Source organism: Pseudophryne corroboree, chromosome 4 (assembly GCF_028390025.1).
Source record: "Pseudophryne corroboree isolate aPseCor3 chromosome 4, aPseCor3.hap2, whole genome shotgun sequence".
NCBI classification, from domain to species: Eukaryota; Metazoa; Chordata; class Amphibia; order Anura; family Myobatrachidae; genus Pseudophryne; species Pseudophryne corroboree.
Window position 1 is genome coordinate 343,378,611 of NC_086447.1, and position 72,089 is coordinate 343,450,699.

General features: G+C 44.6%; 1 protein-coding gene across 1 annotated transcript; it reads left to right on the plus strand.

Annotated features, from left to right (window-relative positions):
• The first annotated feature begins 17,723 nt into the window (after positions 1-17,723).
• Positions 17,724-55,250, plus strand: GMNC (geminin coiled-coil domain containing). The gene is made up of 6 exons (XM_063916453.1): positions 17,724-17,996; positions 51,001-51,162; positions 51,791-51,965; positions 52,440-52,519; positions 52,805-52,921; positions 54,007-55,250. The coding sequence occupies exons 2-6, from the start codon at positions 51,121-51,123 to the stop codon at positions 54,601-54,603; spliced, it is 1,011 nt and encodes a 336-aa protein (XP_063772523.1). The 5' UTR covers positions 17,724-17,996; positions 51,001-51,120; the 3' UTR covers positions 54,604-55,250.
• Positions 55,251-72,089: the final 16,839 nt, after the last annotated feature.

Genomic DNA, 72,089 nt, shown 5'->3' on the forward strand with positions numbered 1-72,089 from the left:
CACACGCATGCGCAGTTCAGACCCGATCACACGGCTGCGAAAAATTGCACCATGCGATCGGGTCTGAATGACCCCCAATGATCCTTGTATGTTGGTGCTGATCAGCATGACATCAAATAAAGAGTCCTTGGAGGTTTACCACAACCTGCTAATTCATCAGCTGCCAGTGACTAATAGGCTAATTGTTAGAAAAGCAAAGAGTGATCAGTTTTATCCAAACTTTTTGACTTTACGTTCAAGTTCTGGACAAAGTTTGTAATTCTATTTATCATGGACTAGCTATTCTTTCAGTTCTTTGCACAGGAGTTTCTGATTTTCATGGTTGTAAATAAAAATGAGTGTTAAAAATTTGGTAAATCTATAGAGATGTAAATTTGAGGCACCTTAATGTAAGTAAATATTAATCCATGGTTCTTGGTGTTACCCAAGGAGCACCCATAGCAGATACGGTAAACAGTTAAAGGACCATTTTTGTAGTTTATTAATTTCAACCTACTAGAGGTGCACAATGTTGGACTGGGGCATGAGGGTCCCACCATGGGAATGTAGGGGCCCATGTTTAGGGGTCTGACCAGTCTCCAGAGGGGGTGTGGCCAGCTGCCACAGTGGCTTGGCTAACCATTAGAGAGTGCATGGTCTGGTCCCCTAAATAAAAATTTCAAATATAGTATGTATAATGTATAATTCAAGTGCACGGTCTGGAGGAGGTGAGCCCTCAGATAGTGGGGCCCACCGGGGGTTTCTCCTACACCACTGTGGGCCAGTCTAACCCTGGAGGTGCAATTAAAATTTTGATCTGATTGTCCGTTTGGGTGTTATCATTCACGCAACGCAAGCCAGGCATCGGTAATGATGTCATTAGGTCAACCCCCTTTTCATCCCCTTAGGGAAGGTTTATTAAAAAATTCTATTTATGTAGTTTTCCTGTTTCCCACCTGAAGAATACCTATTTTAAGTTTCAGCTTCCTAATATATTGGGAAGTAAGAGAATTAGTGATGAGTCAATCAGTGAGTGCGTGAGTAAGTGAGAGATATAGTAAAAAGTGACAGGGCCATTTGTGTAGTTTATGAAATTCTACACACTGGAGGTACTATCCAAATTCTGATCCAATTGTCTGGTTGGGCATTGTCGTTCACTCAACGCAAGCCACACATAGGTGATGACGTCATTATGTGAACCCTGGCTTGGTGGCTATATAAGGTGTGTGATAGGCCATTTGCACACATACCACTCGTTGCTGTCATGGGTAAAAGTGTGATTTATCCAAGTTGCAAAAAGGGATGAATTTCAGCTTTCGGGTCAAGGGTGGCAGTATTTCTGAAACAGCGCAGTTTGTGAACTGTTTGCATGCTGCTGTGGTGAAGGTGTATTGTGACTGGACAAATGCGAATAACCGGCGTGGAAACTATGGAGCACCACGTGCCATTGATGTGATGGTGAACGTCGGCTATGAAGGTGCGTGGGGGCCAACTGACATGTTACAGTGGAACAGCTCACCATGAAAAAATGAACCTGGGGCTACCCAATGTGGCCTGAAATTACAGTTCAGCCTGTCTAGCTGCTGTCCGAGCTGCACAAGGTGGTTACTCCGGCTATTAGCTGGTGGTTATAATAATGTGACTCGACCATGTATTTTCTGCAGAGGCATAACTAGGGTTTGTGGCATTCAGGTCAAATTGAAAAATGACCCCCCCCCCCTAAAAAATAATAATAATAATAATAATTTTTTTTTATAGACGGATAGATAGATAGATAGATAGACAGCGGCTAAAATAAGTAAGTATTGAACATATCAACATTTTTCTCAGTAAATATATTTGTAATGGGGGGCTATTGTGATGAAATGTTCACCAAATGTCAGCAACATCCCATACAGTCCACACATACAAAGAAATCCATAAATGGAAGTTATGTGTAATAATAATGTGAAGTGACACAGGGAAATAGTATTGAACATGTTTACTGAACTTGATGTAATACTTCGTACAAAAGCCTTTGTTGGTAATGACAGCTTCAGGATGCCTCCTGTATGGAGAAACTAGTCGCATACATTGCTCATGTGTGATTTTGGCCCATTCTTTCACACAGTCTTCAAATCTTAAAGGTTCCATGGGCATCGTCTATGAACTGGGATCTTTAGCCCTTCCCCTTCCTTCCCTTCTTGTCTTGCTGAAATGTTCACCCTCCTTTCATCTTCAGCATCTTGGTAGATGGCAGCAGATTTTTATCAAGAATGTCTCAATACATTTTTTTCATTCAACCTGAAGTATGCCAGTACCGTATGCTGAAAAACAGCCCCACACCATGATGTTCCCACCTTAAAACTTCAATGTTGGCATGGGGTGATGTGCAGTGCCATTTCTCCTCCAAACATGTTATGTATTATGGCATCCAAAGAGTTCAGTTTTGGTCTCATCTGACCAGACTGTATTCTCCCAGTATTTCACAGGCTTGTCCAAATGTTGTGCAGCAAACTTTAAATGAGCTTCAACATGCTTTTTTCTCAGCAATGGAGTCTTGCATGGTGAGCATGCATTCACGCCATGGCAATTGAGTGCATTACTTATTGTTTTCTTTGAAACAATTGTACATGCTCCAGGTCTTTCTGAAGCTCTCCATAAGTGGTCCTTGGCTTTTTGGACAACTCTTCTGATAATTCTTTTCACTGCTCTGTCAGAAATCTTGTGAGAAGCAGCTGTTCGTGGATGGTTTATGGTGAAATTATGTTCTTTCCACTTCTGGATTTTGGACCCAACAGTGCTCACTGGAATATTCAGAAGTTTAGAAATCCTCCTGTACCAATGCCATCAGTATGTTTGTCAACAATAAGGTTGCAAAGGTCATGAAAGAGTTCTTTGCTTTTACCCATCAGATTAGATGTTTCATGTGTGACACCTTGGTAATGAGACACCATTTTATATGCCATCAGTTGGGACTGAACCAGCTTATATTAATTTGCACTGACAAGGGGCAGGATTGCTTTCTAATTACTGATAGATTTCAGCTGGTGTTTTGGCTTTCCATGCCTTTTTGCATCTCCCTGTCTTCATGTGTTCAATTCTTTTTCCTGGTGTCATTTCACATTATTACGCTTAACTTCATTTATGGACATCTATGGTTTGATTTCTTTACATGTGTGGATTGCATGGGTTGTTGCTGACATTTGGTGAAAAGGTCATTACAATAGCCCTATTACAGATATATTTACTGAGAAAAATGCCGCCGGAGATGCAGGAGGGACACAGGAGAGCCGCGCGCTGTGCTCTCCGTGTCCCTCCTAACGCTGACTCGAGTATAAGCCGAGGTGGCTTTTTCAGCACAAAAAAAAGTGCTGAAAAAGTCGGCATATACTCGAGTATATACGGTATATATATATATATATATATATATATATCCAATTAGTACAGTTGGCACTCAAAAAGATTGTAATGACCATGTGTCCTTGACAAAAACACCCGCCGCGGTGTTGAAACGTTGGACTCTCATGCTGTCTGTCACATAAAGTTTCACTTGTTATACTAAATTTTTACATTTATGTAAAATGTCTTCAATACTTATTTTACCCGCTGTATACATACATCTAATATATATATATATATATATGTATATATATATATATATATATATATATATATATATACCGTATATACTCGAGTATAAGTCGACCCGAATATAAGCCGAGGCACCTAATTTTACCACAAAAACCTGGGAAAACTTATTGACTCGAGTATAAGCCTAGGGTGGGAAAGGCAGCTCTAGCCGTACACAGACCTCATAGTGCCAGATATGCCCCACAGTGCCAGATGTGCCAGATATGCCCCACAGTGCCAGATATGCCCCAGAGTGCCAGATGTGCCAAATATGCCCCACAGTGCCAGATATGCCCCACAGTGCGAGATGTGCCCCACAGTGTCAGATGTGCCAGATATGCCCCACAGTGCCAGATGTGCCATATATGTCCCACAGTGCCAGATATGCCCCACAGTGCCAGATATGCCCCACAGTGCCAGATGTGCCAGATATGCCCCACAGTGCCAGATATGCCCCACAGTGCCAGATGTGCCCCACAGTGCCAGATGTGCCCCACAGTGCCAGATGTGCCAGATATGCCCCACAGTGCCAGATGTGCCCCACAGTGCCAGATATGCCCCACAGTGCCAGATGTGCAAGATATGCCCCACAGTGCTAGATACTTACCCTCCGTCGCTCCCGCGCTGTCTTCTGAAGGAGGGAAACGGAGAGCACAGCGCGCGGCTCTCCTGTGTCTCTCCTACGTCTCCGGCGGCAGCGGCGTGTGTTAAAGGAAGTGCTGGTTCGTGCATTTCCTTTAACACACACACGCCGCTGCCGCCGGAGATGCAGGAGGGACACAGGAGAGCCGCGCGCTGTGCTCTCCGTGTCCCTCCTAACGCTGACTCGAGTATAAGCCGAGGTGGCTTTTTCAGCACAAAAAAAAGTGCTGAAAAAGTCGGCATATACTCGAGTATATACGGTATATATATATATATATATATATATATATATCCAATTAGTACAGTTGGCACTCAAAAAGATTGTAATGACCATGTGTCCTTGACAAAAACACCCGCCGCGGTGTTGAAACGTTGGACTCTCATGCTGTCTGTCACATAAAGTTTCACTTGTTATACTAAAATCCGTGAAGTGCCGCCTGCTTCTGTGGTAATGGGGACAGTAGACAGTGTTTCCCGACACTACAGACACCTACATTGTGTGTGTATATATATATATATATATATATATATATATATATATATTAGAGATGAGCGGGTTCGGTTCGTCGAGATCCGAACCCCCCCGAACTTCACCTATTTTACACGGTTCTGAGGCAGCCTCGGATCTTCCAGCCTTGCTCCGTTAACCCGAACACGAACGAACATCATCATCCCGCTGTCGGATTCTTGCGAGATTCGTATTCTATATAAAGAGCCGCGCGTCACCGCCATTTTCACTCGTGCATTGGAGATTGAACGGAGAGGATGTGGCTGCGTTCTCTCCCTGAAAAGCTCCGTAATATCTAATATGTGCTCAGTGTGCTGCAAATATCTGTGCTCAGTATGCTGAAAATATCTACGTTCTCTGCCTGAAAATGCTCCATATCTGTGCTCAGTGTGCTGCAAATATTTGTGCTCAGTGTGCTTTATTGTGGGGACTGGGGACTACCAGTATATAATTATACTTATAGTAGTACAGTACAGTAGGCCATTGCTGTATCTTGCAGCTCTGTGTCACTGCAAGTATCCATTCCATATCTGTGCAGCATTTTTGTGAGCAGTATATATAGTATTACAGTGCAGCATTTTGGTGACCAACAGCAGAGGCGGATTGGCCATAGGGTTTACAGGGAAGATTCCCGGTGGGCCGACGCACAAGTGGGGCCTGTTTTGTTTGAGGACATGTGGTCCTTTTTATAGTCATAATGAATAAGATGCAAAATAATTTGCATATATGAAAATTACTTTGCACTTAGCCTGTGATTGCAGATGATCTAGTGTATGCTCTGTCTGCCTGCTTGGATGACATATAAGATTGAGTGAATAGTTATTGGGATACGGGTGGTGTAATAAGCAAGAAAAAGAGGATTTTGGTACTTACCGATAAATCCATTTCTCTGAATCCTCTAGGGGACACTGGAGTCCTATACAGTAGGGGTGTGAAGCTTGCAACCGGAGGTGTGGCACAATCTAAAATTAGCATTGTCTGCACAGCCGGCTCCTCCCCCTTCACATCCCTCCTCCCTCAGTTTGGAAAATTTGACAGAGAGAATAGGACATGATACTAGACCACCTGGTGAGGAACCGACCGTACATCAGATCAAACAGCACCCAAGAAACTGTTACCAAAAACAAACCAACGCTGTTTGCACGAACTGTTTGAACCAGAACTTTGAACACAGCAGGTTGACAGCACTGAGGCGGGCGTCCAGTGTCCCCTAGAGGATTCAGAGAAATGGATTTATCGGTAAGTACCAAAATCCTCTTTCTCTTTCATCCACTAGGGGACACTGGAGTCCTATACAGTAGGGGACGTCCCAAAGTTATCCCCCAGGGAGGGAGTGCTGTCGGTGGCCTGCAAAACTAAACGTCCGAACTTAGAGTCTCCGGACGCAAAGTTATCAAACATGTAATATGTTGCGAACGTGTGGGCTGAAGACCACGCCGCCACTCTGCAAAGCTGAGTAACGGAAACACCACGGGTAGCCGTTTCATGAGGCACCCACTGATCGGGTGGCATGAGCACCCGCCTGAACTGGAACCTGTGCTACAGGAAATATAAGCTTGCCGAATGGCAAGTCTAAACCGTCTAGACAAAGACTGTAGAGATGTTGGTCAACCCTTCCTTGGCCCATCCTAAAGAACAAAACAATTGGTCCGACCTTCTGAAAGGACGACGTAACCTGCACGTATACCCCTAAAGGCTCGGACAACATCCAAGGACACGTTCCCATCTGCGAGACCCTAGGAATATGGGACCCCGATTGGCTGGTTTACGTGAACCCCCGAAACAACCTTAGGAAGGAAATTCGCTCTTATACGGAATCCCGCCCTAACCGCATGAAAAATTAAAAGGGGATTTATACACGATAAGGCTCCCAACTCAGAAACCCGCCTGGCCGAAACCAAGGCAAGCAATAATGTGACTGTCCAAGAGAGATACATCAGGTCCATTCTGGTTAACGGCTGAAAATTTGGAGATCTCAAAATTCCAACACTAAATTTAAGTCCCATGGCGCATCGGGAGGACGAAAAAGGGGGTTGTATCCTCAGAACCCCCAGTAAAAAGGTCTGAACCTCTGGCAAGAATGCCAACCGCCGTTGAAATATGGAGAGAGCCGAATTTTAACCGTCAGACTGCCCAGTCTCAGTCCTACGTCTAGACTGGCCTGAAGGAAAAGTAGAAGTCTGACTAAGTGGAAGTTCGTCGAATTCCACCCACGTTCTTGACACCCGTCCATGTATCTCTTCCCAATTATGCAACAGTGCAAGGCTGTGACCGGCTTCCTAACGACAAGCATTGTAGGAATGGTCGTTCTTGGTATACTTCCGTGGCTTAAGATTCGGATTTCAATAGCCACGCCGCTAAACATAGCCTGTGCAGGTCTGGTGTTGGAACGGTCCCTGAGATAACGGGTCCTCTTTCTGAGGAAACCGCCAAGGAGCGTCCGTAGTAACCCTTGCAGGTCTGAGTAACACCTCCTGCGGGGCCAATCTGGTGCGATTAGAATCACCCACACTCGTTGCCTTTCAGAAACCTGGGTATGAGTGTGAAAAGTGGGAAATTGTGTCTTGTAACACCAAGGAAGCGTTAATGCGTCCACTCCTTCTGCTGCTGGATCTCTTGTTCTGGACACATATCTAGGCAGCAGATGGTTTTGCCGAGACACCATTAGGTCGACTTGAGGTAGACCCCATCTCCTCACCACCCTGTCGAAAATCCGTGGATGTAGGCACCACTCTCCCGGATGCATGTCCAGATGATTTAGACAATCTGCTTCCCAGTTTTGCACACCGGGAATGAACACTGCCGAGAGGATGATGCTTCGTCCGCTTGCCCACAACAAGATCTTTGTGGCTTCCTGTAACGCCATCCTGCTCTTTGATCCTTCTTGACGGATTATGTAAGCTGACGTCGTGACATTGTACGACTGTATCTGTAAGTGTTGACCCATGTCTAGGTCTTCGGTTAAGAGAAGCGCGTCGTATACCGCTCTCAGCACGAGAATGTTCATGGCGTCCACCTGAAACTGATGTCCCGCCAGGACAGCCCCTCAGCTTCTGAGACTGGTATCCGTTGTTAGGATTCTCCAATCCCAAATGCCGAAACCCTTGTCTGATGCGAGATACCTGCGCGACGACCACCAATTTAAGGAGGGTCCTATGCGCGGTGAAAGTCAAAACACTTTGATGTAAAAGCCAGTGTGACCCTGCTCCCTGAGCACTGAGGTTCATCTGGAATGGTCGGGAATGAAGTCTACTGCAGAGTTGTTGTGTTTTTTTTTGTTTTTTTTCGAAAGACGCCACCATCTTCACGAGAAGGTGCCCACAGAGGTGTAGAGAAAGTTTGTGACCTCAGCACCTGAGCTACCAATCTCTGTAGGTCCTTGACCTTATTCTCTTGTAGGAACACTCAATTGTACCGTGCCCACAATGAGACCAAGGATTTGAATCCATTAAATTGACCTGAGGTTGGATTTCTGGAAATTCACAATCCACCATTGTGAAATGTGAAATAGATGAGATGTCTTAACATTCTCGATCAACTGTTCCCGAGAGGATGTTCAGATTAGTAGATCATCTATCTCAATTCTGCAACCCTGGTTGCCATGTTCGTAAAGATTAGTGGTCGATGAGCGGCCGAACGACAAGGCTCTGAAGTTAAGTAAGTCTGGTGAAGCGCTCAAATCGGGATATGTAGATATGCATTATGTTCATGTATATCACGAAAACGCCTTGTTCTAAGCCTGCAATGACCGACTGGATTGATTCCCTCTGGAATCTATAGACCCTTAGAAACTGGTCTAAAACCTTTAAACTGAGTATCGTCCTGACTGTCCCATCTGGCTATGTCACGACTAAAAAAAAAAATTCGGAATAGAAACCCGTTCCTCTGAGAGGTGGGAACCGGAATAATGATCTCTGACTGTAGCAATTTTTTTTTTTAAATTGCTGTCAGCAGTGCTATTGCTTTCTGAGGGCACTGCACCCCTGGGAGATTAAGTAGTTTATCCAAAGCTTTGGTGAGGCTTTGGCCCAGATGTCCCGGAAACCTTCCAGACGTGCGCCCACCAAGGGGGACCCCAGGAGGACTGGGAGGCCGTCACGCCACGGTCTTGTCAGCAGCCACGTACCTGTGTACTGAACACTCTTCTTCGGGCTCGGAATGACTGTGATCTAAATGAATCACACGCTGGTCCCGAATAACCTCTCCTAACCTGTGGAGCGGCTCCGTATAAGGAGTAGGTAGAAGGGTGGACTTCCATGCTGTAGCCTGCGAAATCCACTTGTCCAACTCTGAACCAAAAAGCATCTCACCCCCAAAGGGGCTGGATTCTACCACCTGCTTGGTGTCAGAGTCTCCGTGCCATTCTCTGAGCCATAAAATCCGTCTAGCAGATATGGCCGATGCGGAGATGCGCGAAGTTATCTTGCTAAGATCCTTTGAGGTTTGACATAAGTATGAAGCAAAGTCTCGAATGTCTCTTCCAAGCTATCTTCTCAATAGCTTGTACAATACGCCCAGACCATGTTCCCATGGCCCTGTGGATCCAAGCACAGACGATCGCAGGTCTCTGTGCTGCACCTGCTGCTACGAAAATCGACTTTAAAGGATGTCTCAGATTTAAAGGCGTTACATTAGGAATTGGTAAAATTGTCCTCTCCGACAACCGTCCTAGGAACGAATCCACTACAGGTGGAGTCTCCCACTTATCAATTACACCCTTAGGTAGGGAATAAGTTACTTGAAACCCTTTTTTGGAAATTGAAAGCGTGTGTCAAGTTGTTTCCAAGCTTCCTCCATTTAAGATGTGAGGGATGTAGGAATGGGAAAACTGCAGAGTGCGGCGTTTGGGATTCGAACAATTCGAATCCTACTGGCTCCTTTACTTTTTTCTACTTTAAAGTTTAGGATCTCCGTCACCGCTTCAATTAGAGAATCAAGACCCGAGATTGTCTTCTCTGGGAAATCGGCGTCTAGGTTAGATTCAATTAACTTACCTAATAGGAAGAGGTCTTTTAACTGCCCTGCGCACATTTGTTTCTGCTTGTGCGGGCGGCGTTAACCTGATGGGAAAATCCTCCATCGTCTTGGAGAATCACGCAGCCTATTCCGATTGCTGCTTGCGTGATTCCGCCAGTTCCTTGGAGATTTTATTTGTAAGGTTGTGATCTTAGCCATAGCATTGCTCCCAGGTGAAGCGTCCTTGTCTTAGCAGGAGTCGCCCACCCTGTAGCTGCCAACCCGCATGCCTTTCCTGTTACTTGTCGTACAAACAGAACAGGCCTTGCTTTAGACATGCTGTTTAAACCCTTTACTAGGGAATTACGCAGCGCTTTCCCCCTTTAAATTAGGAAGAGAAAGGCTGTGAGAAATGACGGAAGCGACGGTTCCTGGTTTCGGATTCGGCTGGAATTACCTTATATACAGTATATATATATATACATACATAAAAGGAGCAGGACAAAAAAATAAAGTTATAATAAAGAATTAAATAAATTAATACACCAGCCGTCTTGCCCCACTCGCACACCCAACTGTAACTCAGTTGTTATGTTGGGGTTGACGTTCAACCGCTTCCTCATATTTTCTTCAGGATCCTTGTCATGGAAGCCCTTTGAAAATATAAATATAAAATTGAATGAGGAAAATACAGGAGATCCCTTTTAGCATCTGCCTATATAATGTTCAACAGCAGAGGGAGCCTGAATTAATGTAGGGGCCCCACCCCCCGAGCTAATTGGCTGACTTCCTTAGGGAGGGAGTAACTCCCCCCATAACTAACTTTGCACCAAAACTGTATTCGCTTCCTCATTCTAAAATGGCCGCCATTCAAATTATGAGGAAACATCCATCATGTGCCCCAATAGATACCAGAGGGCCGCTATCAAAGAAACCCCTCACTGCTGCTCTGCTGCCAGCCTTCTCCACTCCAGCAAAACTCGGATTCGGCTGTCCGTGGGGCGCCGCGTGCAGTGGATCCGCACCCCGCAGCGCGTGCATTACCGATAAGCGCCCGACACTCACTGCCCCCTTCTACGCGTAGCGGCGCTTCGCCCGCCGTCCTCCGGAGCGCAGCCCCATCTGTAAATGAGCTGTGTGCTCCGGCTGGCCCGCCCTCTGCTCTGAAATGGGGCCGGGCAGCGCGTCTGCTAGTTAAATAGGAGCTATGTGCGGCGCTTCTGATCTCCCCACAGCTTAACAGGAGAGGCCAGTGTTCACTGTCAGGGTACTTCTTCTATCACTTAAGGAGGGTTTTTAGGCTGAGGGATCTGCAGGCTAAGGGATCTCATATACGACCAGTACTTACAGATGCTGATCTCCTGCAGAGAGCTGCAAGGGATCTTGTCTCTCAAAATCATCCTGGCTTTGTCCCCTATTTCATTAGTGGACGCAGCACTATTCTTAAACCTGAACTTTGTCCCCCTTTTCGTCTGGTAAAGCCTGCACCCCCTTTCATTTAGGTGGGATCGGGCATTTACCATCTTTTCCTTTAAAAACCTGCACCCTCCCTTTAGTTAGGAGGAATTGGGCCAGTCATCAATGACTAAATAAATAAATTAAAAAAATTAAAAAAAAAAAATCTTCATGGAGCAGGAGCTCCTTTCTGGTGCTTGTACCTCCTTGGCACAATTTTCCAAACTGAGGGAGGAGGGATGTGAAGGGGGAGGAGCCAGCTGTACAGACAATGCTAATTTTAGATTGTGCCACACCTCCGGTTGCAAGCTTCACACCCCTACTGTATAGGACTCCAGTGTCCCCTAGTGGATGAAAGAGAAATATATATTTCTAAAGAATGATATAGTTTCCTAAATTCTAAAGGTGTATCATATAATGTGCTCATAATATTTAATTTTATTTCCTTTTAACGTCCCCCTTGATGCTGGACATGCTCACTATCTGGAAAGTCTTGGGGGGAGGGTGCTGCTGCCATGGCCCATGGCTAGACCTTACATCTCTGGTGCTGCCCATGTGGGGCCACTAGTACAAATTTTTCCAGGGCCGCTTTTTGTTCCCAATCCGCCCCTGACCAACAGTATATAGTTGTGTACAGTAGGCCATTGCTGTATCTTGCAGCTCTGTGTCACTGCAAGTATCCAATCCATATCTGTGCTGCATTTTTGTGAGCAGTATATATAGTATTACAGTGCAGCATTTTGGTTACCCAACAGTATATCGTTGTACAGTAGGCCATTGCTGTATCTTGCAGCTCTGTGTCACTGCAAGTATACATTCCATATCTGTGCTGCATTTTTGTGAGCGGTATATATAGTATTACAGTGCATCATTTTGGTGACCCAACAGTATTAAGTTGTGTACAGTAGTATATAGTTGTGTACAGTAGGCCATTGCTGTATCTTGCAGCTCTGTGTCACTGCAAGTATCCATTCCATATCTGTGCTGCATTATTGTGAGCAGTATATAGTAGGACAGTGCAGCATTTTGGTGACCAGCAGTATACATATATAGTACAGTACAGTAGGCCATTGCTGAATCTTGCAGCTCTGTGTCACTTCTAGTATCCTGATCAGTGTTCAATATCTGCTGCATTGTTGTGACCAGTATGTATATGTAATGTGTGACGTGTGTTATACACCTGGTGATTATACATCCTGTAATCTGTACTGAGCGATGTATGAGATACACCTGGGGATTATACACCCTATATTATTGGTTATTATTATTATCCTATATTTATATGGTGCCACAAGGGTCCTGCAGCGCCCAATTACAGAGTACATAAATAATCAAACAGGAAAACAGCAACTTAAGGCCTGTACACACTGGTCGATATATCGGCCGTTCTCTTGAACGGCCGATATATCGCGGGACCGTCGGTCAGTGTGTACAGCCGATACGTCTGTGAACTCCGTTGTTCACAGACGTATCGCGTCGGCAGCGCAGCACAGCCGACGGCCAATATATCTAACGATATATTGACGCGTCGCTGTGTGTGTACGGGGCGGTCGTCCGACCGCCCGTACACATGCTGCGGCGGCCTTCGGTGATTGACAGCTGAACTGGGCGGGCGGGCGCCCGCCCAGTTCATGACGTCAGTCCCCCGACGGATCGGGCAGTGTGTATGCACAGCACACTGCCCGATCCGTACATAGATATATCTGCAGATCAATTGATCTGCAGATATATCTATTAGTGTGTACCCACCTTTACAGTTGAGGACAGTATAGGACAAGTACAGGGTAAATACACATAGTTACATCAGCAGATGACACTGGAATAAGTATCAGGTGGCAGAAGACTGATGGATGTGGTACAGTTGAAGATTATTAAAGTAAGACAAAGGATAAGCACATGAGGGAAGAGCGCCCTGCTCATGAGAGCTTACAATCTAAAGGGGAGGGTAGACAGACATGGGTGACACAGATCGGGTACATAGAGAACGTGGAACAGAGGGTTAGGATGAGATTTGGCTGGGTTTGGTGAAGAAGTGGACCCCCAGAAGGCACAAGTCAATACTTAACATTGCAACATTTTACTGGGCTATGCAGGAGAAAATTAGAAATAGGGGAAAAAGAAAAAAAAGAATCAATAACTTCTACCGCTTTCAAAAAGGTCAATGGAAGCTGAAATAATGGACAACTACCTCATGGAAGCCAGATACAGTATACCAAACAGTACTTAGAAGAGTTAGGAATGAGTGCTTATGAAATACAGTAACATTTTGTCATAATATTTCTGAAACTGCATGGCTGGTCTCTTGCACTCTTTTGCTCTAATACACCACCTGCTTTAGGATTTATATTCAAAAACATTATGTCTCCATAATCCCAAAAACTTCAGTCTACTTGGAAAGTGGTTTGTTCCTTTGTAAGGGAAAGGGAACAAACGTTCTCAAACAACGGTTTCTCAATTTCTTTTTCCTCTGGGAAGGGATTGTGGATTCGCAGGAATATCTAAGCATTTCTGTAATCAGAAAGCAGCGACTTTCTACAAATGTTTACGAATAATTCCAGTGATTTTGTCATTTTCTTCCAGTGATTTGGACCAATAATACCATTGATTAGAACGAATAATTCCAGTGATTTTGTCATTTTCTTCCAGTGATTTGGACCAATAATACCGTTGATTAGAACTAATAATTCCTGTGATATTGAGGTGTTTGTGTCGCTTAGCTTAGCCATCCAGCGACCACAGTGCACCTCTTTTTCTCTTTTCTTTGCATCATGTGCTGTTTGGGGCCAATTTTTTTGAAGTGCCATCCTGTCTGACACTGCAGTGCCACTCCTAGATGGGCCAGGTGTTTGTGCAGCCCTCTTGGGTCGCTTTGCTTAGTCATCCAGCGACCTCGGTGCAAATTTTAGGACTAAAAATAGTATTGTGAGGTGTGAGGTGTTCAGAATAGACTGGAAATGAGTGGAAATTGTGGTTATTGAGGTTAATAATACTATAGGATAAAAATGACCCCCAAATTCTATGATTTAAGCTGTTTTTGAGGGGGTTTTGGAAAAAAAACACCCGTATCCAAAACACACATGAATCCGACAAAAAAATTTCAGGGAGGTTTTTCCAAAACGCGTCCGAATCCAAAACACGGCCACGGAACCGAATCCAAAACACAAAACCCGAAAAATTTCCAGTGCACATCTCTAATATATATATATATATATATATATATATATGTATATATCCCATTGTACCATCACCTCTACCTTCTGCTTTTGCTCTGTGGTCAAAGTAGGCTCTATGGTAATCAAAGAATTTTCCACTACCATACTCAACAACTCTGGTACCAATCCTAATCATGCCATGGTTTCAATAAATGTACATGATATACCTGCTCTTACTTCCTCCTCACAGCCTGTCATGCCTTATAGTTCACAGGGTCAACTGCCTCTACTATCTCATAAATCCCCTGAAATGTGCAGTTGACAGAAGGACAGGGTGATCACAGTATTATTATCATAATTTTCCTTGTGCTGCCTCTAAGTGTTGGAACACCAAAGGGCTTATTTTCCTCAACCTCTCGTACATTTCAGAATCAAACTGTACTACGTTGTGTTCTCTAGGTCCCTGTGTTTCATTGTTCCCAGCCCTCCTTTAGCATACCCAAAATGCCCATATAGTTGCCTCATATACAGTATCTGAAAAGGCTAACCCCCATTGAGGCTTGTGGTATCTCTCTAACAGCAAACAACAGCAAAGGTAGAAGGGTGTCCCAATCCTTCTTTTCCATTGCCACTGTCCACTTGATCATATGCTTCAGTGACTGATTCAACCACTCCACTAGTCAATCCATTTGTAGATGGTAATAGAAGTGTGGTGGGTTGTCACCCCTAGCAACTGACATGTCCCTCATTAGACTGGACATAAAAGGCTCACCCTGATCAGTAGAAATGTCCTTAGAGATTCCTAATCAGGCATACAAATGAACCAGCTCCCTAGCTATAGTGCTAGGTTTTATATTTCAAAAGTTATTGCCTCCAGATGGTGCTAGACTACGCAATGCACTAACAATACATACTGGAGGCCTCAAGCTGACTTCTCTAGGGGCTCAACCAAATCCATACCAATGTGCTTAAAGGGAAACTGTATCAATGGTAGTGGGACAAGAGGGGCTCGATATGAGCGTTTAGGGCAGGCTCTCTGGCAAACAGGACAAGCCAGACACTTTTCATGGCCATGTGTACCCCTGTCCAATAAAACCTAAGCAGTACTCTTTCCTGGGTTTTGTTCTCACCAAGGTGCCCCCCAAACATGGTATGTGCTGTTTTTAGAACCAGCAGGCAATGAACTTGGGGTACCACTAGCTGTTCCATTACTCTCTTCTATACAGTGAAAACACTATAAAGGCAATCACTCTAATCATAAAGTAGGGTCCTCCCCTAATGGTGGGGCTACTGGGGACACCCTGTTCACCTCCGTCACTGCCTTAAAGGCTTGTTCCAGGGTAGCATCATTCACTTGGTCCCATGCAAAGTCCTGTCACGGGAATAGTTTTGGCACCGGCGAACAGTTCATGTTCATATTGGGTTCTTTGTCAGTACCTGGCTGCTGTTGCTTTGGCTTCTGTAACAGTTGCTGTTGGAACTGCTGCATCTGTATCAGTTGCTGCTGCCGGCTCACAAGTATTTTCTCAATTTCCTCCATTTTAGCTTCTTTGTGGGTTGGGAAGGGGAAATTAAGTTCCCTTAATATCCGACTCTGACACCACTTGTGGTAGTTGCAGTGCTGCAAGTATGGCGGTACAGCCGGTATGCAGTTCTGCTGGCCCGACCACCATGCTTGCAGGCACTGCTGTGTTTGAGGGGAGGAGAGCGCGCACCTCTCCTGCTCCTCAGTGCTCAGTCCGGTCTCCAACGCCATTGTGTATCTTAAATGAGACGCCGGTTCATTAGCCAATCAGAGCTCATGGACCGGCAGCTGTGGCTCCTGATTGGCTGCTGGACTGCGAGCTTTGATTGGCTCATGAACCGGTGTCTAATTTGAGATACATGCCGCCACCGCTGCAGACCGGACTGAGCACTGATGGGCAGGAGAGGTGCATGCTGTGCTCTCCTCCCCTCAGACACACAGCAGCAACAGCAGCGGTAGCAGTGAGCAGCACTGGGGGGGCATGTGTGTACCTGGCACTCGGGGGCATATCTGGCACTGTGGGGGCATATGTCTATCTGGCACTGGGGGGGCATATGTCTATCTGGCACTGTGGGGGCATATTTGGCACTGTGGGGACATATGTGTATCTAGTACTGTGGGGGCATATTTGCATCTGGCACTGTGGGGGCATATTTGTGTCTGGTATTGTGGGGGCATATTTGAATCGGGTATTGTGGGGGCATATTTGAATCTGGCACTGTGGGGACATATTTGAATCTGGCACTATGGGAGCATATCTGGCACCATGGTGGCATATCTGGCACCGTGGGGGCATATGTGTATCTGACACTGCACTACTAATGGCATGTGTGTATATGGCCCTATTGGGAGCATATCTGTATCTGGCACTGCACTATTGGGGCCATATGTGTATCACACCCCCATTTTAATTGGCAACGCCCTGTGTGGCATGTGGCCATGCCTACTTTGGCGTGCGCACAAAATACCACTAACAATTTTTTTCTACTTGCACCACTGGGTAGTGGAAACACACACACTGATTCTGTACTTCTTCTCCACGTTTTATTTTGTCAGAATCACCACAGATCAGTAACCATTGCACAGTAAAGTATTCATGGCCCTGCCACTAGCTTACATAAACCTTCTCTCTAGCCACAAGCCAGCTGTTACAGCATCAGTCATCACAGACAAATGGCACAAACAGGTCTTATATACCCTAGATCACAGGTTCTCAAACTCGGTCCTCAGGACCCCACACAGTGCATGTTTTGCAGGTCTCCTCACAGATCACAAGTGAAATAATTTGCTCCACCTGTGGACCTTTTGAAATGTGTCAGTGAGTAATTAATACACCTGTGCACCTGCTGGGTTACCTGCAAAACATGCACTGTGTGGGGTCCTGAGGACCGAGTTTGAGAACCACTGCCCTAGATCATTGGTTCTCATACTGTGTGCCTAGGCACCATAGGGTGCCTCAGTACACTTGCAGGGGTGCCTTGAATTGGTGGTCCAGGACCAATTCCATTTGTTAATGGTTAATGTAATAGGCAAATCTAGTGCTATTTGGTGCCAATCATAAAATGTGTGGACAAAAAGAAGCAAATCTTGTCCCTCACCACACAAATGAACCTAAGGATGACACACTGTACTGTTTAAACATAATTTACATAATTGAATATTTCTTTAAAAAAAAATGTTAAATAAACTTTTATCTTAGGGGTGCCGTGAAAAATATTCTGATACTCTAGGGCGCCGTGATTCAAAAAAGTTTGAGAACCACTGCCCTAGATTCCTCCTACACTTTCCAGATTGACAGACAAACCACACTCCCTCCTTGTCTGTAAAAGAGAGGCCTTCACAGGTGTTCTGATTTGACTAGTCAGGCTGCCACACTGCAGGGAGAGAGACAGTGAACAGTTGCCCTCATTCCAAGTTGATCGCTAGCTGGCTACTTTTAGCAGCTGTGCAAATGCATAGTCGCCGTCCACGGGGGAGTGTATTTTCGCTTTGCAAGAGTGCGAACGCCTGTGCAGCCGAGCTGTACAAAAGCATTTTGTTCAAAACAAGACTAGTCCTGCAGTTACTTATCCTGTGTGGTGATTGCTGCAACGAGTGACACGGTAATGACACCCGCCCTGCAAACGCCTGGACACGCCTGCGTTTTTCCAAACACACCAAGAAAACGGTCAGTTGATACCCATAAACTCCCACTTCCTGTCAATCTCCTTACAATGCTCTTTGTACCCATACGCTACGCGTGCGCATTGTGGCCCATATGCATGCGTAGTTTCGCCATTTTTTTTAAAAATGATCGCTATGCAGCGAACAATGGCAGCTAATGATCAACTCTGAATGACCCCCAGTAAACGCACAGGTAAAACACATTTTATCTTTCACACACATGACTTTCCCTGGGCTTATTAGCTAAACATATGGTAAATCAGGCAGCATCGCATTCCCCATAGAAACCTATGCACAACCCTGCTGTGGGAATGGAGGCATGGCAGCAGGTATCGAAGTTATCTGCTGAGATATATCCTTTGTACATGAGTGTGATAATACATTTCTGCAAATGTGCCTCAAATGTTTATTGACAAATGGGTCACTTAATGTTGCCTCCTTTACTGACCTTCCATGATAAAACTTGTTGATAAATGGGCCCCTTAGTTAGCTTCAGTTAACTATAAAGTATTACCTATAAGAAAGTCTGGGCGGTTATAGTTCCTTTTTTTAACAATATTTGCACTGAACCACTAACAATGCTGAAGTTTTACTGTTATATGCAGAACCTTTTCAGACCTCAAACACTAGCTGGGACTTCAGTTCTAGTTTCCAGATGCCGCTCCTGTGAGTAAGAAGACATGGAGCGGCATCTCTTGTTTCCCTAGCAGTCCCAGCTTGACTCAAGCTGCCTCTGCTCATTGCCACTGCTAAAGCCTTTGTACAGGCTATATAGCGGTGTGATGGGCAAATCACTTACCCAATTTTAATTGCCAAAGTCAGTTCATACACTGAAATATTGGTCCATACAGTGACACTAGGACACCATCACCAACACTGCCAAACTGATGGTCAGGAGCTGGTTGGCAACTTTTAGCCTTGTGGGCAATTGCAATCAAGTGGCCCCGGCTTTTCCACCAGCACTCCATACATATATCCCTGATTGCCCCTCCATGACTGTCCCTCATTACCCCCTCCAACGCTCTCTCTCACTGACAGTTCTTTCCACAAAATAATAAGCCCATCATGGCACTCACTGCCCCTTCATGCCTCACTCACAGACCTCCCACTGCTCATTCACTATACCCTACAGCATACATTAACCCCTAACAGCACTCACTGTCCACCTCAGTGCACTCAATGACCCTCTCACGGGACTCACTGTTTCTTTCACTGACCCCCTACCTCACTGACTCAGTCACAGCTCAACCCATTGCAGAAAAAGTAGCAGTTTGCCAGTAAATGTTACTTTTTTCTAAACAGCCTCAATAAATGAGAAACAGTGTATAATAAAGAAACAATATATGCTTACTCTTGTCTAGTTTCTGGATATTCTGTACATTACCAGATAGCTATTTATCATGTGAAAGATTTAACTGACAAGAAGGGACTCCATTGATAAGTGCATTATATTATACCTGTTTATATTTCTCTTGTGAATATAGTCATTGATAACACTAAATAAATAATGTTATAGTAATTTAGTAAGTCAAGATAGAACATTAATTTCAGTTTATTGAAGGACATTTGTACACAAGCAACATTAAAGAGGAAAACAAATTTGTCTTAAGTGATTATATATTCTATAAGAAAAGACAAACAGAGCTGAGATTTCTTTAATCTTTCTTAAACTTTTCTATCTTTGAGCACTACTAATTAACTTGTGAAATCAGTTTTAAACTATATATTTCACTACTGTGGAAGTAACCGCTAGACTGAATTTTAATGCAACTAATAAAAGTCATATTTTAACAATTACAGTGTGTACCTTACAGATACAACCCCATTTTTTTCTTGTGTTCTTGAGAATATGAATTGTTGTCATAGGTAGCAGTGCTAGAGATGAGCGGGTTCGGTTTCTCTGAAACCGAACCCGCACGAACTTCATGTTTTTTTTACGGGTCCGAGCAGACTCGGATCCTCCCGCCTTGCTCGGTTAACCCGAGCGCGCCCGAACGTCATCATGACGCTGTCGGATTCTCGCGAGACTCGGATTCTATATAAGGAGCCGCGCGTCGCCGCCATTTTCACACGTGCATTGAGATTGATAGGGACAGGACGTGGCTGGCGTCCTCTCCATTAGAAATTAGATTAGAAGAGAGAGAGAGATTGTGCAGAGTCAGACAGAGTTTACCACAGTGACCAGTGCAGTTGTTGTTAGTTAACTTTTATTTATTTTAATATAATATATCCGTTCTCTGCTATATCCGTTCTCTGCCTGAAAAAAAACGATACACAGCAGCAGCCAGTCACACAGTGTGACTCAGTCTGTGTGCACTCAGCTCAGCCCAGTGTGCTGCACATCAATGTATAAAAGGCAAAGCTTATAATAATTGTGGGGGAGACTGGGGAGCACTGCAGGTTGTTATAGCAGGAGCCCCCAGGAGTACATAATATTATATTAATTTAAAATTAAACAGTGCACACTTTTGCTGCAGGAGTGCCACTGCCAGTGTGACTAGTGGTGACCAGTGCCTGACCACCAGTATAGTAGTATATTGTTGTATGTATTGTATACTATCTCTTTATCAACCAGTCTATATTAGCAGCAGACACAGTACAGTGCGGTAGTTCACGGCTGTGGCTACCTCTGTGTCGGCAGTCGGAACTCGGCAGGCAGTCCGTCCATCCATAATTGTATTACAATATATACCACCTAACCGTGGTATTTTTTTTTCTTTCTTTATACCGTCGTCATAGTGTCATACTAGTTGTTACGAGTATACTACTATCTCTTTATCAACCAGTGTACAGTGCGGTAGTTCACGGCTGTGGCTACCTCTGTGTCGGCAGGCAGTCCGTCCATCCATAATTGTATTATTATTATAATATATACCACCTAACCGTGGTTTTTTTTTCATTCTTTATACCGTCATAGTGTCATACTAGTTGTTACGAGTATACTACTATCTCTTTATCAACCAGTGTACAGTGCGGTAGTTCACGGCTGTGGCTACCTCTGTGTCGGCAGTCGGCAGGCAGTCCGTCCATCCATAATTGTATTATTATTATAATATATACCACCTAACCGTGGTTTTTTTTTCATTCTTTATACCGTCGTCATAGTGTCATACTAGTTGTTACGAGTATACTACTATCTCTTTATCAACCAGTGTACAGTGCGGTAGTTCACGGCTGTGGCTACCTCTGTGTCGGCAGTCGGCAGGCAGTCCGTCCATCCATAATTGTATTATTATTATAATATATACCACCTAACCGTGGTTTTTTTTTCATTCTTTATACCGTCGTCATAGTGTCATACTAGTTGTTACGAGTATACTACTATCTCTTTATCAACCAGTGTACAGTGCGGTAGTTCACGGCTGTGGCTACCTCTGTGTCGGCAGTCGGCAGGCAGTCCGTCCATCCATAATTGTATTATTATTATAATATATACCACCTAACTGTGGTATTTTTTTTTCTTTCTTTATACCGTCGTCATAGTGTCATACTAGTTGTTACGAGTATACTACTATCTCTTTATCAACCAGTGTACAGTGCGGTAGTTCACGGCTGTGGCTACCTCTGTGTCGGCAGTCGGCAGGCAGTCCGTCCATCCATAATTGTATTATTATTATAATATATACCACCTAACTGTGGTATTTTTTTTTCTTTCTTTATACCGTCGTCATAGTGTCATACTAGTTGTTACGAGTATACTACTATCTCTTTATCAACCAGTGTACAGTGCGGTAGTTCACGGCTGTGGCTACCTCTGTGTCGGCAGTCGGCAGGCAGTCCGTCCATCCATAATTGTATTATTATTATAATATATACCACCTAACCGTGGTTTTTTTTTCATTCTTTATACCGTCGTCATAGTGTCATACTAGTTGTTACGAGTATACTACTATCTCTTTATCAACCAGTGTACAGTGCGGTAGTTCACGGCTGTGGCTACCTCTGTGTCGGCAGTCGGCAGGCAGTCCGTCCATCCATAATTGTATTATTATTATAATATATACCACCTAACTGTGGTATTTTTTTTTCTTTCTTTATACCGTAGTCATAGTGTCATACTAGTTGTTACGAGTATACTACTATCTCTTTATCAACCAGTGTACAGTGCGGTAGTTCACGGCTGTGGCTACCTCTGTGTCGGCAGTCGGCAGGCAGTCCGTCCATCCATAATTGTATTATTATTATAATATATACCACCTAACCGTGGTTTTTTTTTCATTCTTTATACCGTCAGAGTGTCATACTAGTTGTTACGAGTATACTACTATCTCTTTATCAACCAGTGTACAGTGCGGTAGTTCACGGCTGTGGCTACCTCTGTGTCGGCAGTCGGCAGGCAGTCCGTCCATCCATAATTGTATTATTATTATAATATATACCACCTAACTGTGGTATTTTTTTTTCTTTCTTTATACCGTCGTCATAGTGTCATACTAGTTGTTACGAGTATACTACTATCTCTTTATCAACCAGTGTACAGTGCGGTAGTTCACGGCTGTGGCTACCTCTGTGTCGGCAGTCGGCAGGCAGTCCGTCCATCCATAATTGTATTATTATTATAATATATACCACCTAACCGTGGTTTTTTTTTCATTCTTTATACCGTCATAGTGTCATACTAGTTGTTACGAGTATACTACTATCTCTTTATCAACCAGTGTACAGTGCGGTAGTTCACGGCTGTGGCTACCTCTGTGTCGGCACTCGGCAGGCAGTCCGTCCATCCATAATTGTATTATTATTATAATATATACCACCTAACCGTGGTTTTTTTTTCATTCTTTATACCGTCGTCATAGTGTCATACTAGTTGTTACGAGTATACTACTATCTCTTTATCAACCAGTGTACAGTGCGGTAGTTCACGGCTGTGGCTACCTCTGTGTCGGCAGTCGGCAGGCAGTCCGTCCATCCATAATTGTATTATTATTATAATATATACCACCTAACCGTGGTTTTTTTATACCACCTAACCGTGGCAGTCCGTCCATAATTGTATACTAGTATCCAATCCATCCATCTCCATTGTTTACCTGAGGTGCCTTTTAGTTCTGCCTATAAAATATGGAGAACAAAAAAGTTGAGGTTCCAAAATTAGGGAAAGATCAAGATCCACTTCCACCTCGTGCTGAAGCTGCTGCCACTAGTCATGGCCGAGACGATGAAATGCCAGCAACGTCGTCTGCCAAGGCCGATGCCCAATGTCATAGTACAGAGCATGTCAAATCCAAAACACCAAATATCAGAAAAAAAAGGACTCCAAAACCTAAAATAAAATTGTCGGAGGAGAAGCGTAAACTTGCCAATATGCCATTTACCACACGGAGTGGCAAGGAACGGCTGAGGCCCTGGCCTATGTTCATGGCTAGTGGTTCAGCTTCACATGAGGATGGAAGCACTCAGCCTCTCGCTAGAAAACTGAAAAGACTCAAGCTGGCAAAAGCACCGCAAAGAACTGTGCGTTCTTTGAAATCCCAAATCCACAAGGAGAGTCCAATTGTGTCGTTTGCGATGCCTGACCTTCCCAACACTGGACGTGAAGAGCATGCGCCTTCCACTATTTGCATGCCCCCTGCAAGTGCTGGAAGGAGCACCCGCAGTCCAGTTCCTGATAGTCAGATTGAAGATGTCAGTGTTGAAGTACACCAGGATGAGGAGGATATGGGTGTTGCTGGCGCTGGGGAGGAAATTGACCAGGAGGATTCTGATGGTGAGGTGGTTTGTTTAAGTCAGGCACCCGGGGAGACACCTGTTGTCCGTGGGAGGAATATGGCCGTTGACATGCCAGGTGAAAATACCAAAAAAATCAGCTCTTCGGTGTGGAGGTATTTCACCAGAAATGCGGACAACAGGTGTCAAGCCGTGTGTTCCCTTTGTCAAGCTGTAATAAGTAGGGGTAAGGACGTTAACCACCTCGGAACATCCTCCCTTATACGTCACCTGCAGCGCATTCATAATAAGTCAGTGACAAGTTCAAAAACTTTGGGTGACAGCGGAAGCAGTCCACTGACCAGTAAATCCCTTCCTCTTGTAACCAAGCTCACGCAAACCACCCCACCAACTCCCTCAGTGTCAATTTCCTCCTTCCCCAGGAATGCCAATAGTCCTGCAGGCCATGTCACTGGCAAGTCTGACGAGTCCTCTCCTGCCTGTGATTCCTCTGATGCATCCTTGCGTGTAACGCCTACTGCTGCTGGCGCTGCTGTTGTTGCCGCTGGGAGTCGATGGTCATCCCAGAGGGGAAGTCGTAAGCCCACTTGTACTACTTCCAGTAAGCAATTGACTGTTCAACAGTCCTTTGCGAGGAAGATGAAATATCACAGCAGTCATCCTACTGCAAAGCGGATAACTGAGTCCTTGACAACTATGTTGGTGTTAGACGTGCGTCCGGTATCCGCCGTTAGTTCACAGGGAACTAGACAATTTATTGAGGCAGTGTGCCCCCGTTACCAAATACCATCTAGGTTCCACTTCTCTAGGCAGGCGATACCGAGAATGTACACGGACGTCAGAAAAAGACTCACCAGTGTCCTAAAAAATGCAGTTGTACCCAATGTCCACTTAACCACGGACATGTGGACAAGTGGAGCAGGGCAGGGTCAGGACTATATGACTGTGACAGCCCACTGGGTAGATGTATGGACTCCCGCCGCAAGAACAGCAGCGGCGGCACCAGTAGCAGCATCTCGCAAACGCCAACTCTTTCCTAGGCAGGCTACGCTTTGTATCACCGCTTTCCAGAATACGCACACAGCTGAAAACCTCTTACGGCAACTGAGGAAGATCATCGCGGAATGGCTTACCCCAATTGGACTCTCCTGTGGATTTGTGGCATCGGACAACGCCAGCAATATTGTGTGTGCATTAAATATGGGCAAATTCCAGCACGTCCCATGTTTTGCACATACCTTGAATTTGGTGGTGCAGAATTTTTTAAAAAACGACAGGGGCGTGCAAGAGATGCTGTCGGTGGCCAGAAAAATTGCGGGACACTTTCGGCGTACAGGCACCACGTACAGAAGACTGGAGCACCACCAAAAACTACTGAACCTGCCCTGCCATCATCTGAAGCAAGAAGTGGTAACGAGGTGGAATTCAACCCTCTATATGCTTCAGAGGTTGGAGGAGCAGCAAAAGGCCATTCAAGCCTATACAATTGAGCACGATATAGGAGATGGAATGCACCTGTCTCAAGTGCAGTGGAGAATGATTTCAACGTTGTGCAAGGTTCTGATGCCCTTTGAACTTGCCACACGTGAAGTCAGTTCAGACACTGCCAGCCTGAGTCAGGTCATTCCCCTCATCAGGCTTTTGCAGAAGAAGCTGGAGGCATTGAAGAAGGAGCTAACACGGAGCGATTCCGCTAGGCATGTGGGACTTGTGGATGCAGCCCTTAATTCGCTTAACAAGGATTCATGGGTGGTCAATCTGTTGAAATCAGAGCACTACATTTTGGCCACCGTGCTCGATCCTAGATTTAAAGCCTACCTTGGATCTCTCTTTCCGGCAGACACAGGTCTGCTGGGGTTGAAAGACCTGCTGGTGACAAAATTGTCAAGTCAAGCGGAACGCGACCTGTCAACATCTCCTCCTTCACATTCTCCCGCAACTGGGGGTGCGAGGAAAAGGCTCAGAATTCCGAGCCCACCCGCTGGCGGTGATGCAGGGCAGTCTGGAGCGACTGCTGATGCTGACATCTGGTCCGGACTGAAGGACCTGACAACGATTACGGACATGTCGTCTACTGTCACTGCATATGATTCTCTCAACATTGATAGAATGGTGGAGGATTATATGAGTGACCGCATCCAAGTAGGCACGTCACACAGTCCGTACTTATACTGGCAGGAAAAAGAGGCAATTTGGAGGCCCTTGCACAAACTGGCTTTATTCTACCTAAGTTGCCCTCCCACAAGTGTGTACTCCGAAAGAGTGTTTAGTGCCGCCGCTCACCTTGTCAGCAATCGGCGTACGAGGTTACATCCAGAAAATGTGGAGAAGATGATGTTCATTAAAATGAATTATAATCAATTCCTCCGCGGAGACATTGACCAGCAGCAATTGCCTCCACAAAGTACACAGGGAGCTGAGATGGTGGATTCCAGTGGGGACGAATTGATAATCTGTGAGGAGGGGGATGTACACGGTGATATATCGGAGGATGATGATGAGGTGGACATCTTGCCTCTGTAGAGCCAGTTTGTGCAAGGAGAGATTAATTGCTTCTTTTTTGGGGGGGGTCCAAACCAACCCGTCATATCAGTCACAGTCGTGTGGCAGACCCTGTCACTGAAATGATGGGTTGGTTAAAGTGTGCATGTCCTGTTTTGTTTATACAACATAAGGGTGGGTGGGAGGGCCCAAGGATAATTCCATCTTGCACCTCTTTTTTCTTTTCTTTTTCTTTGCATCATGTGCTGATTGGGGAGGGTTTTTTGGAAGGGACATCCTGCGTGACACTGCAGTGCCACTCCTAGATGGGCCCGGTGTTTGTGTCGGCCACTAGGGTCGCTTATCTTTCTCACACAGTCAGCTACCTCATTGCGCCTCTTTTTTTCTTTGCGTCATGTGCTGTTTGGGGAGGGTTTTTTGGAAGGGACATCCTGCGTGACACTGCAGTGCCACTCCTAGATGGGCCCGGTGTTTGTGTCGGCCACTAGGGTCGCTTATCTTACTCACACAGCGACCTCGGTGCAAATTTTAGGACTAAAAATAATATTGTGAGGTGTGATGTGTTCAGAATAGGCTGAAAATGAGTGTAAATTATGTTTTTTGAGGTTAATAATACTTTGGGATCAAAATTACCCCCAAATTCTATGATTTAAGCTGTTTTTTAGGGTTTTTTGAAAAAAACACCCGAATCCAAAACACACCCGAATCCGACAAAAAAAATTCGGTGAGGTTTTGCCAAAACGCGGTCGAACCCAAAACACGGCCGCGGAACCGAACCCAAAACCAAAACACAAAACCCGAAAAATTTCAGGCGCTCATCTCTAGGTAGCACCCCCCGTCAAAATTATATAACACAGTGACAATAATTGGGGTAGCCTTTTCTATTTATTGGTCTTTATAACCAATGTATATTCATATATTAGAGTGTGCAGAGTAACCTAGTCTCCACTTTGATAACTGGTCAAACTTCAGGTTTCTAAATATTAGCTTTACATGAAAATTATAACCTTTAAATACTATGTTGCTGTAATATCTTGCACTTGCTTTCTTGCCTGGCCTCAAGCCACTGAGATCCAAGGGGCAGATGTATTAAACTGGTGATGGCATAAGGAAGTGATAAACCAGTGATATGTGCAAGGTGATAAAGGCAGCAGCCAATCAGATCCTAACTGTTAATTTACATATTGGAGCTGATTGGCTGGTGCCTTTATCACCTTGCACATATCAGTGGTTTATCACTTCCTTATGCCTTTTCCAGGTTAATACATCTGCCCCCATATTCCTTGCATATATATTAAGATGGCACCCCTCCACTGTGTTCCAGAGGTGCTGAACAGTCACAAATATGAAGAGGTAAACTGCTAACAACTGCTACACAGAAACAAGAACATAGGGGGTCTTTCCGAGTTAATCGCTCGCTAGCTACTTTTTGCAGCCGTGCAAACGCATAGTCGCCGCCCACGGGGGAGTGTATTTTAGCTTTGCAAGTGTGCGAACGCCTGTGCAGCCGAGCACTCCAAAAACAGATGCAGTTTCTGAGTAGGTCTGAACATACTCAGCTGCTGTGATCACTTCAGCCTCTCCAGTCCCGAAATTGACGTCAGACACCCGCCCTGCAAACGCTTGGACATGCCTGCTTTTTTCCAACCACTCCCTGAAAACAGTCAGTTAAGACCCATAAACGCCTTCTTCCTGTCAATCTTCTTGCGATCGGCTGTGCGAATGGATTCTCTGTTAAATCCATTGCCCAGCAACAATCCGCTGTGTACCCGTACGACGCGCCTGCGCATTGTGGTGCATACACATGCGCAGTAGTGACCTGATCGCTGCACTGCAAAAAACGGCAGCGTACCATCAGGTTGGAATGACCTCCAGAGTCAGAAAGTCAAGAATCTCAGGAGCTAGACATCAGGATGTTGAGCAGAAACAGTGAGTTTAAACAGAGCACCAGTCAAAGAGGTGATTTGTCATTGGTTGATGCTGTCATATGATCAGGACTAAAACTGATGCAGCTACCCATGAGATTAAGGTCACGAGAAGATTGTGATCATGAATCCTATCAAAGAGGCAAATATCAAGTTCTTCCAGGACCAGCCATGCACCATCCAATACACTGAACCTGCAAAGTGACTTCTGTGCTATTGGCCCTCATTCCGAGTTGATCACTCGCTAGCTGCTTTTAGCAGCATTGCACACGCTAGGCCGCCGCCCTCTGGGAGTGTATCTTAGCTTAGCAGAATTGCGAACGAAAGATTAGCGGAATTGCTCGAAAATCTTTTCCTGCAGTTTCTGAGTAGCCCCAGACCTACTCCTAGATTGCGATCAACTCAGTCCGTTTAGTTCCTGCTTTGACGTCACAAACACGCCCTGCGTTCGGCCAGCCACTCCCCCGTTTCCCCAGCCACTCCTGTGTTTTAGCCTGACACGCCTGCGTTTTTTAGCACACTCCCGGAAAACGGTCAGTTACCACCAAGAAACACCCACTTCCTATCAATCACACACCGATCAGCAGAGCGACTGAAAAGCGTTGCTCGCCCCTGTGTAAAATTGCTTAGTTTTGTGTGACATTACTTGGCGCATGCGCCCTGTGGCCCATACGCATGCGCAGAACAGCCAATTTTTAGCCTGATCGCAATGCTGCGAAAAACGGCAGTGAGCGATCAACTCGGAATGACCCCCATTGTGCGACAGTAAACATGTTATCTTCAATATCATTTAACAGTGCACCAAAAGCTGACATTTTATGCCATGGAGATAATCACATTTTTATCTATTACTGTATACTGTCCTAAGTAACAACTTTTGCTTATGAGTTTCCACTATCCAATCTTACATTTGCCACCAATTTCTTTTGAACCACACTCTCTTTGGACATAATTTTCACTATTTTGTCTTGAGTTACTAGACTCTTAACGTTGGGATGCCCTGGGGGTGGGGCACAGCCTGGATGGCAAAGAGAGAAGACACGCTGTTTGCTAGCTCCTGCAACATCGCTATTAAAAGCAAGAAAATCTGGAGACTTCCCCATCTCCCTCTACTTTATACCTAACCCTCACTGTTCTACATCCATAGGGACCTGTCTGGAGGTGATCGGTTGTCTCACTGAGGCTGTTGGCTGTTCCAACTAGAGTGAAGCCACGGCCTCATTCTGACTGACCTGCCCAGCCGCCAAGCTTTTCCAGGGACTGCTTTTGGCATCTCATGGGTGCAGCTCACCCCTAATGGTAGCTCCTGACCAGTGGCGGAACTGGCGAGCAGTGGGCCCAGGTGCGAGAAAATGCTTTGGGCCCGTCATCCCATCCAAGTCCACCCCCTCACCCATGGAGAAGATCTGGTGATGGGGACCTGCTCAGGGCCAGAGAAATGGATACCTAGCAACAGTGCCATGACTAGACATTTTAGCACTGTGTGCTAGAAATGGCATCGGAGCCCCACGCCTCCATGTAAAACAGGGGCAGTGCGCGCCGTAGGCACGTGCAAAAAATATTGGGTTGTGGCTTCGTGGGGAAGGGGTGTGGCCACAAAATAATACCAATTCATATAATGGTGCACAGTAGTCTCCATTATTCAAATTAGCTCAGGGCCAGAGAAATGGATACCTAGCAACAGTGCCATGACTAGACATTTTAGCACTGTGTGCAAGAAATGGCATCGGAGCCCCACGCCTCCATGTAAAACAGGGGCAGTGCGCGCCGTAGGCACGTGCAAAAAATATAGGGGTGTGGCTTCGTGGGGAAGGGGTGTGGCCACAAAATAATACCAATTCATATAATGGTGCACAGTAGTCTCCATTATTCAAATTACGCCGCACAGTAGCACCACTACACTAGGTAGAGCCCCTTTTACACCTTACGGTGGACAGATTCCCCTTTTTACACATTACGGCAGACAGCATCCCCTTTTTACACATTACAGCAGACAGCATCCCATTTTTACAAATAACGGAAGACAGCGTCCCCTTTTTACACATTACGGCAGACAGCGTCCCCCTTTTTACACATTAAGGCAGACAGATTCCCCTTTTTACACATAACGGCAGACAGCATCCCCTTTTTTACACATTACGGCAGACAGCGTGCCCTTTTTACACATTACGGCAGACAGCGTCCCCCTTTTTACACATTAAGGCAGCCATTCCCCGTTTTATACACATTAAGGCAGACAGTGTCCCCCTTTTTACACATTACGCCAGACAGCGTCCCCTTTTTACACATTAAGAAAGAAAGAATTATACTTACTCTCTCCGCTGGCAGTCAGGCTCCTCGGGCAACTTCTTCAAGCAGAGATCCCGGGCAAGGGAGAAGGAGGAGGAGAGAGCCGCAGCAGCGCAGTGTATTTGGTGGAGGCGCTGCTGTCCCTGTCCTTCACCATAGGCTGCCCTCCGCAGCTGTGAATGCTGGGATGCGCTTCCCAGCATTCACAGCGTCGGAGAACAGCCTATGGTGAAGGAAAGGGACAGCAGCAGCGCCTCCCCCAATTACACAGTGCTGCTTCGGCTCCCTCCTCCACCTCCCTCTCCCCCGTGGCCGCTGCGCTCCTCTCCTCGGCGGGCGGCTGACTCATTACATGCCGCTCTGCTTTGGGACCCTGCACTGGCGGTAGTTCCGCCACTGCTCCTGACCTCTCCACTGGATGGAGGAGAGACACGATTGGACCTGGTGCCTGGCTGCGCAGTTGCAGGGCCAACCATGCCTACCAACTTGCCAGCTGCATCTCAACCCCAGACCCGTTGCTGACCACAGATGGTCCTCCACCTCTGTTACCTCTCACCATACCGGCCTACATTGATTACCAGGTATCGGGCTCTGTCTTCTTAGGGGCACCTGATCTAATATTGGACCTCTGCACTTGTGGATTGCCCCCCTGTTGAGCTCTGCTGCCCTTCCTGTGATAAGAAAGTGGCTGGCTGGCTACTGGGTAAAAGATATAATGAAGGAGATGAGGATGATGTACTTGTCTCGCTAGTAAAATACATATTCTTTAGCAACCATTTGTTGCATTGTGACGGTCACCTCCTGTGTCCGCCCCCCCCCCCCCACACACACACACACCTCCCATATACCCCATATGTAAGAGGCCTGCAGTAAATATCCTTTATTTTACTCATTGTACTGGCTTCCCATTGGTGATGCTGCTGGTCAGATCACTTTACTGATTTTGAAGCCCCACTGTATTGATTCATGCTCACCAATATTGTTTCAGCAAATTCTCTGCCTAGTTTATATATTGTAGGTATTTATTCATAGAGTGATGTATACTGATCTCTAACAATAGGTTATACAGTTTTACCTGCCTGCTACAGCTAGCTGTTAATTCTAATATTCTGCAGCTGTGATCCAGTCTTTCCTCAACCTCTAGTATTGTGAGAAATCCAACATATTACTTTATTACATACTTGCCTACCTGACCCTCTCCATGAGGGAGAAAATGCTCTGTTCCTGAACTTTCCTGGTAATATATGATTGCCATCACCTGTGGTGAAACACCTTTCTTATCAATTAACTAGCTCACCACAGGTGATGGCAATCATACATTACCAGGAAAGTCCAGGAACAGAGTATTTTCTCCCCCATGGAGAGGGTCAGGTAAGCAAGTATGCTTTATTATCCTCTGAGGCCTAAGTCTGTTATGGACAAATTCCTTATTTCCTCAGCCTCAAAACCTCAACATATGAGAGATGATCCTTTTATATCAGGAGCCTCTTGCCTCTTGCATACCTCCTCTTTTTCATCCTCTGATATTCCTTACAAAGGTACCTCTACCCCAGCGTTTTTCAACCCATGTGCCGCGGCACACTAGTGTGCCGCGGCTGGTTGACAAGTGTGCCGCAGAGTCAGAGCCCCCTTCACTAACTGTGGACCTTGACAGCGGACACGCGGGCAGCGCTGGGCTCTTCTGATAGTGCCTGAGCCGTGACCTATAGTGACGCGGCGGCATGGCATCACAGGTCACATGCGCTACATAGCATGGCTGGCAGCATGCCCGCCCACCAGCCAGCCCGTACGATTGTCTGCCATCCAGCCCGCATAACAGCCCCACTCGCCAGCTAACCAGCCGGGCAGCTAGTCTGCCTGCATGCCTGTCTACCGCTCACAGATCTGCACTGTGAGTTTCACTCCAGCCGATGAGGGACCTGAGCTCCTTTCTCTTCTACCAGCAGGTAACGACCAATGTATTTTATTCATTTTTATTTTGGGAGCAAATGTGTGTTTTAATACTATGGGGGCTAGTGTGTGTGTTTTTTGTTCTTGAGGAGGCAAATGTTTGTTTTTATTGCTGAGGGGGCAAATGTTTGTTTTTTTATTCTGAGGGGGCACATGTTTGTTTTTATTGCTGAGGGGGCAAATGTTTGTTTTTTTTATTCTGAGGGGGCACATGTTTGTTTTTATTTGTGAGGGGACAAATGTTTGTTTTTTTATTCTGAGGGGGCTGTTTTTATTACTGTGAGGGCCAAATGTGTGTGGGGGTTTTCGGTGGTGGCAAATGTATTTATTTTATTACTGTGAGTGCCCGTGTGTTTCTTTTATTACCGTGGGGGCCACTATGTGTGTTTTTCCCCGTGGAGGACTGGTGGTGTGCCTCAGCAATTTAAAAATATTGTTCGGTGTGCCGCGAGTTGAAAAAGGTTGAAAATCACTGCTCTACCCCCTCTGACATATGCAGAGATTGTCAAGGCCATTAAAGAAAGAGTGGAGACTTTACTACAAACTGTTACAATGTTACACTGATTACTGCTGAAGCTGAACAGGTGGCAGATGCCAGGATGATTGAAATAGACTGTATTTTGACAGAATTGCAGACGGAAAATGGGTGGTCTTCTGTTTGCCGGCGGTCGGGCTCCCGGCGCTCAGTATACCGGCGCCGGGAGCCCGACAGCCGGAATACCGACAATTATTTTCCCTCGTGGGGGTCCACGACCCCCATAGAGGGAGAATAAAATAGTGTGGCGCGCGTAGCGCGCCACCGTGCCCGTAGCGTGGCGAGCGCAGCGAGCCCGCAAGGGGCTCATTTTCGCTCGCCAAGCTGTCGGTAAGCCGGCGGTCGGGCTCCCGGCGCCGGGATGCTGGTCGCCGGGAGCCCGACCGCCGGCCAGCCGTAGTGAACCCCGGAAAATACATGAACAGGGGTAAACAGGTTAACTTCACCTGAATGCATGAATGATGAGAGCACAGTCTCTGAAGTATGGTTACTAAGAATGCAGGCAGGGTTTGCAGGCTTCTGGCTATGACAAGGCAAGAAAACAGGAACTCCAAACAGAAACTTGAAAACTGGCTGAGAAACAAAACTTAACAGGAACTGGAACAAATTAACTAGGAACAAAACTAAACTATAAGTACCCAAGGCCAATCACTACAACGCACACACACGCAACTGGAAAAGATAATCAGGAGCTCATCATGCTCCAGCTGGGACTACTCTCAGATAACAGCACCACCGGCAGCCCAGAAGTACTGCAAGCTAGAACACAACAGCAGCACCCTTGGCAGCCCAGAGGTACTGCAAGCTAGAACATAACAGCTGGCAGAGTCGTAACACAAACTCAGACTGATATATTTATGACAGCTGTGGCATCAAGGCTCAGTGAACGAGAATAGAAAAGGGTTCCAATTCTCAAAAAATTGAGGACCTTTAAACAGCAAGTTGCCTTCCTCACTTATCCTCATCAATATATGCTAACCAAGACGAACAATCTCAAAAATAGATCTCTGCACAATAACTTATGCATTATTGGATTAAAGGAATCCATCAAGGGCCTAAAGTTGGCCATACCCCTACAGATTTATTTTCAGATCTGGCTGGTTGGAATGAAAACCTGGTAATGGATAAGAGCAAATGACAATTGACCATTTACTCCCAAATACTGGAAAATGGATTAAAATGGTCAAACAGACAAATTGGTTAAATCCACGTCCGTTTTTGTCAGTTTTACGGCATTTTGGAGCAAATGGCCAACTGTCATTTCCGCTCATCCATTACCAGGTTTTCATTCCAACCGTCCGGATATGACAATAAAACTTTAGGTGTATGGGCAGCATTAATTTCTTTCAATTTCTGTTATCTGACCTGACTTGCTTGGTGTTCAAGAGGAATTATCATCTCTAGAAATTGAAAGAGCCCACAGATTGGGTCCCCCACGTCACTCAAATCAATCCTGCGGTAGGGCGGTCTGCGGCTAAGCGTGAGGTTAATTGAGGTCACCCACGCCAGTGCACTCTTCCTGATTGACAGGCCAGGACCGCACAGCCAATTAGGAGAGCGCTATGATGTGGCACTCCCTGATTGGCTGCCAGGTCCTCTATTGACAGCAGTCACAGGGCGTCCCGGCATTCGGGGAAAGGGGTTCCATGTGTAAACATGAAACCCCTTTAGTGGCGTGGATCGGGTTTTTCGTTTTATTATATTTTTAACCCTGTGGCTGCCTACATGGAAAGAAGAGGAACGATCTTCACTGGATAATAGGTGAGTATTTTTTTTTCGACACCAAAGGATTCTACTTGACAAGGGGACCGATGGGCTCCGTAGGACACTAGGTAAGTATGTGTGACTGTGTAAGTGTGCATGTATGTGAAATAAACTTTCATGGTTGTGTGGTGCGGGTTTTTTTTTACATTTCTTTTGTTGTGGAACTACAGGTACCAGCGGGCCTGTTATTTCCCTGCATGCTGGTACTTGTGGCTATCCACTTACCAGCAAGTGGCTGAGGCTTTCTGGGACTTGTAGTTTCAAGATAATATTCAATATTCTTTTTTTTTTTTTACACAATTTTGGCTATCAGCCACCCAACCACTGCCCGGGGATGGGGGGGATAGCCTCAGGCTTCACCCCTGGCCCTTGGGTGCCTGGAGGGGGGTCCCCTAGATTTAAGGGTCCCCATTCCCACAGGGATCTCTGTCCAGGAGTGACTAGTTGGGGGAGTGATGCTTTTGCTGCAGGGACCTATATAAAAGTGTCCTCCAGCTGCGGCATCGCCTCCCTGTCTAGTGAAGCCCGGTGCTGGTTTAAAAAATACAGGGGACCCCTATGTCTTTTGTCCCCCTTATTTTTGAAACCAGGCTGGTTATGCTAAGGAGGGGGGACCCCACGCAATTTTCTTTTTAATTTTAACTGTTTCAATACTGTACACAATGAAGCCCTGCATGGATCTCACAGATCCGTCTGGGCTTCATTGTGTTAAGTCCGGCAGTGTTTTACGATTCTCTCCCGTAAAACACTGCCGGCAATATGAATTACACCAACATCGGTGAATTCGAATTGAATAAACACGGTAGTTTAATAGATTACCGTGTATTTTCTCAAAAAGTTGAATTCACACACTGCCGATGTCATCCGAGATTGATCTCGGCTGAAATGCAAATTTTAGTAAATATACCCCTCAGTATGTTAAGCCACTGTGTAGTTAGTTGCCTTCTCCCCTTATAATGTAATTCAAAGGCAAGAGGCACAGCTATTTTTATTCACAGGGGGCTTTCATTTGACATCCATCATCGGATTGTAGATCATCTGGACTGATATGTTGTTTTGGATATCAGTATAGATGGTTCCCGTAATACCCTTTGCAATGTGTATGCCCCCACCATTTATGACATATATTTTTATCTTACTATAATTGTAAAGCGCAATGAAATATGCTGCGCTATATAAAGAAATGTTAATAATAATAATAATAATAATAATAAATAATAATAACTAACCTCCTGAGACCATTTACTACTACTTCTCCTCTTTTGGGGAGAGATTTAAACCTTGGGGGTAATTCAGACCTGATCGTAGCAGCAGGAATTTTGTTTGCAGTTGGGCAAAACCATGTGCACTGCAGGTGGGGCAGATATAACATGAGCAGAGAGAGTTAGATTTGGGTGGGGTGTGTTCAAACTGAAATCTAAACTGCAGTGTAGAAATAAAGCAGGCAGTATTTACCCTGCACAGAAACAATATAACCCACCCAAATCTAAGGGTGTGAACACACAGTGAGATCCTTGCTATGCCCGATTTTCACTTGCGATTTCCCTTGAACTCCCCGGAGCCCAGAATCACCGATTTTGACTAACTTTTCTCGAGATATGGACTATGTGTGCTTACAATTTTGGCTTATGTGAGATTTTGGCTTATGTGAGATGTCATTGACATGTGAGATGAACTAGACTAGTCCTCCCGATCTAGCAAGGATTGACTTGCCTGCACAGTCTATCTTTTCTTGCGATGCCGACCTGGTGGGACCGCACATCGGGATCGAATCAGGATCGCAATGTGACTTTCACCTTGCGATCTGCACTAACTTTTCTTGCGATTTTGACTATATAGTAAAAATCGAAAGAAAATATCTCACCTTGTGTACACACCCTTACTCTCTCTGTACATGTTATATTTGCCCCCCCTGCAGTGCACATGGTTTTGCCCAACTGCTAACAAATTTGCTACTGCGATCAACTCTGAATTACCCCCCTAGTCTCTTCCTCTTTTCTAGATAGGAAAAGTCATTCAAATCAACCATTTCATCAACCAAGAAATTATTTAGGATATGTTGCTGAACAATTTGACCTTATTGATATTTGGAGGGTGTGTCACCCTATTGACTTAGCATATACTTGCTATTCTGCTACTCGCAACGTATTTTCTAGATTGGATATTTTTTTTTGTCTTCTGCTCTGTCTGCCAGGGTCATAGACTCTGCCATTGACCCCATTACTTAATCAGACCATGCCCTATATGGGTATCTCTCGAGGGCAAATTTACTTTAGGCACATGCTCCCATAAAAAAAAATGAGTATTATGTTTTTGTATTATGCTTATATTGTCTTTTTACAATTCTCAAGTATGTATTGTCTGATACATTTTGCTGTTTAATAAAAATATTTATAAAAAGAAAGTTTGGATATCTACTATAACAACTGTATTCACTGCTGAGGCTGATTTAGTAGCTTTATCTCACTGTCAGCCCCAGTATGCCCCCAAATAATCTGGACATGGTTTAGAGTTGCACATAAAGATGATGTATGCCCCATTTGCAAAGATTGTATTTCCATATTTACACATTTTGCGACAATCATCATCATAAACTCCAAAATTGACACCTAGATCATGTAGCTGGATTCTTCCCATCTCAAAGTTAACATATATCATATTTAAACACTGTTGGCATTATGGCTTCACAGCCCTGAGGTCAAGAGTTCAATTCCCAGTCATGATTAATATGTGTGGAGTTTGTATGTGCTCTCTGTGTTTTCATGAGTTTCTTCTGAGTACACTAGTTTCCTCAAAACACACAAAAGCATACTGGTAGGTTAATTAGCTACTGACAAAAAAAAAAAAAAACTTAATTTGTATTTGTGTCCATGTGATAGGGCATATAAACTATAAGCTCCACCGGGGCAGGGGCTGATGTGAATGACAAAATATTATCTGTTAAATGCTATAGAATATGTGTGCGCTATATGAATAACTTCATAAATAAACAACTACAGCTAAAAATAAGTGGTATGTCTATCAGTTATGCATTAAAGCCCCTGATCCAATTCTCTAAGTGCAAGGGTCTGCAAGTGAAATATACATTAAACTATAAACAAGATGCATTATTCCACCACAGAAATACACTTATATGCAACTCTAAACGCTACAATTCCAGAATTCTATGGCTGCATGTTATTGCAGTATTTAATAAAGCCAAGCTCATACAATTGTCCTTTGGCCACTAGAGGCACTGTTTTTTGTTTTTTTGTTTGGAGTTTATGGATGATCTTCACTTTAACTTTCTAATGTAAGATTTATTGCACTTTCCACTCCTGTTAAGCTCTACAAATATGCAGGGAATAAAATGATTTCTATTCAAAATTATTTACTTCCTTATGTCTGAGGTTTTTGTCCCACTTTCATCTTATCTGTCTTCATGAAAATCTACTGAAAAAACAAAGATACCAAAATTAAAATGAGTGGGAGTGTTCCCATGACACGTAATATTAATTTTTGAAAATGAGAAGTAAAGCAGACAGTCATTGAAGAAATGTGATGGTGTTTGTCACAAATACACATTTGTGTGTAACTATAGGGCAGGCAGCATCCAACAGAAACTGCCACTCTGTGTACTATCCTCAGACCAAGGGCAAAGACAGAAGTTGGTATGAAATCACTGGAGCTCTTCTGGATTAACACCAGAGAGGCTGGGGGGTTCACCTAGAGGCCCCATGCATCAAGGACCCCCACACATAGTATTTTCACCAGCGGGGAGAGGGGGGGGGGGGTCACTATAGCATATGTACTGAAAAATGGGGTTTCTGTATGGCATAATGTGAACTGTGGGCACTACAGTATGTTTAACACATTTGTGTTAATGGGAATATTTATATTATATTTAACATTTTATTGGTAGAGGCCTCCACAAACCTTAATCTAGCCCTGCTGGAGCTATTAGGTTTTACTCCAATGGGGGTTTTACTCTAATGGGCAGTGCACATGGTTTTGCCCATTAGAGAAAACTTTTGCTGCTGCGATCAGGTCTTAATTAGGCCCCAGGTGACGTCAGGAGCAAGATGTGTAGCCAGAGCAAAGTATGGGCAAAGAAAATTCCTTTGCCATTTGACTATCATGCAAAGCAGACTTGTTTTTTAAGTGGGATTATCATTTAATGTAATGAGCTCACTCAAGTTCTAATTTGAAAGGGATCATGTGAATAAACACTAACAGCAGACCAAGTTACAGTGGGAGGCGCTACATAGACCTTTCTCCAGGAGAAAGAGTGAGACAACAGTTCACATTTCCAGGTTACCTAGAAGGTGCACAGGTGTATTCAATACTCACTGACGTTTTAAAGATCCACAGATTGAGCTAATTAATTCACAGTTTTGGTCTGTGAGGTGGCCTGGAAAAGATTAACTATTTGTGGTCCTGAGGACTGAGTTTCAGAACCTACAGTATGGTTTAGCACCATGGACATTTAACAGGAAGGTACAGCTGTTGCAGCACCACTGGGAACCAAAAGATGGCAGTACCATGCCATTTGTCACAGGGGAATCCCACCCATGAAAGTCCTGTGTTTGCTCCAGAGCAGGGGTTTTCAACTCCTCAAGTACCCTCAACAGGGTTTTCAGGATTTCTTTCATTATGCACAGTTGAGATAATTCATTTTGCTGGGTCAGTAATTATCCCACCCATTTCCACAGACATAAATCCTGAAAACATAACCTGTCAGGTGTACTTGAGGATTGGAGTTGAAAAACCCTGCTTCAAAGACTTGCTTCTGTATTAGTGACTGCTTGATACCAATTATTCTTTTGTATAAGTTTGATGCATTGTTGCAACGGTTCCTGAAACACTTGTTAAAAACAAAAATTAAGTATAATGAATAAAGTCGGGCAAAAGCAAAGTTTTCTGGAGGGGTTTTTTCAAATGTTTGATAAACATTTGCTGCCAGCCAATGAAGTATGCAGAATTAGCTTGAAACAAGCTATAGTCTGCATCAAACATAGTGCATTTTATGTAATACAGTGGAGGCCCAATTATCACGGTAGTGTCGTGTGACTTGAGGACCGAGGTTGGGAAATACTGGTCTAGGACATAATAATTTATCAACAGGACAGGTGTCATCTATCTACTAAACCACATGTGTGGTCTATTCTCCTAAAAATCTACGCTTTATGCGGATTGCCACATTATTTAAGAAAAGTGGCCATTTATTTTAAGGGGAAGCAAAACAGAAGACTATGGCGGTCATTCCGAGTTGTTCGCTCTGTAATTTTCTTCGCATTGCAGCGATTTTCCGCTAATTGCGCATGCGCAATGTTCGCACTGCGACTGCGCCAAGTAAATTTGCTATGCAGTTAGGAATTTTACTCACGGCATTACAAGGTTTTTTCTTCGTTCTGGTGATCGTAATGTGATTGACAGGAAGTGGGTGTTTCTGGGCGGAAACTGGCCGTTTTATGGGTGTGTGTGAAAAAACGCTGCCGTTTCTGGGAAAAACGCAGGAGTGTCTGAAGAAACGGGGGAGTGTCTGGGCGAACGCTGTGAGTGTTTGTGACGTCAAACCAGGAACGAAACTGACTGAACTGATCGCAGTTGCCGAGTAAGTCTGGAGCTACTCAGAAACTGCTAAGAAGTGTCTATTCGCAATTCTGCTAATCTTTCATTCGCAATTTTACTATGCTAAGATTCACTCCCAGTAGGCGGCGGCTTAGCGTGTGCAAAGCTGCTAAAAGCAGCTTGCGAGCGAACAACTCGGAATGAGGGCCTATGGGCCTAATTCAGGGTCGATCGCAAAAGCAAAATCTTTCTCTAATGGTCAAAACCATGTGCACTGCAGGTGTGGCAGATATAACATTTGCAGAGAGAGTTATATTTGGGTGGGTATATTGTTTCTGTGCAAGGTAAATACTGGCTGCTTTATTTGTACACTGCAATTTAGATTTGAGTTTGACCACACCCCACCCAAATCTAAGTCTCTCTGCACATGTTATATCTGCCCCCCCCTGCACTGCACATGGTTTTGCCTATTAGAGAAAAAATTTGCTTTTGCGATCAACCCTGAATTAGACCCTATATTTGTTAGGCAGTTTTATGGAAGAGTATATTTTAGCTGCATAAAAATAAGGACTTCAGTATGATATCCCGATGGACAGGATGCCGGCAGTCAGAATCCCAACAGCAGCTTCCTGACCATCAGAATCCTGACAGCCCCCAGAAAGTACTCTAAGCCTCACCTGCCCCCTACCCTAACCCCGGTGGTGCCTAATCCTAACCCTCCCCTGTGGTGCCTAACGCTAACACTCCCTTCCCCACTGCCTAAACCTATCCCTCCCCGCTTGGCGCCTAACCCTAATCTCCCTTTGACAGTGCCACTCTAACCCCCACTCCCCACTACCAAACCCTAACCTTTCCGTCCCTGCATCTTAACCCCCTCTATAATGCCTAAACCTAACCTCCCATCCTCAGCGGCAGGACACGAGAGCATCCTGCTGTAACAGCATTCGGGATTCTGGCCATCAGTATTTTGACCTCCGTCGGGATTTGTATGCCAGTCTTAAGCCATCAGTTGGGATTCTGGCGTTGGTATTTCGACCACTGGGATCCCATCAGGCAATATTTTAATTGCATCCCAAAATAAGAATGGTCTATATATTCCGATTTACTACCCACAGAAAGCACTGTTACCGCTCTCTCTCTCCATCAACCTAAACAAATAAAATAATAGAAAGCATTGTAACATGTATTAAGTAATAAAAAATATTATTGCAACACTTTACGTGAAATATTGTTTGGTAAAGATGATGACATAAAAGAAGAGATAACATTTATTTTAAAAGTAGTTTTGCCCTTATGATAGTCGGGGAAAAATGGATATTTCAGGGTAAATGAGGGAAACCAAGTATATGCCCCATAAATCAGCGATGGATTGGAGCAATGGCACAATCCCTCTATGGTCGTATCGGGGGATTGGGATATTTAAACATGTTTAAAAATCCAGATTTCCCAAACAATTGGAAACAGTTGGCATTGGCAAATTGTACATTTTTAGCATAGTTAATTTCCCCAATTCCCTGATGGATCGCTGATCATTGATGGCCGCCAATCAGTGAATCCTGCCTGCACAATGACGTTTCTTGCAGGGTCAGGGAATCACCTCTTAGAGGCATGGTCACCTTTAATTGTAAGCAAGTGCTTCCATGCAACTTGGCACATGCATTAATTAACCACATAACATCCTTCCATGGCAAGAGTCATGTATACAAATGCTGGACAGCCCGTTGCCTAAAAGTATTGTTAGCACACAGTAGGAGACCTAAGTGACTATGAAAGAGGGATAATAATTGGAGCACATTTGGCAGTATCTTCAGTGACCAATACAGCTCATATTAATTATCTTTACCATGCAGTAATGTCAAAAGGAGATGCGGTCAGCAAACCGGCATTTAGGATACCGACAATTGGAATGCCGACATCAGAATCCTGACATGGAACAAAATGCCGGCGCCGGAATCCTGACTGGCGGCATTCTGCACATAAGGATGCTGGGGCTCCTTAGGGTCAGTACACGCAGGAGGGAGAGGGGGGGTGTTTAGGCTGTGGGCGAAGGGTTAGGGTTAGGCTGCGGTGGGGGAGGTTAAGTTTAGACTGTGGGGATGGGGGCCTAGGGTTAGGCACCGCCAGGGAGAGTTAGGGTTAGGCTGCGGGGGTGGGAGGGTTAGGTTTAGGCTGCGGGTAGGGGGACAGTTAAGGTCAGGCTGCGAGAAGGTAGGGTTAGGGCGGGGGGGGGGGCAGGAGGGTTAGCCAGTGAAGTTAGGTGAAGTTAGGCAGGTGAGTCATACTGATTTATATGCCAGGGTTTTGACTATATAAAGTACATGAAAAATACAAAGAATATGTTATAAATATCTTCTTTGTATTATTCTAATTATTTTCATAGTCAAAACTCCGGAGTAAAAAGTGTATGGCAGGTGAGGCGGTGCCTCCCCTGCCTACTGTATCTTTTCTGCATATCTCACCAAATTTCTAGCAGTATATACTGCGACACCTTTGCGTAATGCCCACATGAACCATTTGGCTCAAATATTGTGTGTAAATCTGGCTCCAGTACTAGCCAGTGCCTCCTGAGCCATTTACCTCATTGCCAGGGGCGTAGCCAGAACTTTGTGGGCCCCATAGCAACATTTTGAAGGGGCTCCCATCCCAGTGCTTCTAGAGAGACACCTCTCTGCAGCAGTTGTTAATTTTATGCCCTATAATAGTGCCTTAGTTCATTTTCTAAACCATAGTAGCGCCTTATTTAATGTTATGCCTCATAGTAGTGCCCTAGTTTCTTTTATCACATTATAATATATAGTATATATAATATATAATATGTAATATATAATATATAGTTCATATTGTGCCTCATTACAGTGCCCCGGTTCCTATTATATAACATAAAAATGCCCTCTAGTTAATTTTATACCAAACTACAATGAGCAGGTCCAGGAGCATACCTATATATTACAGGCCCCAAGGAAAAAGTGTGAAAGGACCCCTATACAACTCCCAATGGCAAAAAATGTATATAACACATGTAACTTTAACAGGGAAGGTGGGCCCCTCTCAGCCCTGGGCCCCATAGCAGCTGCACTGCCCGCACCTATGGTAGCTACGTCCTTGCTCACTGCACATCCCTAGGGTTAGCAGACTTACTTCCAAGTGTTTGGATCCTGCGCCAGTATCCAAAGCACTGGGATGCCGATACCATCTGGTCTAAAGTGCTGTCAGCATGGAAATCCATGGGGAAAAAAAAATAGTATAGGATGAAATTGCATGCATTAATTCATGCATTAAAATTAAGTACATGGCAAAAGAAGGTACTCCAGTTGATGGATTTCAAATGATGGCACAAGCAGCAATTGTCAGCAAAAATGGTCTGACAAGAACTCTACAGAATGGTATATGTATCAGGCTGATTAAATTGCTCATCAGAAATGTCACTGTATGTTTGCAAGGTCAGTGGTGCATTTTTCTAATGCAGTCTGTGTGTGACTGTGTGGGACATTCACTTTAAATGCAGTGTCTTCACTAATGGTACTGAGTAATAATCCTAACACAATGTTGCAGTATAAATTCTGGCAGGAACAGTATCTTTTGATGACAGTGCCCTATCCATCGAGTAAGTGTGTTCACCAAGTGGTTTGTTGAGCATAACACTGAAGTTATCCATATGTTATTCACTTCTATATCACCAGAGATGAGCCCAATTGAGCATTTATGATTTATTCCAGAATGATGCTGAGACATGAACCAAACACCAGTTCAGTGATTTAATTGTGTCAGAATGGTGCTGAATCTCTTAATTCCAGTCATTGGTAGTCTCAGAGACTGGGCAAATAAAGGGCATATTGATAGCACATACACTATTACATACATGTACATACATTGGTAGTCACTCGCCTGTAGGATTTGATCAGAAACCTACAACAAATGCTAAGTGCAACTCTTAAGGCTTAGCAAACATATCTTATGAAGTGAGGATGTATTTCTGCAGTATTGAAAGTGGAGTGGGTTGGGTATGAAATCTTGGAGGTCTGGATTCCGATAAGAATACAGACACCGGAATCCCAATGGTCCCAATCCCAACAGCTTGTGGTAAATATTTTTACCCTATCTCTAATCCTACCCCTAACTCTAAGCCACTCCTCTCACAACCTATCACTAATCGTCACGTCCTGCAGCCCCGCAGCCTAACCCTAACCCTCCCCTAGTGCTTAACCCTTAACCCAAAGCTAGTACTTACCTTTGGGATCCATCGGGATTGTGACCATTGGGATCCCGCTGTTGGTATTCTGAAGGTTGGGTTTCCATCTACCGGGATCCTGACCGCATCCTGGTGGAGTAAATGGAGAAATATACAAAAGGTGCAGTTTTTCCTGTTAAGAATTTGGCTAAATTCATTAATCTATGTTACAAATAAGAGGTAACTTTCCTTTTAAGTTTGCCATTTAGATGCGTTTAATTAAAATAAGATAATTTGCAGGAATGTTTCTTGCTATGGTAGTCAAATAATAGGAAACAAGTAACTAGTAGAGGACCCCAGCTGACAGGTATGCCACCAAGAGGATGACACTATGGGCGGTATTCAAATGCTAAATCATGCCCAAACGCCTTTCTAAAGTGATCCCCGTTACTGCACATATCGCGCCCATAGTAATCAGGTTTAGCTGCATAAAGAGTTGGGCACCCTCGCTACACCAGTGGTAGCGAGCTGAAATTATTATACCACACCCATCAGCAGAAATAGAATAGGTGTGGAAGGGGGTGAAAAGGATTGAATACCACCCTATGTGTTCAATGAGTATGTTGGCCCCACAATGCTGAATTAAGGTTTTAACCATGATGTTGTTATAAGTTTACACATTAAAGTTATCTACAGGAAGAAAGGGAAGAAAGGTTCTTCCTAAAATGGTGACCAATCTGGTCGGATAACCTCCTAAATGAAATCGGTATCATGTAATTAACCTCCAAATAAGGAGGTAAATAAAAGCATTTGGCTAGTATACAGTGATAATGCCAACTGGGTGAAAATATAGGATGTTTTCCATTACACAGTATGAAATGTAAAGTTTGTGTATGGAATGTCAGGTATAACAATGTGTACACATAGAAATTAAAAATAAATTACAGGGTGGTCCATACATGTGGAAACACCCATATAAAAAATATGAATCCAGTGTCCACACAGAAAAACAATGGTGTTCTCTGTTAGATATGTTAAAATGAAGAACACCATTGTTTTTCTTAGGACATTCTGCATCTGTTTGATATGTCACATGACTTCCTTCCCAATTAAAAAAATAGTTGCATTCAAAATTGTCGACTTCAAGATGGCCACCATACAGGTGACATACCCTAAAAGTTTCCGCCCACTCCCATATCACTGAATTAATATTTCCTAACTCAATTCCTTTTTATAAGGGTGTTTCCACATTTATGGGCCACCCTGTACAATGGGCCTGATTCAGACCTGATCGCAAACAGCTAATTTGTTAGCAGTTGGGCAAAACCATGTGCACTGCAGGAAGGGCGGGGGGGGGGGGGGGGGGGGCGAGGGGTCAGATATAACATGTGCAGAGAGAGTTAGATTTGGGTGGGGTGTGTTCAAACTGAATTCTAAATTGCAGTGTAAAAATAAAGCAGCCAGTATTTACCCTGCACAGAAACAATATTACAAAAGCAGGGAAGATCAGAAGCTCCGACCAACAACCAGCGGGACCGCGCATTGTGATTGTTATCGTTCACAGACACAGTACGATCTGCATTATTATGAATGATTGTAGATCCGATCTGTCAGAAATGGCCAAATCGCTCATAATATTGTTTAATGCATGTGCACCTTTAGGGTACACACCTAAAGATTTACCTGTCCAATCTGTCTGGTGGGAACAAAAATCTGGTTATGTATGGAAACAAATGACAATCATCCATTTGCTCACAAATGCTGGAAAATGGTTAAAAATGATTGTTTGGATAAATTTGTTACTTCAAACGGATTTAACCAATTCTTCTGAATGATCATTGTCTGTTTTCAAGCACCTGGGAGCCAATGGTTGCTTGTCATTTGCTTCCATACATTACCACATTTTTGTTTTATGAGCGATATGGCCATTTCTGACAGATCGGAACTACAAATCATTCATAATAATGCAGATCGTTGTTGGTTGGAGCTTCTGATCTTCCCTGCTGCAGGGAAGATCTGAAGCAATCGCCAACTACAGCATGCTCCTGGATGTAGCCACTCCCAGATCTTAAGATATATCTTATGTGTATTGTACTGCCGAAGGAGTTCAAGGGAAATCGTTAACGAGAATGCATCATTTACAGGTCGTCTAGTGTATGGGCATTTTTAGTCTTGTACTGTAAGTTGCTGTTTTCTTGTTTTGCACATTTGTTTATGTACAACAACAATAATAATAATAATAATAATAATAACAACAACAATGGCCCTCATTCTGAGTTGATCGCAGCAGCAAGAAAGTTAGCAATTGGGCAAAACCATGTGCACTGCAGGGGAAGCAGATATATCATGTGCAGAGAGAGTTAGATTTGGGTGGGTTATTTTGTTTCTGTGCAGGGTAAATACTGGCTGCTTTATTTTTACACTGCAAATTAGATTGCAGATTGAACACACCCCACCCAAATCTAACTCTCTCTACACATGTTATATCTACCCCTCCTGCAGTGCACATGGTTTTGCCCAATTGCTAACTTTCTTGCTGCTGCGATCAACTCAGAATGAGGGCCAATGTATGTTGAATACACAGTCACCAAAAGGTCCATACACACGGAGCAATATAGCTGAGAGATTTTGACTATATAGCCAGCAAGCGATAGCGATGCGTGTCCCCGCCAGATCGCTATCGCTGCTAAAAATAGACTGTGCAGGCAAGTCAATTTTGGCTAGGTCGCGGGAAAAGAAAAAGCATCCCCTTGCTTAAACGAGTTAGCCAAAATTGGCCATAACCAAAATTGCTGGTAAAGTTAGTCAAAATCTCCTACTGCCAGTTCAAGGGAAAACGCTCAATCAAAATCTCTCATAGTTAAAATCTCTCCATGTGTATGCACCTAAACATTATTAAAGTAAAGGTAGTATACACATTTGATTAAACATATGGTAACATATAGTGAATTTATAACATTCAGGTTATCTCTAGGCATGACAAAGCATCCAGATAGTTGATATAATAGCCCAATGTAGATAATATATGGCTATACATATAAAGGGTCAGGGGCCAGAGCTTCCAATTGCTTCTACTGCCTTTCCATTTGTATAATACAGTGGATGGGGGATGAGAGGGTAAGAGGCTGGTCTAGACTGAAAGAAGAGAAGAGCGTTTTTTGTGTCAGGGTACTCACCCTGATATAAGCAGACATTGCAGGGTGAATGTCAGTGTATAGCCCTGATTAGAGAACACAGAATGGTGTACATGAAAGGGATAGAGATGATGTTTCCTGCTGTCTCTTCATAGTGCCTGAGTGCGACTGATTTACACACCATGATTATCTGGAAATAGGGCATGACACGCATTTCTCCCTGTGATTGGACTTGTTTGCATAAAAACAACAACAACAAATATTGTATTGTAGGAATTTTCCAAATATCAATGCAGGGACAGCGACAGGGGTTCTGATAGGAGCCTGTTTCTGCAATGTTTAAGAAGTAAAGTGATTGTTAATGAGATCACTTTATTTCCAGGTTCTAGCCCTGGCTGCACTACTGCACATATACTGTACTAGTGGACAGTTGGCCTTATTCAGAGTTGTATGCAATGTTGATGTTGCACGCAGTAGAGCAATTATTTGCCACTGTGCAGGCACCAAAGCCATACTGCACACATGCAGCAATTGAGGCTCTCATTCCAAGTTGATCGATCGCTAGCTACTTTTTGCAGCCGTGCAAACGTATAGTTGCCGCCCACAGCGGAGTGTATTTTCACTTTGCAAGTGTGCGATCGCATGTGCAGCCGAGCGGGACGAAAATGTTTTTTGCAGTTTCTGAGTAGGTCTGAACTTACTCAGCCCTTGCGATCACTTCAGCCTGTCCAGTCCCGGAATTGACGTCAGACACCCGCCCTGCAAACGCCTGTACACGCCTGCGTTTTCCCTATCACTCCCAGAAAACAGTCAGATGACACCCATATACACCTTCCTGTCAATCTCCTTGTGATCGGTTGTGCGAATGGATTTGTCACTAGAAGCATTGCACAGCAACGATGCTTTGTAAACGTACGATGCGCGTGCGCATTGCGGTGCATACACATGCGCAGTAGTAACCTGATCGCTGCGCTGCGAAAAACTGCAGCGAGCGATCAACTCGGAATGAGGGCCTGAGTTGTAACAGCGCACACAGAGGATTTATTTGCAAAATGAGTAACAGAAATTTGGGGTATTTGGGGGGAGGTAAATGTGTGGAAGGTGGCTCTAGAAATGCACACGTTGGGAATGTTTTTAAACCATTTTCTGGGTGTGCCAAAATCAGGCACTGCAAATTTGCTTGCAGATGGAGAGCTCTTAGTGTTAAGGGTACACCCCTAAAGATTTATCTGTACAATCTGTCTGGTGGAAATAAAAATCTGGTAATGTATGGGAGCAAATGACAATTGGTCATTTGCTCCCAAATATTGAAAAACAGACAATGGTCAGTCATACAATTTTTTTGTTTCCACCAGACAGATTGTACAGATAAATCTTTAGGTGTGTACCCTTAAGGGGTACATGATTTTGACACATCGGGATGAGAAATCAGATGAAAAGTTATAAATCGCGGGTCAATCCGATCCAATGTGCGGTCCTGTGCTCATCGGATCGGAGCCTGTGGATCGCAGAAGCTGCAGTATAGATTTGTAGGATCCGGCGGCCTCTGGTAGCTTTGGCTGGGATTGCATACAATACAGCGGATGCAAAAGGACTACATACATAGAAACATAGAATTTGATGGCAGATAGGAACCACTTGGCCCATATACTCTGTCCCTTTTTTTATCCTTTAGGTAATCTCAACCCTTTTTGAACCTTAATTCTTTGTAAGGATATTCATCTGCCTATCCCAAGCATGTTTAATATGCCTATCCCAAGCATACGATGTATCATATGCGATCCTGCTGCCTTGGAAGTTGCCGGGCAGTTCAAGGGCAATGTATGCAACTTCTCCCTTTGGAGAAGTTGCACTAGTGTATAGCCACCTTTAGTATCTGGGAGGGATACTACAGATCCTACTCCTTGAAAATTCTATATGCAGCTTGGTAAATGTAATATTTTTTATCAGGCCCCATAGAAACGTATGGGGGCTTCTTTTGCAATCAAAATAGGGGACAGGATATAAGTTCTGTGGATGCTTAATAGTTGCAGGTTTACCCCAGAAAATTACTCTTCATGGGTTATTCTGCATTTTTATCTCTCTGTTATATACATTATTTGACATGTATTGTCCTAATAACTTGGTACTTGTTTTTGTTATTGTTACATACACCTGTCTGTTGAAAATAAATAAATGCTATATATTATATTGTACTTGCTATTTTTTGCCTAATAAACTAAATAAAAGGTTCACTGGATTAGACAAATTTATAAAAAAAAGTAAAAAAAAAAAAAGTTTGACAATTTTTTTTTGGAGCTATAAGATATTTTGCATGTTGAAATGATAGTTTTAAGCTACTTAACAGGTTCTGCTTTTGTTTACTGGAGTATAAGAATCTGCCAGACAGTCGGCTACATTCAAATGCATTCACATTATTTGCAATACAAAACAGCAAATATACAATTTAGGCATGCCTGAATGAATTGTGTATTTAACCTTTTTCTTTAAAATATGGTTATGTATAAATAAAACTTTGGATTGAAGTGAGTGGTTATTTAATTGCTTATTGCATTGATACACTTCTGTCTACACAAGCTGAATGAATTGCTGACTGGAAGTCATCTGGAGATTTGCTATTGTAATTAAGATTGCTGTCCTTGCTGAAGCGTGTACTGTGAGGAAACAATAAGGGTGATGCAAATACAGTTCTCTGGGGTCATAATTTAGCCTCCCTAGAAATGGTGAAATATGTTTGTAACGAGAGAATGGATGCAATTTGTCCTATTAACGAGTCATTGAGCCTTCCTAATGGGTTAACAGAATAAAGTGTCCTCTTGGGTGAAATAAAATAACATATCCATATGCCATTCTGCCTTTTCCCTCATTAGCCAGGGCTGTCCACAGGTTGTTATTATTAAGGCAGGTCAGGTTACTTAGGCGTGTGTGCACACTACATAGCAGGCAGATAAGTTTGACGATCCACATAAATCATAATGACAATTGACGACAAGGCACACTTCTCAGGCGCTGCACAGAACGAGTTCTTTTCAACATAACATTTCTACAGCCATGTAACAACTATGAATACTGTATATATAAGGTACACAAACCAATGGTTTCACCTAAATCACCTCTGAAAATCCTAGATTCTATTGTTCCAACGAGGAATGTGTATAAAGACCTTTTCACAATTTAATTTCAATTTTATTGAACATTCTAACAATACCAATGTGCTTTATTTAATTATAATACGGTTCAAGTAACACTTGGATTAGGATATATGACAATTATAGCTGATCATATTGCAAAATTTGTTTATTGCATATACAGTATTGTTAATATTACCTGTTTTATATTTTTCATGCATTTCATCTGAGCAATTCATACAGCCAGTACTTTTGGTTTTAAATAAACTATTAGGGGTCCTTTAGGAGGAGTCCTTCTGTGGTTTGGGTTTGCACTGTATGCTAATGTATGGGAGTGGAAGTCTTTGATCTCTACATTAGAAGTCTGCTGATGTCATACATTTGATTTGACAGATTGGCACCAAATCAGATCCGTGGGTTAAGAAAGTCACGGGGCGTTCCTTGTGCTCCCTTAGAATAGGACTGCCTCTTTCTGGCTTCCTTCAGTTCCATTTAAAGCTCAGTGGGGCTTTAATGAAAACGTGTCTGCAAATATCTCATTCAAGTAACAAGATGGTAAGTGGCTTGATGTGCGCAGGGAGTTCCCTATCCTATGGATTGTGCATTGCTTTTCAAGCGGGCTTCTGGTGGATACAAACATTTCATAAGATTTTAGAGATTTCTGAATTTATTGTTTTAGTGGTTTGGATGCTGCTGACAGTGTGATCAGTAAAGAGGATTTCCATTTCTGTCATTTCTGCGATTACTACAACTAACTGGCATTAACTTTGTTTCTACTTCCAAAACTCTGTTCTAACCACTGGAACGAAAGTTGTGCAATGCAGCTAAGACCAGACTCCTCTGTATCATTTGTATTGATTGCTAAACACGACTTGTATGTATGTATGTATGTATGTACTTGATCTAATATTTTTTATTTTGTTAATTGGTGACTGGTATGAAATTGGTGGATGCAAGAAGTAGGTTTTGGCTTGAGGTCTGGTTAGTGGAGGTGGAAGTGAGTGGTCAGCTGATCTCCGTTTCCATTCACACCAGCAGGGCAATATCTGCTCAGCAGCCAGTGTGCTCCTGCAGGGAATACAGCAGTACCTCGGACCTCCGCAAAGAATGTTGCTTTTGTTGTGTCTCAAAAGTCTGTTTTTGCTATATCTAACCAAGTCCTCCTCCTGTGTTACTTTTACAGAACACTATTCTAGCTTGCCAAGACCAGTACTTTGCAGGGGGTCAGGGCTATGATTGCCCATACTTCTCCACAACTTCAGCGGCCAGTGTTGATGTTTCCAAGGATACTTGGGTCTCTCTCTGGACTTCTGGTCTCCAGGACGACAGATCATGCAACCCAGACCCACAGTCCCACGGTATGTCCACTCTCTAATCACAGATGATGCTCTAGAGTTTGGAAAGCTTTCAGTACCACCTTAAAGCGAATCTCCTAATCCCTGCACCTGTTAAAGCAAAGTATAGCAATGCGTTTCCTTATGTGGATACTAAAGGAAAAGTAGCAAATTTTATTTCATATTTTTTTTTTTTTTTTTTTTTTTTTTTTTTTTTTTTTTATACATTAATTGGAGCTTGGAACAGTCGCTATTGACTTAACAATTTGTTATTTGGAAGTTGAAGCTATACGTTTTGTTTGTACTAGTGGAAATCTAAAACCGCTTTCATCCCTCCATCTCCTACTGGGCTTTCTAGAAGATAACTCGGAGAATACTTTAGGCACTTACATTACAATTAGCCGCTATTCCAAATACTAATTCACACTGACTACCAATGTTTGTGGCTAATTAGCTTTAATGAATAATTCTAATGTTTGTATTTTCATTTCCTTCCAGGACATTCATATATTGGGTGCACACTTCAAGATTACCTTGGGGAAGAACAGTTATCTTCGCAGATGTTCACAAACAAACAGGTAAATATGTGATTATTGTCTAACAAGAGGGCTAAAGATGTGTATGTGTGGGGGAGGGCTGTACCCCTGTCCTGTTATGTGTCATGACCCTTATCCAGCGAGCTTTAGTGATCATTTGAAACCGAAAGAGCTCTCCGCATGGGGCAGAGATCGGCAACATAACAGATATACCTCCAGTGTATCATTATCGCTGCATGACCGTATGCGTTGTATAACCTGGAATGTACTTGAGACAACTGCACCGTACAGTATGATAGTAAATCATGCCCTGCATCTCTCCCACAGCTCCAGGATACCTTGGTGCAGAGAGAAGAGGAGCTGGCCCGCTTACACGAGGAGAACAACAAGCTAAAGCAGTACCTGAGCTCAACTTTTGTGAAGTGCTTAGAGGAGAAGACGAAGGTGTGTAATCGCCTTTCACTACTACAACAATAGCTCTTTACATAGGTTTCCCTGCTAGCAGCTTCCAACACCATTTTATTATTAGTCAATAGAAATCGCTAATGTCTACAGGTGTAATTAATCTGCAGATAAAACTAACTACATGCTTATCAGGGCTAGATAGAGATCTCCTGTGATACGGGGCACACAGCCACGTGTGGGGGAGTCGGCACTTCTCTAGTATGCTGATCTGGCTGCAGCCGCACTGTAACTCTTTGTTGTCCGCAATCTTGAGTGCAAATTAACCCTTGTCTAGTAAGTGTTCTCCTTGGTGTGCTTGCAAATTGCACCTGCAGTGCACATCTAGGTTATGTCTCCTGCGGCGGTAATTTGTACTCAAACTCTCCAGCCACGTACCTGCAGGATTACTATCAGTGTGCAGGAATGTCACACACTAATCTATGCTCCTCACTTACACTTTTTTCCAAAGCCCGCCATACATAAATACTATAGAGCCTTGTACAATAAAGCAGCTTTTATACAACCTAAAATATTTGCCCTTTAACTTACTCCCTTAGGTCAGAGAGGGTGACGTTCAGCTGTCCAGCTATAGCAGAACTCGGTCATTGCATGTCACATAGAATTTGACAGCAGATAATAACCACTTGTGCCATCATTTACACACACGCTTACACACTAGGGTTCATTTTTTTGGTGGAAGCCAATTAACCTACCAGTATATGTTTGGATTGTGGAAGGAGTCCGGAGTACCCGGAGGAAACCCACGCAAGCACGGAGAGTATATACAAAGTCCACACAGGACCTTGGCCAAGTCCCAGCCAACAATGCTAGGCTGGGAATTGTAGTTCCACTACGATTGCAGAGTCACAATTTATCTCAACTGATTTATTAAAACGGATGAAGCACTTCCTTATGGGAATGAGAATATTGTTTAAAGCTGCTAGATAACTGTGCAATCGTAGCAGTCCCAGCAATTAATCCAGACTTCATTGTTTCTAGCTCTAGGCAGCCTATGCCTTTCTTCTGCTTCTGTACTGTTTAATGTGAATGTGTAGTTTAATAGTTCTTCTACATTTGTGTTGCAGAAATTGCTATCTCAGCATACTGTTTGTGCCCCACTAAAGAGGAAATGCAGAGTTAGCAGCCTTGCCTCCCCTGACCCTGCTGCTAAGAAGGCCAAGAGGAATCTATTCAATGAATTCACTGCCTGCGAGGAACAATCCAGCCCCCCTGTGGAAAACTGGGTCTTGCAAACCCTGGGACTGAAGGATGTCAACACGATCGATGATTCTGCGTCAGCTAACTACAGTGCCATAGCCACAGAGCTGGCCAGCAGCGACTATGGCAATGTGAAGGACTCCCCATCATCTGGATACAGCACCGTGCACCTGACACCTGTACACAGCACCTGCACCCAGGACTCTCCCTCTTACATGCAGGAAGTCTCTCCAACATCATGTAGCCCTACATCACTGCCAAAGAGCGAGCCTGTAAGTCCCTTTGGGTCTCCTATCTACTACACCCCTGAGGTGTCCCCAAACAAAACTGAAGTTGCCTTCTCTACATCACTGAACCCCCATTGCAATGTGAAAACCCACAGCTTCTCCAACGGGCAGGCATTTGTCCGCAGAGACGGGGAAGGGGGCTGGAAGTTCACATGGGTGCCCAAGCAGTCTGAATAATGCCCGGCATGGGGTCTATTCCTGGGACTTTCCGGGGCGTTTTTGCACTTGACTAGTCATGAGGACCTGTGAAGATTGTTCAGGACAGAAGCGTGATACACATCCCGATGTTGCAGTCTACATATATATAAACCATTGCCAGTGCTAATAAGGGATCTTCATCTGTTTACATGTGAATCTGTATAGATATATTTTCCGTGAAAAATAAGTGATATGCTAACAGTATTTATTTCTGTTTTGGTTCTAAGTGCAATTAACGCCAGTGCAGTTCTACAGTACATAGGTAGTTCTGGGAAAGCCCCTATGTAAATTGCTGCCTGCGAGTCCTTTTCTCACTGCCTTGTGTATTGTGCGGTGGAGTTTTCGCCACAATACATATGAACTACCTGCATGAAAACTGCTGTATGCTGACTGTGAACACAAAAGACGTTTATTTCCTGCTCCCTGTACGTCAGTGTAGTTAGTCTACACTAGTCACTGCCAGGCTGTACATGTGTGGGCAGGTGCACAGCCCTTTGTCTCCTCATCTCTGATTAACATGCGGGGTTCCCCAATAACACCGATGTACCAAGCCTATTTAATGCATTAATGAGGAGCAGTCTCCTGTGTTCACCTGTATATAAATAAACCGTAAACTATTTTCCGAAGTACTGGCATTGATTGTCTCTATTATATCTATTCTATTCACATCTAACTGGGCTATTCTTCTTTTACTTAATGATAAAGGTATGGTTTCATTACATACTGAGTAATGCAGCAATTACTGGAATAAGATCATATTTTTAGTAGGTAAGGTCTATCAGAAGCAAGCTAGCGTGTAAGACAGTGTCCCTGCCTGCTTACCTGGACATGCTGTGACTTCTAGTTCCCTAACAGATGAAGAGCAGCAGAGATACATGCATTTAGTATTGGTTTATGAAACTCTCGGCTCTGTATTACATATGTAAGTGGGAGAGATTGGTAATGTAAGAGTCCACCGATTATACATTATACGCATCTTCCTCTAATATCGGTGCTACATGCCAATACCTTTTGTTAATACTATTATTTTTGAGATCCATAGTTATAATTAAACAGCAGAATTTATTTCTGATCACTTCAATGACGTCAGTTGGACTTTTGCTGGCACTAGAAGTGATATTTTGTTTCCATTCTTCCTCTCACCCTCTGAAGATACACATAAACTGTTTCAGATTGCTACACAATTACACCTGACTATAACACCGATGATCGCTGCTGCACCAAATACACTGACCCTTAATCATACTTGCCTACCTGACCCTCTCCATGAGGGAGAAAATGCTCTGTTCAAGGACTTTCCTGGTAATGTATGATTGCCATCACCTGTGGTGAAACTCCTTTCTTATCAATTAACTAGCTCACCACAGGTGATGGCAATCATACATTACCTGGAAAGTCCAGGAACAGAGCATTTTCTCCCTCATGGAGAGGGTCAGGTAGGCAAGTATGCCCTTAATGCTGCCAGGATATGGTCTGCAGTGGTGGCATTTGCAGTGTGTGGTGCTTTGCTATGGCCTGGGGCTGTGGCGAGCTCCGATAACGACTGATCACTGGTATATGGCCTGACAAGCAATTCATTTGTCAACTACTGCATCGAAGTAGATCTATAATTAAGGAGGTGTTGAGTTAATTAGTGTTTAGCCTACAAGTACAGGGTGCGAGGTCTAGTTTGTAAATCACATTACTGATAAGATGAATAGGTTTATTTGTAGCCATGGGTAGTCTATTCTTCCTGCCAGCGGGTCGCCCGGCTATCTGCATTGTATCCTGATCTCTCCCTCACTTTAGTAATGAAGATAAAGAGCAAGCTCTTTATGGCTTGTCTAGTCTACCTTCCACTGTCCAGTTGTTGTTAAACCAGATGTACCGGGGAATGCTAGCTGGGCATGCTAGAACTTGTAGTCCCACAATAGCTGGAGAAGCACCATCTGCGATTTATAGTAGTAATGAAGCATGCGGAAAGCTGATTCAAGAGTCATTCGTCTCTCCCCTTTGGCACGACCGATTTATTTGAACAAGATCCTGATTCATCAAATTAAGCACTCCTTATGTACTCCGTGCACTTGTCTCCCTGGGGCCCAATGTATAGTCCCGGTCCTGGCTGATCTGCTCCATACAAGTAGATACCAGACACTTCTAGCAGGTGTTCTGACAGATTGGAAAGGAGACCTACGTCTGGTTACCTGATGCCCAGCACTAATAATTGTGTCTGTGCATTTGCCACACTTCTGTATGGAACTGAAATAATGTTTTCAATACAGTAGTGGGGAATACTGCATACACACCTTCTGAGACAGACTTAAAATCACATGAAACCACTACTAGGGAATGTACAGTAGGGTGGTAGGCAAAGTTAGTCCCTTTCCTGTGTTTGTTATAAAGTAACTTTTACTTATACTACATTTCATTGGTCTTTTTTTTTTAAATATACATCTGTGTATATTACATACAGATTTGTAAGTGGCAATTAAATAATTTCATGTGCCACACTCATTGCTAATATTTTGAATGCTAGGTTGTATCATGGCATTTTTATATTTATCAATTTTACATCCGTAATGCCCAAGTATGATACTCACAGTAACAGTCTAATTTAAGAAAGCATAATAACCTGAACCAATAGCGGTCACTAATGCTATTTAGATGTCCATCCAGATCTGTAAAAGTACTTCTCTAAAAGGACACGTGAAATAATTTATGTATCAGTTACAAACGTTTACCTACATTACCGGCTGATCTACTTCTAACTAAAGAATTCTCCAAGCCTAACACTATGAGCTAGGGCACAGAGAGAGATGTGGGGCAGCTATTTATGCGAACCCCCCCCCCCCCCCCCCCAAATAAATGTGTAGACCATTTGTGTGTTGACCATTGTCATGTTGACCTTTTGAACCTGTCAACCTTAAGCATTGTCGACCTTTCATATGCCAACTAGTGATGAGCGGGTTCGGTTCCTCGGAATCTGAACCCCCCCGAACTTCAGCCTTTTTACACGGGTCCGAGGCAGGTTCGAACCTTCCCGCCTTGCTCGGCTAACCCGAGCGCGCCCGAACGTCATCATCCCGCTGTCGGATTCTCGCGAGACTCGGATTCTATATAAGGAGCCGCGCGTCGCCGCCATTTTCACACGTGCATTGAGATTGATAGGGAGAGGACGTGGCTGGCGTCCTCTCCGTTTATAGAGAAGAGAGTAGAGAGTTAGAGACACTATTTAGTATTTACTAATTTTGGGGAGCATATTAGGACTGGAGTACTACTACTTGCTGATAGTGTGACCATTGACCACCAGTTTAATTAATCCGTTCTGTGCCTAAAAAAAAAACGATACACAGTGTGACACAGTCACATACCATATCTGTGCTCAGCCTCAGTGTGCTGCATCATCATATGTAATACTGTAGTGTATATCTGACTGTGCTGAGTGCTCACTGCTCACACAGCTTAATTGTGGGGGAGACTGGGGAGCAGTTAGAGCAGGAGTACATAAATAATATATTTTAAGTACAGTGCACACTTTTGCTGCCAGAGTGCCACACTGCCAGTGTGACTGACCAGTGACCACACTGACCACCAGTATATTGTGATTGTCTGCTTAGGACGGAGTACTACTTGCTGATAGTGTGACCAGTGACCACCACCAGTTTAATTAATCCGTTCTCTGCCTGAAAAAAAAAAACGATACACAGTGTGACACAGTCACATACCATATCTGTGCTCAGCCCAGTGTGCTGCATCATATGTAATACTGTATATCATTATCTGACTGTGCTGAGTGCTCACTGCTCACACAGCTTAATTGTGGGGGAGACTGGGGAGCAGTTATAGCAGGAGTACATATTTTAAGTACAGTGCACACTTTTGCTGCCAGAGTGCCACTGCCAGTGTGACTGACCAGTGACCACTGACCACCAGTATATTGTGATTGTCTGCTGACCACCAGTATATTGTGATTGTCTGCCTGAAAAAGTTAAACACTCGTCGTGTGGTGTTTTTATAAACGCATTCTGCAGACAGTGTCCACTGTCCAGCAGGTCCGTCATTACATAATATATACCTGTCCGGCTGCAGTACTAGTGTGATATATATATATATATATATATATTTTATTTTTATCTCATTATCATCCAGTCTATATTAGCAGCAGACACAGTACGGTAGTCCACGGCTGTAGCTACCTCTGTGTCGGCAGTCGCTCGTCCATCCATAATTGTATACCACCTACCCGTGGTTTTTTTTTCTATCTTCTTGATACTAGTAGCTTACTTTAGGAGTCTGCAGTGCTGACAGACAGTGTCCAGCAGGTCCGTCATTACATAATATATATACCTGTCCGGCTGCAGTACTAGTGTGATATTGTTAGGGTCTCCTGCCCTGTGCTGCCACGTCGTCATGGCAACCGGGAGACGAGTGCTAGTGGAGTAACCTGAGCGCAGCTGATACTCCGGTTCGGGTCTTTTGCTGTGCAGTGGTTATAGGCTCTGTGCACGGCAGGGGATCCGGTGCTGGTTTTTGTGCTCACAGTCTGTGAGGTCTGAGTGGGGCGTGGACAGCACCTGCTTTATAAGGCCTCTTTTCAGGGTAAGCAGATGCTGCTGAATCTTTGTTGGTTAGTCAGTTCATGAAAGTTAGCCAGTACTGTGTAGCTTTGTATTTGTTTGTTGCTTACTGCAAATAGGCCTGGGGATTTGGTATTACACTCTGCCAATCCAGACCTAGCAGTAAGACTGGAGTCAGTCGTTTAGCTTGCTGGGGTTCTGTTACTACTCTGTGAACTTAGCAAGTTTGCGGCTGTATTCTAAGCCTTGCCTGTCTAATCCTGTCTCACTGTGCTAGGTGTCAGGGGTCAGTTTAGTGGCAGTAAGCTAAAACCTGTGCACTGCAAGTGAGAAATAGGATTGTGGAGACTCTCCTTGTGTCTATCATTCCATCTCTGACCAAGGAGTTTACTGCCACACCCGTTGGTAACCCTTTAGGGTTTTGCTGTTGCCCTTAGCAACAGCATTTCAGGTTCTCTACGTATTAAAACACAACATCTTGCTTTTTCCATCTGTGCAGTTCTAATACAAGGGAGATACCCAGTTCCTTAGCCTCTGGGCTTCTCTGTTCACTTTGTGTGTATTTTGTTACCCTATTACCTTCTGTGTACGTTATGTCATATTCCCCAGTTTGTCTGTGAGTCCATTTGTTTTGCATAACAGTTCAAACACCAGTACATTCCTGCAGACACTGGAGTGCATAACAGTTCTGACACCAGTACTTTCCTGCAGGCACTGGTGTGCATAACAGATATATATATATATATATTTTATTTTTATCTCATTATCATCCAGTCTATATTAGCAGCAGACACAGTACGGTAGTCCACGGCTGTAGCTACCTCTGTGTCGGCAGTCGCTCGTCCATCCATAATTGTATACCACCTACCCGTGGTTTTTTTTTCTATCTTCTTGATACTAGTAGCTTACTTTAGGAGTCTGCAGTGCTGACAGACAGTGTCCAGCAGGTCCGTCATTACATAATATATATACCTGTCCGGCTGCAGTACTAGTGTGATATATATATATATTTTAATTTTATCTCATTATCATCCAGTCTATATTAGCAGCAGACACAGTACGGTAGTCCACGGCTGTAGCTACCTCTGTGTCAGCAGTCGCTCGTACATCCATAATTGTATACCACCTACCCGTGGTTTTTTTTTCTATCTTCTTGATACTAGTAGCTTACTTTAGGAGTCTGCAGTGCTGACAGACAGTGTCCAGCAGGTCCGTCATTACATAATATATATACCTGTCCGGCTGCAGTACTAGTGTGATATATATATATATATATATATTTTATTTTTATCTCATTATCATCCAGTCTATATTAGCAGCAGACACAGTACGGTAGTCCACGGCTGTAGCTACCTCTGTGTCGGCAGTCGCTCGTCCATCCATAAGTATACTTGTATCCATCCATCTCCATTGTTTACCTGAGGTGCCTTTTAGTTGTGCCTATTAAAATATGGAGAACAAAAATGTTGAGGTTCCAAAAATAGGGAAAGATCAATATCAACTTCCACCTCGTGCTGAAGCTGCTGCCACTAGTCATGGCCGAGACGATGAAATTCCATCAACGTCGTCTGCCAAGGCCAATGCCCAATGTCATAGTACAGAGCATGTAAAATCCAAAACACCAAATATCAGTAAAAAAAGGACTCAAAAATCTAAACTAAAATTGTCGGAGGAGAAGCGTAAACTTGCCAATATGCCATTTACCACACGGAGTGGCAAGGAACGGCTGAGGCCCTGGCCTATGTTAATGGCTAGTGGTTCAGCTTCACATGAGGATGGAAGCACTCAGCCTCTCGCTAGAAAAATGAAAAGACTCAAGCTGGCAAAAGCACAGCAAAGAACTGTGCGTTCTTCGAAATCCCAAATCCACAAGGAGAGTCCAATTGTGTCGGTTGCGATGCCTGACCTTCCCAACACTGGACGTGAAGAGCATGTGCCTTCCACCATTTGCACGCCCCCTGCAAGTGCTGGAAGGAGCACCCGCAGTCCAGTTCCTGATAGTCAGATTGAAGATGTCAGTGTTGAAGTACACCAGGATGAGGAGGATCTTGGTGTTGCTGGCGCTGGGGAGGAAATTGACAAGGAGGATTCTGATGGTGAGGTGGTTTGTTTAAGTCAGGCACCCGGGGAGACACCTGTTGTCCGTGGGAGGAATAGGGCCATTGATATGCCTGGTGAAAATACCAAAAAAATCAGCTCTTCGGTGTGGAAGTATTTCAACAGAAATGCGGACAACATTTGTCAAGCCGTGTGTTGCCTTTGTCAAGCTGTAATAAGTAGGGGTAAGGATGTTAACCACCTCGGAACATCCTCCCTTATACGTCACCTGCAGCGCATTCATAATAAGTCAGTGACAAGTTCAAAAACTTTGGGCGACAGCGGAAGCAGTCCACTGACCAGTAAATCCCTTCCTCTTGTAACCAAGCTCACGCAAACCACCCCACCAACTCCCTCAGTGTCAATTTCCTCCTTCCCCAGGAATGCCAATAGTCCTGCAGGCCATGTCACTGGCAATTCTGACGAGTCCTCTCCTGCCTGGGATTCCTCCGATGCATCCTTGCGTGTAACGCCTACTGCTGCTGGCGCTGCTGTTGTTGCTGCTGGGAGTCGATGGTCATCCCAGAGGGGAAGTCGTAAGACCACTTTTACTACTTCCACCAAGCAATTGACTGTCCAACAGTCCTTTGCGAGGAAGATGAAATATCACAGCAGTCATCCTGCTGCAAAGCGGATAACTGAGGCCTTGGCATCCTGGGTGGTGAAAAAACGTGGTTCCGGTATCCATCATTACTGCAGAGCCAACTAGAGACTTGTTGGAGGTACTGTGTCCCCGGTACCAAATACCATCTAGGTTCCATTTCTCTAGGCAGGCGATACCGAAAATGTACACAGACCTCAGAAAAAGAGTCACCAGTGTCCTAAAAAATGCAGCTGTACCCAATGTCCACTTAACCACGGACATGTGGACAAGTGGAGCAGGGCAGGGTCAGGACTATATGACTGTGACAGCCCACTGGGTAGATGTATGGACTCCCGCCCCAAGAACAGCAGCGGCGGCACCAGTAGCAGCATCTCGCAAACGCCAACTCTTTCCTAGGCAGGCTACGCTTTGTATCACCGGTTTCCAGAATACGCACACAGCTGAAAACCTCTTACGGCAACTGAGGAAGATCATCGCGGAATGGCTTACCCCAATTGGACTCTCCTGTGGATTTGTGGCATCGGACAACGCCAGCAATATTGTGTGTGCATTAAATATGGGCAAATTCCAGCACGTCCCATGTTTTGCACATACCTTGAATTTGGTGGTGCAGAATTATTTAAAAAACGAGAGGGGCGTGCAAGAGATGCTGTCGGTGGCCAGAAGAATTGCGGGACACTTTCGGCGTACAGGCACCACGTACAGAAGACTGGAGCACCACCAAAAACGCCTGAACCTGCCCTGCCATCATCTGAAGCAAGAAGTGGTAACGAGGTGGAATTCAACCCTATATATGCTTCAGAGGTTGGAGGAGCAGCAAAAGGCCATTCAAGCCTATACAATTGAGCACGATATAGGAGGAGGAATGCACCTGTCTCAAGCGCAGTGGAGAATGATTTCAACGTTGTGCAAGGTTCTGCTGCCCTTTGAACTTGCCACACGTGAAGTCAGTTCAGACACTGCCAGCCTGAGTCAGGTCATTCCCCTCATCAGGCTTTTGCAGAAGAAGCTGGAGACATTGAAGGAGGAGCTAACACAGAGCGATTCCGCTAGGCATGTGGGACTTGTGGATGGAGCCCTTAATTCGCTTAACAAGGATTCACGGGTGGTCAATCTGTTGAAATCAGAGCACTACATTTTGGCCACCGTGCTCGATCCTAGATTTAAAACCTACCTTGGATCTCTCTTTCCGGCAGACACAAGTCTGCTGGGGTTCAAAGACCTGCTGGTGAGAAAATTGTCAAGTCAAGCGGAACGCGACCTGTCAACATCTCCTCCTTCACATTCTCCCGCAACTGGGGGTGCGAGGAAAAGGCTCAGAATTCCGAGCCCACCCGCTGGCGGTGATGCAGGGCAGTCTGGAGCGACTGCTGATGCTGACATCTGGTCCGGACTGAAGGACCTGCCAACGATTACGGACATGTCGTCTACTGGCACTGCATATGATTCTCTCCCCATTGAAAGAATGGTGGAGGATTATATGAGTGACCGCATCCAAGTAGGCACGTCAGACAGTCCGTACTTATACTGGCAGGAAAAAGAGGCAATTTGGAGGCCCTTGCACAAACTGGCTTTATTCTACCTAAGTTGCCCTCCCACAAGTGTGTACTCCGAAAGAGTGTTTAGTGCCGCCGCTCACCTTGTCAGCAATCGGCGTACGAGGTTACATCCAGAAAATGTGGAGAAGATGATGTTCATTAAAATGAATTATAATCAATTCCTCCGTGGAGACATTGACCAGCAGCAATTGCCTCCACAAAGTACACAGGGAGCTGAGATGGTGGATTCCAGTGGGGACGAATTGATAATCTGTGAGGAGGGGGATGTACACGGTGATATATCGGAGGATGATGATGAGGTGGACATCTTACCTCTGTAGAGCCAGTTTGTGCAAGGAGAGATTAATTGCTTCTTTTTTGGTGGGGGTCCAAACCAACCCGTCATTTCAGTCACAGTCGTGTGGCAGACCCTGTCACTGAAATGATGGGTTGGTTAAAGTGTGCATGTCCTGTTTATACAACATAAGGGTGGGTGGGAGGGCCCAAGGACAATTCCATCTTGCACCTCTTTTTTCTTTCATTTTTCTTTGCGTCATGTGCTGTTTGGGGAGTGTTTTTTGGAAGGGCCATCCTGCGTGACACTGCAGTGCCACTCCTGGATGGGCCAGGTGTTTGTGTCGGCCACTAGGGTCGCTTATCTTACTCACACAGCTACCTCATTGCGCCTCTTTTTTTCTTCTTTGCGTCATGTGCTGTTTGGGGAGTGTTTTTTGGAAGGGCCATCCTGCGTGACACTGCAGTGCCACTCCTAGATGGGCCAGGTGTTTGTGTCGGCCACTAGGGTCGCTTAGCTTACTCACACAGCTACCTCATTGCGCCTCTTTTTTTCTTTGCGTCATGTGCTGTTTGGGGAGTGTTTTTTGGAAGGGCCATCCTGTGTGACACTGCAGTGCCACTCCTAGATGGGCCAGGTGTTTGTGTCGGCCACTAGGGTCGCTTAGCTTACTCACACAGCTACCTCATTGCGCCTCTTTTTTTCTTTGCGTCATGTGCTGTTTGGGGAGTGTTTTTTGGAAGGGCCATCCTGCGTGACACTGCAGTGCCACTCCTAGATGGGCCAGGTGTTTGTGTCCGCCACTAGGGTCGCTTAGCTTACTCACACAGCTACCTCATTGCGCCTCTTTTTTTCTTTGCGTCATGTGCTGTTTGGGGAGTGTTTTTTGGAAGGGCCATCCTGCGTGACACTGCAGTGCCACTCCTAGATGGCCCAGGTGTTTGTGTCGGCCACTAGGGTCGCTTAGCTTACTCACACAGCTACCTAATTGCGCCTCTTTTTTTCTTTGCGTCATGTGCTGTTTGGGGAGTGTTTTTTGGAAGGGCCATCCAGCGTGACACTGCAGTGACACTCCTAGATGGGCCAGGTGTTTGTGTCGGCCACTAGGGTCGCTTAGCTTACTCACACAGCTACCTCATTGCGCCTCTTTTTTTCTTTGCGTCATGTGCTGTTTGGGGAGTGTTTTTTGGAAGGGCCATCCAGCGTGACACTGCAGTGCCACTCCTAGATGGGCCAGGTGTTTGTGTCGGCCACTTGGGTCGCTTAGCTTAGTCATCCAGCGACCTCGGTGCAAATTTTAGGACTAAAAATAATATTGTGAGGTGTGAGGTGTTCAGAATAGACTGAAAATGAGTGGAAATTATGGTTTTTGAGGTTAATAATACTTTGGGATCAAAATGACCCCCAAATTCTATGATTTAAGCTGTTTTTTAGGGTTATTTGAAAAAAACACCCGAATCCAAAACACACCCGAATCCGACAAAAAAAATTCGGTGAGGTTTTGCCAAAACGTGGTCGAACCCAAAACACGGCCGCGGAACCGAACCCAAAACCAAAACACAAAACCCGAAAAATTTCAAGTGCACATCTCTAATGCCAACCTTTTGTACTTAACGATGTAATGCATGTCAACCATATGATGTCGACCTGTAGACTGTTAACCACACAATGGAGATCTCTCATCTGGATACCAAGTGTAATTTAGAGCAAATGATTATTTGTAGAGGGAATAAAAAATGGGTCTTTCCTGGGAAACCCATGGGAGCCCTATTTGTGTAGGGGAGAATTAGGGCCTGGTTCAGTGGTGGATATTAATGCATGCACGCTAGCACTAATATGCTGATGCTAGTTTCAGCCTTCCCTTTGTGTACTAGTACCGTATGCACCGACTGTGCTAGCCCTGAGACACCTACTTCCAGTGATCGTGGACAGTGCAAATCCACTGGTGGTTCTGAGCACTCCACCATCAGTGCACTATTGCATGCACCATAGGCACTTGCACCAAGCTATGGTTCCTGTAAACATGGCCTCTGTGGGTGGAGATCTGCATTTGGGAACCTGGCTGCAATCATTGACACATCATGACACTTCCATTACATGAAATGGCCTCTTTCTGTGTTCACTTCAGGCCACCTCCCAGGAGTGCCCATAATTTTCCACCACTAGTTCTATTGCCAGCATCTCCCTACGCAACAGCTGTCTCTGCATGCAGTCAGTGGATTGCCTGCACCGTGGTGATTTTCTAAATGTTTTGCACATATGCAGCAGCAAATAATTGCTCAACTGTGTAAACATCTGCACTGCATCAACATGAATTAGAACCCAAGAGGCAAAGTGAATGGACAGTAGATCAGATAAATACAGAAGAACTGAACCTACGGTATAGTATTTGACCCTAAATACTGTAGTTTTCACTTTAGTCTGATTTTCTGAGAGTTACACAGCTACAGTATACTGGGAGATTGTCAGAGTACGCATAACCCAGCAATACAATTGAAAGAATCCTCAGTGCAATGATACTATTATTCTTAACTTGCAGCATTGTTTTTATCATTTCCATTAAAAATAAGCCCCCCAGGGTAGAGTTTTCACCACACCAAACAACTTACCAGGATACTGATACCCCTTTTCCACTAGCATTTTTAAACACGGGTAAATGTGCGGGGGCGCGCATTTACCCCTGTTTTTCCCTAGTGGAAACGGGTCCCCCGGAAAATTCCCGGATCAAGTGATCCGGGAATCCTACCCTGGTAGCTAGCCGGGTTGAACATGTGTTCAACCTGGTAAGCTGTCTAGTGTAAACGGGAGCCATGTCGAGGCGACACGGCTCCCGTTCACAAGGCATAGGGAGGGCGGCGCTGGGAGAACATGTGATCTCCCAGCGCCGCCCCTGCCGCGTCACTAGCGCGTCAGCAACCCGGCAATTGCTGGGTTGGTGAGCGCTGTCTGCAGGGGGCTGTAGCACGGGTCGCAGCCGTGTCAGGCGACACGGCTGCGACCCGTGCTACGCTAGTGGAAAAGGGGTGTCATTTAGATGCAAATTTGGAAGTTCTGTCCCTTTTCCACTAGCATTTTTAAACACGGGTAAATGTGCGGGGGCGCACATTTACCCGTGTTTTTCCCTAGTGGAAACGGGTCCCCCGGCAAATTCCCGGTTCAAGTGATCCGGGAATCCTACCCTGGTAGCTAGCCGAGTTGAACACGTGTTCAACCCGGTAAGATGTCTAGTGTGAACGGGAGCCGTGTCGAGGCGACACGGCTCCCGTTCACAGTGCATAGGGAGGGCGGCGCTGGGAGAACATGTGATCTCTCAGCGCCGCCCCTGCTGCGTCACTAGCGCGTCACCAACCCGGCAATTGCCGGGTTGGTGAGCGCTGTCTGCAGGGGGCTGTAGCACGGGTCGCAGCCGTGTCAGGCGACACGGCTGCAACCCGTGCTACGCTAGTGGAAAAGAGGTATTATTAGTCAGTGACACATTCTTTTAAACCTTGTGGTGTAAGTTATATAGTTTCCACTAGAACATTTTCTGTCACCCAACATTTCAAATAACCAAAAGGAAAACTTAGGATTTCTATAAATGTATGCACTTAACTTTGTTTAAAATGTCGCCAAGACATCTCAGCAACCTTTGCTTGGGCACAAACGGCTCTATATAACAGATAATAAAATTGCTGAATAATATTACACAATTTTTGTAACTTTTTTAAGTCAACTACTTTTTAAGACTATTCTTTTTATTCTTCTACTTATTGATTTTTATTGTATCACAGTGATCTACCACACCAAATAAAGGGGAAAACAGGACAGACATAGAATAGGGCAGGGGTAGGCAATGTGCTGCACTCTAGTTGCTGTAGTATAGTATTACACATCCCAGCATGCCCTGTCACAGTTTTGCTGACAGGCCATGCTAAACCTGTGGCAGGACCTGAAATACAGATTCAAAAAGGGATATTCAATTGTTTGAAAAGTCAGTTGGGTGTCTGATTTTTCCTATCTGACAGGAAAAAACAGACCAAAACGACTTTTCAAACAATTGAATATCCCCCTATAGTGAACATAATAAATGCAAATTTAAAAACAAGGGTTTGTGTACAATCTAGTGGGGAAAGAGTAGAACAAAGGTAATGAGTGTGATATATGGTGGAATCTGATCTATAATGCTGGCCACACACCAGAACAATATCAATCCAACTAGTTGGTTGGTTGGACTGATAATGTGGCAATCTGTGGGAGCAAATGATAATCACTCAATTGCTCCCACATGCTGTCTGTTCAACTAGTTGGGAAAATCAAGCTTGTTTGATTTTCCCCAACTAACTGCTCTAGTGTAGTGTGATCTGTCCCCCAAACTGAACAATAAGTAGGTGGACACTGGCCATTAGTGCCCACTTACTGTATTCACCATCCTTCTGTCCATCCTACCCTGGCAGTACTGGCATTGGAGCAAGTTGGAAGGGGGATCCGTGCTGCTGCTGCTGCACTCCCCTTCCTTATCTTCAGTACAATGGTCACTGATGTGCAGAAACTTCCCGTCGCTGCCACCCATTGTACCCACACAGTGATTCCTCACTTCCGCCACCTATTACCCTGAGCACTGCGATCCCCCAATACACCCGACACTGTAACCAGCCCCAACACCCATTATACTCAGCACCATGACCACCTCCACCCGTTACACCTGGCAGTAGTGCACAGTGCTGGCTCCTGTGTGACCCCTCCTCCACACACAGGAGCCAGCACTGTGCAATACTGCTAAGGCTGTTCTATTCCTGGCTGCCCAGGAATCTGGCAGCAACAGTAGTGATGCAGGCTGGCAGGAGGATCAGAGTTGCTGCACTGTGCACCCCCTCCATTATTCTCCATAGAACAGCCATCACTGATGTGCAGAAACTCCCTCCGTTGCCACCCATTACACCCACACTGTGATCCCCGCCACCCATTACACCCAGACTGTGATCCCCGCCACCCATTATACCCACACTGTGATTAACACCACCCATTACACCTTGCACTGTGATCCCCGCCGCCCATAGGTGGTCATTCCGAGTTGATCACTCGCTGCCATTTTTCGCTGCGCAGCGATCAGCTCAAAACTCAGCAAAACTGTGAATGCGTATGCACCGCAATGCGCAGGCGCGTCATACGGGTACAATGTGGATCGTTGCTGGGCGATGGATTTAATGAAGAATCCATTTGCAAAGCCGATCGCAAGGAGATTGACAGAAAGAGGGCGTTTATGGGTGTCAACTGACCGTTTTCTGGGAGTGTTTGGAAAAATGCAGGCGTGTCCAAGCGTTTGCAGGGCGGGTGTCTGAGATCAATTCCGGGTCCAGACAGGCTGAAGTGATCGCATCGGCTGAGTAAGTCCAGACCTACTCAGAAACTGCACAAACTGTTTTTGCAGAGCTCGGCTGCACATGCGATCGCACACTTGCAAAGCAAAAATACACTCCCCCGTGGGCAGCGACTATGCATTTGCATGGCTGCTAAAAGTAGCTAGCGAGCGATCAACTCGGAATGACCCCCATTATACCTAGTACAGCCATCACTGAATATGCAGCCCCCCCCATCCCTTCACCACTTCTTCTATTAATATAAATCCTACTCAGACACTAGTGATTTAGTGGTAGAGTATTGTGCACATCATATTGAGATCTAAGGTTCGAATCTGGGATTCATATAAGTTTATTTTATGTTACATTCATATTTTATTGTTATCTTTGCTTTTCAAAAAAAAAATAATTTCAGTATTTTATATATCCTCATGTCAAGACACAATGTTATTTTGTACACAGGTTATGTTTGTGTTTTAGATCTTAAATGAGATTTTGGGCAGGATTTATCATGTATCGCATACTGCATACAGTACTGCCACTTTTCACATGCATAGCGGCATTTACTAATGCAAGATCAGAGGCTTTTTTGGTTCTAGTAAAAGCTGGATAAAAATTACAGCAGGAGATACTAAACTACAGGAACCAGGGCAAGCTGGCACTTGTGGTTCTCCAAGTCTTGACACCTGTACCATGCTGGGACCGAAGGTTAACGACAAAATAAAAAACAGGAAATTGAAATAAATTGACATACAAAAGTTTTTAAAAAAAATAAATATATATTAAAAACACGCAGAATGTCTGCCTATTTCTGTGACATCACAAGTTGGAGAGAAGTTGGCTGGTCTGCTCGAAAAGTTGGCTGGCCATACATCAGGACGATATCTTTCCAACCAGCCAACTAGTTGGCTGGTTGGAAAGATAATGTGGCAGTGTGTGGGAGCAAACGATTATCAGCCGTTTGCTCCCACACGCTGAAAAACGGACAGAAACGGTCTGTCCAACCCCCCCCCCCCCCCCCCCACAATCACCTGTGACAGCGGGCTGTGCAGTCCGGGGCCTGAAAAGGGGGCGGAGCTACGGCGGCACGAGGGGGCGGAGCTACACGGAATAGAGGGGCGGAGCTACACGGGACCAGACAGCTTTGCAGTGATGGCCAGCCAGACTTGGTAAGTGGAGGGTGAGAGAGAAGTGAGTGTGTGTGTGTGTGTGTGTGTGTGTGTGTGTGTGTGTGTGTGTGTGTGTGGTAGAGGTGTGTGTGTGTGTGTGTGTGTGTGTGTGTGTATATATGTGTGAATTGTGTGTGTGTGAGGTATGTCTGTGTGTGCGGGCTTTATGGACGCCTCTGCTGGGAGGGCCATTACATGCAAGGACGCTACTACTATAGGGGGGGCATTATGTATAAGGACGCTACTACTACAGGGGGGCATTACCTATAACAATGCTACTACTACTGGGGGGCATTATGTATAAGAACGCTACTACTACATGGGGGGCATTACATATAACGATGCTACTACTACTGGGGGGCATTATGTATAAGGAGGCTACTAATACTGGGGGGGCATTACATATAAGGACGCTACTACTGGGAGGGCATTATGTATAAGGACGGTGCTACTACTACTGGGGGGCATTACATGTAAGGATGCTACTACTACTGGGGGCACATTACGTATAAGGATGCTACTACTACAGGGGGGCATTATGTATAAGGACTCTTACTACTGGGGGGGCATTATGTATAAGGACGGTACTACTACTGGGGGGGCATTATGTATAAGGACTCTTACTACTGGGGGGGCATTATGTATAAGGACGGTACTACTACTGGGGGGGCATTATGTATAAGGACGGTACTACTACTGGGAGGGCATTACATGTAAGGATGCTGCTACTACTACTGGGGGGGCATTATGTATAAGGACGCTGGATCAGATGAGTGTAATTATCTTTTATTTTCAGGTACCCGTGGATTCTACTTGGAGAAGAGGACCGACTGCTTCGGGTCAACATAGGTAAGTATGTGTGTGTCGACATGTGTGAAATAAAGTTTTACTGTCACGGTGTGTGTCTCCTGTTTTTATTTGGGTATTTTTTTTCCATTAGAACTACAGGTACCAGCGGGCCCGTTTTTCTCCCGCATGCTGGTACTTGTGGTTCTCCAAGTACCAGCTTGCGGGGGAGGCTTGCTGGGACTTGTAGTACTACTGTAAAAAACAATATTCTTTCAATTTTCTCAAGGCTATCAGCCCCCCATCCGCAGCCTTTGGATGGGGGGGACAGCCTCGGGCTTCACCCCTGGCCCTTGGGTGGCTGGGGGGGGGACCCCTTGATTGAAGGGGTCCCCACTCCCCCAGGGTACCCCGGCCAGGGGTGACTAGTTGGATATTTAATGCCATGGCCGCAGGGCACTGTATAAAAGTGACCCCCGGCTGTGGCATTATCTGTCCAGCTAGTGGAGCCTGATGCTGGTGTAAAAAATATGGGGGACCCCTACTCTTTTTGTCCCCCGTATTTTTTGCACCAGCACCAGGCGCAGTGCTGGTTTTAAAAATACGGGGGATCCCCTGTCCCTTTTTTCCCCGGATTTTTAGAACCAGGACCGGCTCGAAGAGCCCGAGGCTGGTTATGCTTTGGAGGGGGGACCCCACGCAATTTTTTTTCGGGTTTTTCCCAGTCCAATTAAAAAAAAAATATATATATATAATAATAATCTTTTTAAAAATATATAGTGCCGAATATCTACATCTTATATATATATATATATATATATATATATTTGCCTTGGCAGCCCAACCATGCTGGTATCCATAGTTCAGTATAAAAATAAGTAAATCTAATAAATGTATGGTGGTGAAAGAAAAGCCCAGTTTCACTGAAAAAAAGACACGTCTGCATGTTTTGAAATTAAAAAACAAAACAAAACTGAAGAACTGTAGGCAGGCACTGTCCGCCTACTTCGGTGACCTCACAAGTTGGACAGAAGTTGGAAGGTTGGTTGGTCTGATGAAAAGTTGGTTAGATGTGTGGAGCACT

What these genes read in the sequence shown, in the direction of transcription:
- GMNC (XM_063916453.1), top strand. Translation starts at nt 51,121, where the DNA reads ATGAAAACGTGTCTGCAAATATCTCATTCAAGTAACAAGATG. An exon ending in CTCATTCAAGTAACAAGATG is followed by an intron (nt 51,163 to 51,790) that starts GTAAGTGGCTTG and finishes TTACTTTTACAG; the next exon opens with AACACTATTCTAGCTTGCCA. An exon ending in GCTTAGAGGAGAAGACGAAG is followed by an intron (nt 52,922 to 54,006) that starts GTGTGTAATCGC and finishes TTTGTGTTGCAG; the next exon opens with AAATTGCTATCTCAGCATAC.